We start from the raw sequence: 68366 nt of genomic DNA on the forward strand, positions 1-68366 counted from the left end.
TTTGAATTGAGAAAGCTTCCTGGAGAGGACGCGAAACGTCTTCAACTACAAAAAACAAGTCCAGTTGCTTTGTTTTTTACTTTTTTTGGAACTTCCGTATGGGGTTAGTTATAAAGCAACCCTGTGGTTGATTGTGTTACGTATTGGCAAAATGGCAATAATTAAGTTATGATATTATCGTTCCACTACAGCTGCTCAGATTGCATTAGGTTATTTTCTTACCACCAGGGGGCAGCACAGACCACCCTTTATTCTTTATCAATAATTCAAACTTAGATCATGCTGCTTTGTGCTTGGCTGGGTAGCTTTATTGGTTTAAAATAAGCTGCCTAACTTACTAGCTTCACACTTTGATTTTTGGACAGGCTGAGAAGTGGTATGAAATCTTTAAGAAACCGGTTCTAGCCCATTATTCGTCCTTAAACCCATAGACATTATATACGTAGATGTCCCATTGGGCGCAGGTTTGCACGTCGACGTCACCGCCGTATTGTATGTGGCAGAAAGTAGTGAACGTCTATGTTACCTGTGTATATGTTTTAACTATTTAGATAGAAACATATAGATGGAGTTAACATATACTTGTAAATATATATATATATATATATATATATATATATATATATATATATATATATATATATATATATATATATATATATATATATATATATATATATATGAGAGAGAGACAGAGAATGAGAGAGATAAATATATATATATATTTGTGTATGTGTTATGAATATAAAAATCAGTTGTTTAAATCTAAACATTGCGGTCTTCATTATTTCATAAAACCGTGTGAACTTTTAATATCTGGTATAGACACAGATTAGCAACAGACTTTTGGGGGAGGATTAAAGAGATAAAAATACTAATATGAGAAAAACGTCATAGGAGAATAAAGTTTAAAGAAAAGACAAAAATAGTAATATTATGAGAAAAACATCATATTATGACAATTAAGGGGGAACATTTCCAGAATAGTCACAGTTTGTAGAACTATCTTAGTCCTGGAGTAATAGGGCCAGGATAGATTGTTATAATTATTTTTTTCTTTACAAGAATAAAGTCAGGAGAATGAAGCCAACAGGGATAGGAAAATAAACTTGTAATATTACAAAAATAAAGATCTTACAAATATAAAGTATATTCTGAGGTTAAAGTCCCTCTGATACTGTTTAAGTGATTCAGTCTAACTGCAGACTTGCCACATTCAACATGACGGAGTCTCTGACGCATCCACAGCATAGGCAGAACCCGCACAAGGAGGCGTCTATATATCTATGCTTAAACCGCTAACCTGAAACGTCCTGCTTTCATATTTACCGTCACCACAGGGGTTTAAATATAACCGAAAGCTTTCTACTTTCACAGAAGCACCCAAGACGACGGACGAGCTTTGAGGTTCTGATTCTAGCGCAGTAATGTCGGCCAGAGACGCCCTGAGTCGCAACAAAACCAAACTCCTGGACGTCTTATGTGGAGACCGCATTCTTATCCTGCAGAAAGTCTTTGAGGAGAATCTGATCACTCGGAGGGATTACAACAACCTGAAAGGTATCAACAAGGAGAACGATGAGGGCCACGTTGTGGAGCTTGTGGACAAGATCATGAATAAAGGAGAAGAAACCTGCCAACTCTTCTTAAACCTCCTGCAGACAGATGCGGACATTAAAACGACTTATCCCGATCTGAGGAACATGCAGTTCAGTGACGTCAGAATGACCGAGCTGGTCCAGGCTAGCTCACCTTGTTCAGGTAATTCAGGTCACACCGCATGCTATAATTTTTCTCCTGGTTATGAAACATCTCATTTATGCTTGTGTTGGCCTTTTCACCCAGGTGACGCGGGACCAGAGAATAAGGGGCTGAAGGTGAGGTCCTGGTTTGGAAACAGGTTGTATTTTTCATCAGCAATTATTACAGAAACAAAATATAGGCTTGACTATATTGGTTCAGGTAACTCAATGGTAATTTATTTCAACATGCTGTTACACGTCCTGATGAGATTGGACGTCCCCTTTATTACACTGTACTGCAATCCTGCTCAGTAGTTAAAAGCATGGAAAACTTGGAGTTTGCTCCCGCTTAATAGAATGGTTATAATATCAAGAGAGACTAAATAGGGGATGGAAACAGCTGTAGTGGCTGACATTCATTTTTATGACCATTATATGCCTAATTCCAGGAAACAAATCTTGTTTTTGTCTTTTTAGATGACAGGAAAAGAATGGCAAAATGTTTGTAGTTGTTGCGTTTTAGTGATGTTTAGCTGCTCCTGTCATGTATTCTGGGATAATATGTTGCAGCACTAAATCGGTCCTGCAAGGATGTCTTGCAGCTTGGACAAACTGGAACTATTGGCTTATTATCTACAGAAATAAAGTGTAGAGATCCTTGGATAAGGGATTATTAAACATTTATTACAACAAATCATGCTTGATTTATAAATATCTCAAGATAAACAACTAATGTAACTCGTTGCTAGGATTCCCATCTTGAGCTATTGGTTCCTCAACCTACAGGTGCTTATCAGTAAACTGGAACATCACCGAAAAGTTCATTTATTTCAGTAATTCAGTTTAATAAAGGGAAACTCTTGCTATGAGCCTCAGCTTTAAGTTAGTTTTGTCATGCTCCGCTGCTATGTATTTTGCTGAATAGCTTAAACCTACCACACTTTTTCCTTCCACTCAACTTTCTAGGAAATTGCTTGGATACAGCGTTCTGTGAGCAACCAGCTACTTTAACAATGACCTCTTGTGGCTCACCATCCTTGTGAAGCTTGTTGATGACTGTCTTCAGGGCAGTCATCAAGTTAGCCATCTTTCCTCATGGTTGTGTCGCCTACTGAGCCAGACTTAGACCACCGAAAGGCTCAGGAAACCTTTGCTTTAAGCTAATTAGCTGACTAGGGTAGGACACTGTGAGTTTCCAGTGTCTAACTTTTTTCAAAATATTCAAATTTTATGACAAATGAAAAATTGACCAAAAAATACGGAACCTTTTTCTGATACAATTTATTTAGACGTACCTTTATATGTCAATGTGGTTTCTAAATTCAGTATGGTGTTTAAAATTTGAGTTTGGAATTTTTGAAACATGTGTGTAGGGACTTATTTTTCTTTTTTGCTTTGTATTGAATTGCATTGTCTTCTGTTCAAGGGTGAGTGTTATGAACTAAAAAGCCAGCCTGTTGGTCTCTGCCTGATCATAAACAATGAGGAATTCTTCAGTGGCAAACCGAGAAGCGGGACGGACAAAGATGCTGGTACATTATTTTTTCTTTTATTTTTTAAAGTATGTCTTGTCTGGTTTTTCCTCAAGTCTAATTCCTCTCTACTTCAACAAATCAAATAAAATTCTGCAGAAAGCCTGGCAAAGGTGTTCAGCTGGCTAGGCTTCAGAGTGCTGATGTGCAAAGACCAAACCAGGGACCAGATGAAACAAACACTGGAGAGATTTGCGTCGCTTCGTGACGCCGTCCAGCTGCAGAAGTCGAGCTTGCAGGAATGGTTTGGTTGCTCTTTCATTGCTTCCCAGCAGCTTCTTAAGCATGGCGATGCATTCGTCTGCTGCATTCTGAGCCACGGGGCGCGGGGTGTGGTTTTGGGGATTGACTCAGAGCCTCTTGCCATTAAAGAGATAACAAGATATTTTAATGCCACTGGACAGTCAACCCTCACTGGCAAACCCAAGGTGTTCCTGATCCAGGCCTGCCAAGGACCCAATATCCAGCGAGGGGTTCTGCTGCAAGATGTGGAGGAGGATAGCTTGACATCCATTCCTAAGGAAACAGATGTTCTCGTTGCTGTTGCCACCGTTGAAGATCATAGAGCTTTTAGACACACAACAGAAGGAAGCTGGTTTGTCCAGTCTGTGTGTGAGCAGCTAGAGGAGCACTGTCCTAGGTAAATAAAACCCTCATTTCAGGGGTTTCCTGTCTTGTAATTCTAACCTTTGATAACCAGTGCCCTCCGTTGTATAATATTAGTGTTTTTTCAGTTCTAATCTATGCACTTACAGTGATGTTTTTTTTCTTATATACGTTTAATTTCAGGGGTGAGGACATCACTTCCATCCTCCACCGTGTAAATGATCAAGTAGGCCAAAAAGAGGCTTCCATCTATGTTGGAGGAGCAAAGCAGGCACCTGAAGTGAGGTTCACGCTGAGGAAGAAACTTGTGCTGTCGCCACCTTCCATGTGAAGCAACAAAGCTCCTGCAAATAGCGCGTCTCTACTTTTTCATACTGTATTTTCTAATCTATTTTTACTTTGAGTCACATTTTTTAATTTTCTACCAATTTGGCAAATAAAGTGAGAAGTGCGGTCAGTGCTGGTATGTGTCTGGTTTCATTTTCATCTGCTGTCTTTGCATGCCAAATACATATCTGCTCCACATATCAAACACTGGTATGCTGCAGTTACTCAAAGCTTAATGTTTAATCCTAACATATTCGTATATTACACATGGTCCATGCATTATCTGCCTGCATGTCTTGATTCAAAGCCACATAAAAATGAAAATCTCAGTGAAGAATTACCCATTGTTGCATGATAAGTACATTGTTATTTCACAATCTGTTGAGAAGAGTCAACCCCCCCCCCCCCTCCCCCTCCAAGGACATTGAATGAAAGATATTAGGTCAGTTCTGTTTAGCAAAACTGTTATATTTGCTCAAAAGTTCCTCAAATTCATAATGCCTTTAACCAATTTAGAAAGGTTTGCATGAAGAGGTTGTAGTGGATATTAATAATTATAAATTAAGTGAGCACACGACTCATGAAAACAAAAGATGCATCTTATTTAATTCAAAGGCATGAGCGTTTGAATGTCTGTCTCCCAACGCAGTCACGAAACAGAGAGAAGAGAATAAGAACACACTAAACAGTTCAGATGGGTTGTGCGTGTCAGAGAATGATATGTTTTTGGAGCAAAATGTACATAATAACCTCCGAATAAAAGCTAAAAACCTTGTAGAGATTATAGCTATGACCAATAAGAGATTAATTATCCACAATAAACTGAGTCCTGTATAGACATGGGCTCAAAGTACTCTCAGAGAAGCAGAATTCATTGCTCTAACAGAAACATATAAAAAGCCAGATTGCACAGAAGAACGGTGACATTCATTTTTGGAGACGTTTCCTGTGGTCGGATGTAACAGAATAATGTTTGACCATGATGATTGTTGCTACATTTAAAGGGAGGAAAAGAAGCTTGCAATCCTGAGAAAACCGTCCCAATTGTGAAGCACAGTGGTGGCAGTACCACGCATCGGTGGTTTTTCTCCACCTCAAAGAAAGATTAGTGCTCCTAACAGGAGAGATGATGACATCATGAGAAAAGAACAATATTGAAGCATGGGTCTTTTAGATAAACACTGACTTGTGGCATGCCACGTAATTAGTTACAAATTGGCTAAGAGACAACAATGTGAACTTATTGAAGTGGCCACAAAAGCCTGATCTCAGTCCCATTGAAGATTTGCTGAAAAGGTGGGTGTGAGCAAGGTGGCCCACAAGCCTGCACACCACTTCTGACGGGAGAAATGGGGCCGGAGGTAGCCAAGATGTTTAAAAACAGGAAGTGGAATTTTAATAAAGTTTTTTTTTATCCCCTCACTCACTTATTTATCTGGATATAGGAAACATGGATATTTTTGGTAAATCTAAAAATTCTGATTTACTTTCAGACAGTAAGATAAATGTTTGTCTTTCTATTCAGTTAAGTCGATTTTTGTAGCCTTTACGCCAGGGTCCACCAACCTTTTTAAAACTGAGAGCTACTTCGGTACTGTGTCCTGCGAAGGGCTACCTGTACTAACCTGTGAACTACAAGAGTCTAAGCTCACCTTAACTTTATGTGCAATAAACATGTTTTAATGGTTTTATCCATTTTAAATCTATGTAATTACAAGTATTATTGAAAAGGAAGAGTAACTGAATAAAATAGCATTTTAAATGCTACTCACTGGAGGGTTGTGTTATTTATTTGCACAGCTTGAGGGCACCACATATGGTCCCGGAGGGCTACCTGGTGCCCATGGGCACCATGTTGGTGACCCCTGCTTTACGCTTTAAAGCAACAGCAGCGGAGTCTCACAGAGTCATTTTGGACCCCGCCGCGGCTGCGCGCTGACTTCCGTATGGGGGTGAAGATTCTCAGTCATCCAGGTCATGGTCATTCCAAAAAAAGTAAAAAACAAAGCAACTGGACTTGTTTTTCGTAGTTGAAGATGTTTCGCTTCCTCTCCAGGAAGCTTTCTCAATTCAAAAAGTCTGGAGTAATGGGCAGTAGTATAAAGCTTGTTACTCCACATTACTCCAGACTTTTTGAATTGAGAAAGCTTCCTGGAGAGGACGCGAAACGTCTTCAACTACAAAAAACAAGTCCAGTTGCTTTGTTTTTTACTTTTTTTGGAACTTCCGTATGGGATAGTTATAAAGCAACCCTGTGGTTGATTGTGTTATGTATTGGCAAAATGGCAATAATTAAGTTATGACATTATCGTTCCACTACAGCTGCTCAGATTGCATTAGGTTATTTTCTTACCACCAGGGGGCAGCACAGACCACCCTTTATTCTTTATCAATAATTCAAACTTAGATCATGCTGCTTTGTGCTTGGCTGGGTAGCTTTATTGGTTTAAAATAAGCTGCCTAACTTACTAGCTTCACACTTTGATTTTTGGACAGGCTGAGAAGTGGTATGAAATCTTTAAGAAACCGGTTCTAGCCCATTATTCGTCCTTAAACCCATAGACATTATGGGCGACGGTTTGCACGTCGACGTCACCGCCGTATTGTATGTGGCAGAAAGTAGTGAACGTCTATGTTACCTGTGTATATGTTTTAACTATTTAGATAGAAACATATAGATGGAGTTAACATATACTTGTAAATATATATATATATATATATATATATATATATAGATATATATATATATATAGATAGATATAGATATATATATAGATATAGATATATAGATATATATATAGAGAGAGAGATATATAGATATGAGAGAGAGAGACAGAGAATGAGAGAGATAAATATATATATTTGTGTATGTGTTATGAATATAAAAATCAGTTGTTTAAATCTAAACATTGCGGTCTTCATTATTTTATAAAACCGTGTGAACTTTTAATATCTGGTATAGACACAGATTAGCAACAGACTTTTGGGGGAGGATTAAATAGATAAAAATACTAATATGAGAAAAACGTCATAGGAGAATAAAGTTTTAAAAAAAGACAAAAATAGTAATATTATGAGAAAAACATCATATTATGACAATTAAGGGGGAACATTTCCAGAATAGTCACAGTTTGTAGAACTATCTTAGTCCTGGAGTAATAGGGCCAGGATAGATTGTTATAATTATTTTTTTCTTTACAAGAATAAAGTCAGGAGAATGAAGCCAACAGGGATAGGAAAATAAACTTGTAATATTACAAAAATAAAGATCTTACAAATATAAAGTATATTCTGAGGTTAAAGTCCCTCTGATACTGTTTAAGTGATTCAGTCTAACTGCAGACTTGCCACATTCAACATGACGGAGTCTCTGACGCATCCACAGCATAGGCAGAACCCGCACAAGGAGGCGTCTATATGTCTATGCTTAAACCGCTAACCTGAAACGTCCTGCTTTCATATTTACCGTCACCACAGGGGTTTAAATATAACCGAAAGCTTTCTACTTTCACAGAAGCACCCAAGACGACGGACGAGCTTTGAGGTTCTGATTCTAGCGCAGTAATGTCGGCCAGAGACGCCCTGAGTCGCAACAAAACCAAACTCCTGGACGTCTTATGTGGAGACCGCATTCTTATCCTGCAGAAAGTCTTTGAGAAGAATCTGATCACTCGGAGGGATTACAACAACCTGAAAGGTATCAACAAGGAGAACGATGAGGGCCACGTTGTGGAGCTTGTGGACAAGATCATGAATAAAGGAGAAGAAACCTGCCAACTCTTCTTAAACCTCCTGCAGACAGATGCGGACATTAAAACGACTTATCCCGATCTGAGGAACATGCAGTTCAGTGACGTCAGAATAACCGAGCCGGTCCAGGCTAGCTCACCTTGTTCAGGTAATTCAGGTCACACCGCGTGCTATCATTTTTCTCCTGGTTATGAAACATCTCATTTATGCTTGTGTTGGCCTTTTCACACAGGTGAGGCGGGACCAGAGAATAAAAAGCTGAAGGTGAGGTCCTGGTTTGGAAACAGGTTGTATTTTTCATCAGCAATTATTACAGAAACAAAATATAGGCTTGACTATATTGGTTCAGGTAACTCAATGGTAATTTATTTCAACATGCTGTTACATGTCCTGATGAGATTGGACGTCCCCTTTATTACACTGTACTGCAATCCTGCTCAGTAGTTAAAAGCATGGAAAACTTGGAGTTTGCTCCCGCTTAATAGAATGGTTATAATATCAAGAGAGACTAAATAGGGGATGGAAACAGCTGTAGTGGCTGACATTCATTTTTATGACCATTATATGCCTAATTCCAGGAAACAAATCTTGTTTTTGTCTTTTTAGATGACAGGAAAAGAATGGCAAAATGTTTGTAGTTGTTGCGTTTTAGTGACGTTCAGCTGCTCCTGTCATGTATTCTGGGATAATATGTTGCAGCACTAAATCGGTCCTGCAAGGATGTCTTGCAGCTTGGACAAACTGGAACTATTGGCTTATTATCTACAGAAATAAAGTGTAGAGATCCTTGGATAAGGGATTATTAAACATTTATTACAACAAATCATGCTTGATTTATAAATATCTCAAGATAAACAACTAATGTAACTCGTTGCTAGGATTCCCATCTTGAGCTATTGGTTCCTCAACCTACAGGTGCTTATCAGTAAACTGGAACATCACCGAAAAGTTCATTTATTTCAGTAATTCAGTTTAATAAAGGGAAACTCTTGCTATGAGCCTCAGCTTTAAGTTAGTTTTGTCATGCTCCGCTGCTATGTATTTTGCTGAATAGCTTAAACCTACCACACTTTTTCCTTCCACTCAACTTTCTAGGAAATTGCTTGGATACAGCGTTCTGTGAGCAACCAGCTACTTTAACACTGACCTCTAGTGGCTCACCATCCTTGTGAAGCTTGTTGATGACTGTCTTCAGGGCAGTCATCAAGTTAGCCACCTTTCCTCATGGTTGTGTCGTCTACTGAGCCAGACTTAGACCTTTGAAAGGCTCAGGAAACCTTTGCTTTAAGCTAATTAGCTGACTAGGGTAGGACACTGTGAGTTTCCAGTGTCTAACTTTTTTCAAAATATTCAAATTTTATGAGTTTAATAAAGGGAAACTCTTGCTATGATCCTCAGCTTTAAACTAGTTTTGTCATGCTCAGCTGCTATGTATTTTGCTGAATAGCTTAAACCTACCACACTTTTTCCTTCCACTCAACTTTCTAGGAAATTGCTTGGATACAGCATTCTGTGAGCAACCAGCTACTTTAACAATGACCTCTTGTGGCTCACCATCCTTGTGAAGCTTGTTGATGACTGTTTTCAGGACAGTCATCAAGTTAGCCCCATCTTTCCTCATGGTTGTGTCGCCTACTGAGCCAGACTTAGACCTTTGAAAGGCTCAGGAAACCTTTGCTTTAAGCTAATTAGCTGACTAGGGTAGGACACTGTGAGTTTCCAGTGTCTAACTTTTTTCAAAATATTCAAATTTTATGAGAAACCAAATATTGACCAAAAAATATGGAACCTTTTTCTGATACAATTTATTTAGACGTACCTGTATATGTCAATGTGGTTTATATATGCAGTATGGTATTTAAGATTTTGAGTTGGGAATTTTCCTGTGGTCGGATGTAACAGAATAATGTTTGACCATGATGATTGTTGCTACATTTAAAGGGAGGAAAAGAAGCTTGCAATCCTGAGAAAACCGTCCCAATTGTGAAGCACAGTGGTGGCAGTACCACGCATCGGTGGTTTTTCTCCACCTCAAAGAAAGATTAGTGCTCCTAACAGGAGAGATGATGACATCCTGAGAAAAGAACAATATTGAAGCATGGGTCTTTTAGATAAACACTGACACTGACTACAAATTGGCTAAGAGACAACAATGTGAACTTATTGAAGTGGCCACAAAAGCCTGATCTCAGTCCCATTGAAGATTTGCTGAAAAGGTGGGTGTGAGCAAGGTGGCCCACAAACCTGCACACCACTTCTGACGGGAGAAATGGGGCCGGAGGTAGCCAAGATGTTTAAAAACAGGAAGTGGAATTTGAATAAAGTTTTTTTTTATCCCCTCACTCACTTATTTATCTGGATATAGGAAACATGGATATTTTTGGTAAATCTAAAAATTCTGATTTACTTTCAGACAGTAAGATAAATGTTTGTCTTTCTATTCAGTTAAGTCGATTTTTGTAGCCTTTACGCCAGGGTTCACCAACCTTTTTAAAACTGAGAGCTACTTCGGTACTGTGTCCTGCGAAGGGCTACCTGTACTAACCTGTGAACTACAAGAGTCTAAGCTCACCTTAACTTTATGTGCAATAAACATGTTTTAATGGTTTTATCCATTTTAAATCTATGTAAATACAAGTATTATTGAAAAGGAAGAGTAACTGAATAAAATAGCATTTTAAATGCTACTCACTGGAGGGTTGTGTTATTTATTTGCACAGCTTGAGGGCACCACATATGGTCCCGGAGGGCTACCTGGTGCCCATGGGCACCATGTTGGTGACCCCTGCTTTACGCTTTAAAGCAACAGCAGCAGAGTCTCACAGAGTCATTTTGGACCCCGCCGCGGCTGCGCGCTGACTTCCGTATGGGGTTAGTTATAAAGCAACCATGTGGTTAATTGTGTTATTTATTGGCAAAATGGCAATAATTCTGACATTATCGTTCCACTATCGCTGCTCAGATTGCAGTAGGTTATTTTCTTACCACCAGGGGGCAGCACAGACCACCCTTTATTCTTTATCAACAATTAAAACTTAGATCATGCTGCTTTGTGCCTGTCTGGGTGGCGGGACTTTATCGCCTCCTCGCAACGTGTCTATAATTGTAGCTTTATTGGTTTAAAATAAGCTGCCTAACTTACTAGCTTTACACTTTGGTTTTCGGGCAGGCTGAGAAGTGGTATGAAATCTTTAAGAAACAGGTTCCAGTCCATTTATTCGTCCTTAAACCGCTAACCTGCAACTTCCTGCTTTCGTATTTACCGTCACCACAGGGGGTTAGGAAAAACGAAAGCATTTACTGCTTTCGAAGAAGCACGCAAGACGAAGGACGAGCTTTGAGGTTCTCATTCTAGCGCAGAAATGTCGGCCAGAGACGCGCTTAGGCGCAACAAAACCAAACTCCTGGACGTCTTATGTGGAGACCGCATTCTTATCCTGCAGAAAGTCTTTGAGGAGAATCTGATCACTCTGAGGGATTACAACAACCTGAAGGGAATCAACAAGGAGAACGATGAGGGCCACGTTGTGGAGCTTGTGGACAAGATCATGAATAAAGGAGAAGAAACCTGCCAACTCTTCTTAAACCTCCTGCAGACAGATGCGGACATTAAAACGACTTATCCCGATCTGAGGAACATGCAGTTCAGTGACGTCAGAATAACCGAGCCGGTCCAGGCTAGCTCACCTTGTTCAGGTAATTCAGGTCACACCGCGTGCTATCATTTTTCTCCTGGTTATGAAACATCTCATTTATGCTTGTGTTGGCCTTTTCACACAGGTGACTCGGGGCCAGAGAATAAAAGGCTGAAGGTGAGGTCCTGGTATGGAAACAGGTTGTATTTTTCATCAGTATTTATTATAGAAACAAAATATAGGCTTGACTATATCGGTTCAGGTAACTCAATGGTAATTTATTTCAACATGCTGTTACACGTCCTGATAAGATCGGACGTTCCCCTTTATTACACTGTACTGCAATCCTGCTCAGTAGTTAAAAGCATGGAAAACTTGGAGTTTGCTCCCGCTTAATATGGTTATAATATCAAGAGAGATTATATAGGGGATGGAAACAGCTGTAAAGGCTGACATTCATTTTTATGAGCATTATAAGCCTAATTCCAGGAAACAAAGCTCATTTTTTTTTCTTTTTAGATGACAGAAAAAGGATGGCAAAATGTTTGTAGTTGTTGCGTTTTAGTGATGTTTAGCTGCTCCTGTCATGTATTCTGGGATAATCTGTAGCAGCACTAAATTGGTCCTGCAAGGATGTTTTGCAGCTTGGACAAACTGGAACTATTGGCTTATTATCTACAGAAATAAAGTGTTGAGATCCTTGCATAAGGGATTATTAAACATTTATTACAACAAATCATGCTTGATTTATAAATATCTCAAGATAAACAATGAATGTAACTCGTTGCTAGGCTCCCCAGCTTGAGCTATTGGTTCCTCAACCTACAGGTGCTTATCAGTAAACTAGAACATCAATGAAAAGTTAATTTATTTCAGTAATTCAGTTTAATAAAGGGAAACTCTTGCTATGATCCTCAGCTTTAAACTAGTTTTGTCATGCTCAGCTGCTATGTATTTTGCTGAATAGCTTAAACCTACCACACTTTTTCCTTCCACTCAACTTTCTAGGAAATTGCTTGGATACAGCATTCTGTGAGCAACCAGCTACTTTAACAATGACCTCTTGTGGCTCACCATCCTTGTGAAGCTTGTTGATGACTGTTTTCAGGACAGTCATCAAGTTAGCCCCATCTTTCCTCATGGTTGTGTCGCCTACTGAGCCAGACTTAGACCACCTAAAGGCTCAGGAAACCTTTGCTTTAAGCTAATTAGCTGACTAGGGTAGGACACTGTGAGTTTCCAGTGTCTAACTTTTTTCAAAATATAAAAATTTTATGACAAATGAAAAATTTACCAAAAAATACGGAACCTTTTTCTGATACAATATATTTAGACGTACCTGTAAATGTCAATGTGGTTTATATATGCAGTATGGTATTTAAGATTTTGAGTTGGGAATTTTTGAAACACAAATGTGTAGAGACTTATCAGAAGCCATCCTTTTTCTTTTTTTGCTTTGTATTGAATCGCATTGTCTTCTGTTCAAGACAGAAGACGAGTGTTATGAACTAAAAAGCCAGCCTGTTGGTCTCTGCCTGATTATAAACAACGAGGAAGTCATTGGCGGCAAACCGAGAAGCGGGACGGACAAAGATGCCGGTACATTATTCTTTGTTTTATTTTTTACAGTATGTCTTGTCTGGTGTTTCCTCAAGTCTAATTCCTCTCTACTTCAACAAATCAAATAAAATTCTGCAGAAAGCCTGGCAAAGGTGTTCAGCTGGCTGGGCTTCAGAGTGCTGATGTGCAAAGACCAAACCAGGGACCAGATGAAACAAACACTGGAGAGATTTGCGTCGCTTCGTGACGCCGACCAGCTGCAGGAGTCGAGCTTGCAGGAATGGTTTGGTTGCTCTTTCATTGCTCCCCAGCAGCTTCTTAAGCATGGCGATGCATTCGTCTGCTGCATTCTGAGCCACGGAGCGCGGGGTGTGGTTTTGGGGATTGACTCAAAGCCTCTTGCCATTAAAGAGATAACAAGATATTTTAATGCCACTGGACAGTCAGCCCTCACTGGCAAACCCAAGGTGTTCCTGATCCAGGCCTGCCAAGGAGGCGAAATCCAGCGAGGGGTTCTGCTGCAAGATGTGGAGGAGGATAGCTTGTCCATTCCGGTGGAAACCGATGTTCTCGTTGCTGTTGCCACCGTTGAAGATCATAGAGCTTTTAGACACACAACAGAAGGAAGCTGGTTTGTCCAGTCTGTGTGTGAGCAGCTAGAGGAGCACTGTCCTAGGTAAATAAAACCCTCATTTCAGGGGTTTCCTGTCTTGTAATTCTAACCTTTGATAACCAGTGCCCTCCGTTGTATAATATTAGTGTTTTTTCAGTTCTAATCTATGCACTTACAGTGATGTTTTTTTTCTTACATACGTTTAATTTCAGGGGTGAGGACATCACTTCCATCCTCCACCGTGTAAATGATCAAGTAGGCCAAAAAGAGGCTTCCATCTATGTTGGAGGAGCAAAGCAGGCGCCTGAAGTGAGGTTCACGCTGAGGAAGAAACTTGTGCTGTCGCCACCTTCCATGTGAAGCAACAAAGCTCCTGCAAATAGCGCGTCTCTACTTTTTGATACTATATTTTCTAATCTATTTTTACTTTGAGTCACATTTTTTAAAATTTTCTACCAATTTAGCAAATAAAGTGAGAAGTGCGGTCAGTGCTGGTATGTGTCGGGTTTAATTTTCATCTGCTGTCTTTGCATGTCAAATACATATCTGCTCCTCATATCAAACCCTGGTATGCTGCAGTTACTCAAAGCTTAATGTTTAATCCTAACATATTCATATATTACACATGGCCCATGCATTATCTGCCTGCCACATAAAAATTGAAATTTCATTGTTATTACACAATCTGTTGAGAAGAGTCAACCCCCACCCCCCTCCAAGGACATTGCATGACAGATATTAGGTCAGTTCTGTTTAGCAAAACTGTTTTATTTGCTCAAAAGGCAGAAAAGTGTGAAGGGCCATATATTTTCAAAAATGTTTATGTTACTTTCTCCAAATTCAGAATCCCATTAACCGATTTAGAAAAGTTTACATGATGAGGTCATGGCATTGTAAGCTTCTAATGAGTTAATTTACATCATTTGGGCTAAATGGAGGCTAACGTGGGGGTATTTTTAGAGCAACAAATCAGACAAGATATGAGATCTGTATACTTCCACAAGTCCAATAATTTCCTGATGCTTGAAGGTTAAAAGTATCACACATTGGTGGTTTTTCTCCACCTCAAAGAAAGAGTAGTGCTCCTAACAGGAGAGATGATGACACGAGAAAATAGCATTATGTGGAAATATTGAAGCATGGGCCTTTTGGATAGACACTGATTCTGGCATACCACGTATTTAGTTACAAATTGGCTAAAAGACAACAATGTGAACTTATTGAAGTGGCCACAAAGGCCTGATCTCAGTCCCATTGAAGGTTTGCTGGAAAGGTGGGTGTGAGCAAGGTGGCCCACAAACCTGCACACCACTTCTGACGGGAGAAATGGGGCCGAAGGGAAAGCCAAGACGTTTAAAGACAGGAAGTGGAATTTGAATAAAGTTTTTTTTTTTTTTTTTGATATTACTTATTTTTCCGGATATAGGAAAAACTTATTTTTTTGGTAAAACTAACTGACGTACGGGGAAAAAACTGATTTACTTTCAGACAGTAAGAGAAAAAAACGTTGTCTTACAGTTAAGTCGATTTTTATAGCCTTTACGCTTTAAAGCAACACCAGCGGAGTTTTTAGGACCCCACCGCGGCTGCGCGTTGACTTCCGTATGGGGTCAGTTATCGTTACCATGACGACCCAGATTGGTTCCTCTCACAGCAGCAGCTGACGGGGCGACGCAACGCAGCCGCTGTTCGCAAAGCGTTTTGAAGCACGGCTGGAGAAACCGCGAGAAAGTTACGGCAGCGTGAACGATGGACGACGGTAAAGGTGTCGGTGCGACGAGAGTCAGCGAAGAGTCCAAACACGAAGAGTTTAGAGCCTCAGACCAGGCTGTTGCCTTCATGGCCTCCATTGGTGAGTTGACACCATGACACACAGCGAAGGATGAAAACTGCGAGTGTCCAGTTTGCCAAACCCCATTTTTATTATTCAATTAAAAAGAGCAAACAGGAAAAAGAAAAAAAAAAAAACACAGAACTTTAGTGGTGTCACCAGCTGAGGCTTGTGTGTTGTGCCAGAGCCGGAGGAGCTGCAGCGGTGTGTGTTCACGGAGTCGCTGGCGGCGCTGTCTGACGGGGGCCAAGTCCTGGGAGAGCTGCGCGTGTCCGTGGAGTTCACCCGCAGAGCCCTGCAGCCCTGCCTGCTGCTGCACGCTCAGAGCCGCGGAGCTATCGATGGCGCCCCCTGTGGAACCACTGTGACAGGTCAGCTCAGTCACCATGCCCCCCTGGTGTTTCCAGGTGCGCTTCGCCGCTCATCACATCATGTCTTGTCTTCTGCTACTGCTGACTATAAGCCTACCTGACGGCTGACTTGGAGGTCCTGGAGGAAGACTACCAGGAGTACGTCAGGGTGAGCCCTTTTAAACATCACCTCGCTTTAGCTGAACGCTGATCAACGGTTTGCTGTGACAGATAAACCCAAATGTTTAAAGGATAGTTACCTGTTTTTTAATGGTTTGTTCATCTTCTCAAAACCCTTCTCCAGCTCCACAATCACAATGTTGAAAAGACGTGTCGCATGGTGCAGCGTGACAGTCAGATGGTGATCGACAAATGCACCAGAGCGGGAGAGGTGAACACGAACAATACCACTTCCAGCATGTTTACTGCCTTGCAGAAGTATTACTACTTCTAAACCTTTTCACATTTTGTCATGTTACAACCACAAATGCGTGCAATGGACAGTGTCGTGATGAAGCGTTTGCCCCCCTTACAGATTTTCCTTACAACCTGGTAAAGGTAACCTTGGATAAGCTGCAGAGATCCATAGCTGAGGCGAGGCCAACCATTACGCAGGGGCGAGAGGGAGACGCCCCCTCAAACAAATGTCTTGCCCCCTCAAATCATAAAATAAGTGATCTTCGGTCTGCGCTCTGCAGTCAGCATTTTCTTCCAAAGAGCATCCATTCATTAGCCTCGTGAGACCATCCTGATCTCGCGAGCTTTCAAGGTTTCACTCACAGATCAGTCTGGCTACTCTCCGTTGAAGAAAATTTGGAGCCGTTCACCAAACGAACGTCCAATCAGCGTTGGCTTTGAGGCAGGTTGAGGTGTGACGCAACGAGGAGCGACAGTTCAGTCTAAAGAACATGGCGGCTTCGGCTGACGAAACTAGCGTTAGCGTGGCTATCGAGCAAGTTTTATCGGAATTACAGAGTATTTCTTTGCTGAGCTAACGAGCCTTTACCTGCAGCAGCAAGAGTAGCTTGGCTTGTGGTTGTGTTTTCGTCGTCGCTCGTAACAGAGCGACGACGAATCTGATTGGTTTATTTGGCCCGTCTATCACCAACATAGGCCAATCAGCTAACCAGTATTTTCGCCCCTTCCCAAAATTACTTCAACGGAAGGTTTCCAGATGGATATGCGAAGCAAATCTATCTGGCGGAGTCAGGTAATCCATTCATAGCTGTACCCATAAAATCAAGTATTTCAAAGCCTTCTCCAGCTATTCCAAACGTTTACAATTGGCCAGCATCATTTCACAGTGACACTTGTTTGACCAATGACCATCACTGACTGATGGCAAGTGTTATAGATTCTCTATTTCAAAATAAATGAACTATTGATAAGAGTAAAAAGACACATTTTGCTGAGATGTGTACGTTTTTTTTCTGTCAATGACAACTATTTTGATTGCACTCTGCTATGAATCCTTTCTAAAAACAAAAACAAAAACGCCACATGTAGTGAAAAGCAGCGCAAAATTTAACAACCAACTGAAAGCTATTTTGGTTCAGAAGAAGCCCAGTTGGGTGGAAACATTGCACAGCACTTCATAGCTTAATTAACAGCAATTATAAATATCCTAAAGCATAATGTCTACACATGATTGTGCCCCTTCACATTTCTGCCTGCTCCTTATATTTGCATGATCAGACCTGGCCATGAGCTGCTGTGAAGTTCAGTTAGCTGTTTCCTGCAACCCATGGAGGACAGAGAAAGAAGGAGGTCTGGTCCGATGAGACCAGAATGTAACTTTTTGGCCAATATCCAAACTGCTGTTTGTAGAGGAAAACTAACTGAACACATTTCCCTGACCACACCATACCTATACTAGCCATTCCCATACTAACCCAAGGCGATGGCAGCGTCATGCTGTGGGCTTGTTTTTTTTTGTTTTTTGTTTGAACCAATAGGAAGACAATTGGGGATTTGAGAACTTGGGTTTTGATAAGAAGCATGTTTCTGTGTTAGAAAGAGAAATGTGTGCAGCACTCTCCTTTCTGCACATTATCAGTCTGGGACCGCTCCGAAACGAATCCGTTTGGGGAAAGGCAGGACATTCAGCAGAACTCTCCGAAATGATTGGGCGAAGCGACAGCAAGTGCCCGCCTACTAAAGGTTGGTTTTAGCCAATCAGGGTATCAAATTAAAACGTAAGCAGCAGGCTTCATGAAAAACCACAAGAAGGTAAGCTAGTCAAGGCACTTCTTGCTGTTATTCTTTCAAAGAAGAAATTGTGGATTCTCATCAAAACAGATGTGATAGCAGCAGCTACACATGCATCCTCCTGCGCCGCCATGTTTGTGTTGGTTTGGCTGTGGGCTCGTCAGCTCTTGCTTTTGTCGCACCAGAAAGACCCGCCTTAAATTTCAATACTGCAACGTGATTGGCCCAAAACGTTTTTGGTTTGGACACAAGGGATTGAAGCCGTGTGTGAACGCACAAATACCGCAAGAGTTTATCTTGCAGTCAAGGTTAGCTCAATTCAAGTTAAGACCTAAATCCAATCCAAAGAAAATTTATAAATCATTTTCCTTCTACTTTACAGTTCTACACTACTCTGTTGCAAATAAGATCCCTGTTAAATATGTTGATGTTTGTGGATGTAGCATAGCCAGTGTGAAAAGGACGAACTGTCATGACTAGTTTTGAAAGCCTTTTTAGCATCAAAAGATCATGCAGGTCATTTTTGCACCAGACGATAACAGACCTTCTGTTGTGGGGTTACCTTTGGCTTGTGTGTTTCTTGCGTGTGCGTGTGACTGAACGTGTGTGAAGGAAGTGACCAAGGAGTGTGTGTCTTATCCCATGTCTGTCCTGAGAGGCCTGGTCACCGAGGGATCCAGCATGCTGCTGATGCGTCTGATCGCTCTGAGGAGGAAGGTTCCAGAGAACATGGTGTTTATCATCTTGGACCAATCTCTACATATAAACCACACCACTTTTGTAAGTAAGAGCAGCTGTGAGAATGTTCTAGGACAACATTGGCATATTCGGGTAAACTGTGATTTTTTTTTTTTTTTTGGTGCACAACCAGAGTGAGGTGGGTATGAAGCAAATGGAGGTTGGTGGTGAGGTCTTAGAGCTATTTGGGGTGCAGAGGACGGTTGGCTCTGTGGTGGCCAGCCCCTCCACCTGGCAGTGCTACTTCCTGGATGATGGGTGAGTTTTGAACACTTGTTTCCTCATTTCACATAACCTTGTTGCCCTCTAAACCCTAAGTGACACTAAAAGATAAAATATTCAAATGGCTATTTCTGGTCAGTGAGTTAATGTATTTATTTAGGTCTTTTGCTAAAAAAAATTTAACCACATTTAACTACCAGCTCTGATCTGATACGTTTATTTTTTTCTTGATATTATAAATACGTTCGGGAATCTGTTGCCCTTTGATAAGAGATATTTCTTACCCTGATCAAAATCCAAATGGGCTTAGTAGCGCAAATTCTCCAGATGTTAGACATGCATCTTTTACATGATGTGGTGTTTTAGTTTCTAATTTACTCACTGCCCAACCATCATCAATGGTTTAGAAAGAGTGAGCAGCCACTCCTTTCTCTGATGCACTTTCCTTTTGTCAGTCTCAAGCCTGATGTATGTGAGCTAAGATATTTGTTTGGAAAACTGGTAGTGCTAGGATTGGTGACCTGGATTTAAATAAAGCACAATTCAAACAGAAGATCTGGGGTCCGTTCTTCGTACGTTGCTTAAAACATCCAAGATCAAATGACACATCCAAGATGATTTCATCTGGCTAATCATGATCCGGCTAATTGGGTTCTTCCGACACACCTGTTGTTTATGATTAGTATGGCTGGATTGAGTTATCTGAGACAACTGCGCGTTCATGCGTTTGTTTAAAAGGGGAAATGTATCGATAGTAGAAACAATGATTAGCAACGCTGCTGATCACTTAGTCTTCTAAAGCCAGGAGAGAGGGCCGGCAAAAAGTAGCAGACAAATTAATGCGTAAATACTGTCCATGGTAGATGTTTCTATCACTTTCTACAGTATGAATTTTTGCATTTTAATAATTTCATATTTACTTTGTTCTTTTATGTCAGAGCCTCCACGGGACCCACTAGAACATGGGTACAAGTAAAAGTGAAATACAAGAATATTCTACAAAATTGTAGCCTTTAATTATTATACTGTATTTTAAAAAGCAACTTCTTCCTCTTTTTTTAAAAGCCACTGTTAAATGATGTGTTTGTTTATAACGGCCACCAAGAAAAAGGCTGGGGGAAAAAACAGGTTATTTTTACTTTTGAGGCATGTTTCACCCTTCTTTTTTTTTTTTTTTTTTTTTTTTTACAAAATGACACAGAGTGCCATCCGTTCCCTATATAAATGGCATCTTCAACAAAAAATATAGTATTTTGACCTGAAAAAACACAAATTAAGAGGAGAAATTGAACTCGACAACTAGAAAAAGAGAAAAGTTGCACCAGAGATCGAGTTGCTTCGAAAGGGCCTTCAGAGTAAGGGCTAAAACACCATTTGCTAACTTTACATAACTATCTCTTATTGCAGACAAAAGATGACTTGCTGGCTTTTCTTTATAAAGAATTGTTTAAATAAAACGACAAGAACTAAGCATTATTTGTTTGGTCTTTTATTAAACGTTAAAAAATGGTGTTCCACAATTCTGTTCCGTCCTCTGCCACTAGGTGGTCCAAGTCCACTGGCTGGACAGACTTCCCATCTCCTCCGCTTATAAAGCTGTGATCTAATCCTGTATATATGAAATAAGACTGCTGGCGAGCAGGTTTAAGCTGGCGCACATGTTGCTATGATAACAAGTGCAGGATGAGTTTCGAAGAACCAAATGATCCAAGATCATGCCAAATCGTCAACAATCAAATCCAGCTAACTGAGTTAGTGATGTATGAAGAACAGGCCCCTGGTTTTATTCGAATAAGAAAACGTTTACATAGTAGATGAATTTGCTCGTGAAAGGAAGTCCTACAAAATAATTTTGACGTCAACTGTTTGATGTGAGATCTGCTTCCTGTATGCGTGAATCACATACATTCATCTTGATAAACAAATGCTGGGCTGGTTCCAGACAGATAAGTAATGCTGGGGTTGAGCAAATAAAGCTTGACTTGGAATGTATGGGTTAAAACTGTATAGTTGACATTGCAGTTTATTTGAGATGTGTTTTCTTTTATTAGTCACTTGGCCAGCAGAAAACAGGAGGGCTCACCAGTCACAATGAAGCTCCTGCAGCAGCCTTCAAAAATAGACAAAGGTAAATTATCCCTGCTGGTTAATTTGTACTCTTCTAGTTGTGCTGATTTAGTAAACAACATTTTCCATTACATGAATGAATTGTCTTCCACTGGGTTTCTTCATTCCTGTTTTGTGAGTTAATACAAAACAGGGCTGGACAATGATTCATCCATCCATCCGTCCGTCCGTCCATTTTCCGTCACACTTGTCCCTTGTGGGGTCGTGAGGGTTGCCAGTGCCTATCTCCAGCATTCAATGGGCGAGAGGCAGGGTACACCCTGGACAGGTCACCAGTCTGTTGGAGGGCAACACAGAGACAGACAGGACAAACAACCATTCCAATAACAATATATATCGGTCGATAGACTTGTGGTGCAATAGAAAAAAAGGGTAACTAAAAAGTTCAATAGAACAGTTTTCCTTCCTTTTGCATTCTAGTCTATCATGTAGGTTAATACTCCAGTCATTACATCCTCTCAACCAATCACAAACGCAGACCCAGGAACCTGGGTCACCATGCTTCAAAGAGTTCAGAGAGCACGTGATCTGAATTCCTTTTTTAAAAACATGCTGTTTGCTAAAAAGTTGTTTGAATAAAAGGTTGAGTTTGAATTCGGTGTTTGTGTGTTCTGTATCTAAAAACAGGTCGTTAAGCAACTGCATAAAATGGCCAACGCGGCACTTAAGATATATATTTAGAATATTTTGGTAATTATCGATATTAATCAATCAATCAATCAGGTTTATGTCTATAGCACATTTTAAAAACTGCATGGGTGACCAAAGTGCTGCACATTAAAACAAGAAAAGGTTAGAAACAACCCCAAAAAAACTGTAAAAGTTCAAAACATACGCACATCATCAAAAGCCAAAACCAGGTTCACAGCAAGAGTATTTTAAAATGACATACACAGCAAGTCAGTGTATTAAAAGCCAGGGAATAAAAATGTGTTTTTAAAAGAGATTTAAAAACAAGAAAAGATGAGGCCTGTCTGATACTCATTGGTAAATGATTCCATAACTTGGGAGCAGCAACAGCAAATGCTCCGTCACCTCTGAGCTTCAGCCTAGTTTTAAGGACTGTCAGCAACAGCTGATCTAAGGGATCGAGGTGGGCGGTAAGAATGAATCAGCTCACATAAATAATGTAGACCAAGATTGCTCAAACATTTAACAACAAATAAAAGCTTAAAATGAATTCTGTAGCGCACATGTAGCCAATGAACGCACGCTGTAGGATGGGAGTAACATGCTCATGCCTACAGGTCTGAGTTAACCAATGAGCAGCGGAGTTCTGCACAAGCTGCAGACGGGCAAGAGAGGCCTGGCTAATGCCTATATACAGTGCAGTAGTCTCCAAGTCAGGTCTTGCTAAGATTGATTTCACCTTTGCTATTTTGCAAAGTTGAAAAAAAACTTTTCTGAACAACACTGCTGATCTGTTTCTCAAGTTTAAAATCAAAGTCAATCTTTACCCCCAGATTGGTGACAGTGAGCCAAGATCTACGTTTGGGGAGGGACACCAACTCGGTCCAAACAACATATATCTTGTTTTCATTTAGACTAAGAAAGTTAAGAGAAGGTCATGCTTTAATGTCTTTAAGGCAGCATGTGAGTTGCTGGACAGTGTTGTTTTGTGCCAAGGGGAAATCATCATCATCATGACAGTCAAATGAAATGCCATATTTCTTAAAAACAGAGCTGAGGGGGAGTAGGTAAAGATCAAATAAAAGAGGGCCGTGAATTGACCCCTTAGGGAGCCTGTATAGAAGAGGAGTTGTGGAAGACATAAAGTTGTCAATCTTTACACAAAAACTCCTACTAGTTACACTGCAAAAATGGATCTAAAAATAAGTAAACTGATCTTAAAATGTGTGGTTTTGTCCTAGATTTGAGCAGGTAAATAATATTATCTGCCAATGGAATGACTATTTTTACCCCTAAAATAAGATGATTAGACATCCTGCACCTGACATAAGATGATGGAGATGAGTTGTTGCTATTTAAATGCAGCAGTCTTATTCCATTGGCAGATCATCTTATTTACCTGCTCAAATCAAGGACAAATACAGTCATTTTAAGAAAATATTACTTATTTTTAGTTTCGTTTTTGCTGTGTACGTAGGACCAAAACCAATTAAAGACGACATCCCTAATGCCCTCAAAGTGCTCACAACAAGAGATCAAAATACAGTGATCAGGAGCATTGTAAGCTGCAGACAAATCTAAAAGCACTAAAACAGCAAACTTCCCAGAGTCTGTTGACAAAAGTCTCTCATTTGAAACCCTTAGAAATGTGCCCCCTGTACTGTGAAGGGTTTGAATCCAGACTGAAATGGCTCCGTGATCCCATTGTCTGTACCAAATGGTAACAGTTGGTTGTTGACAACCTTCATTTGACATATTGTCTCATTTTTATTTGAATTCAGCTGTTCCATGCTGGTATCAAAACCGCAATCAGTGGGAACGAGGTTTATTATAAAGTCTTTGGAAATAATATGCAGCTAAAGCATATGTCAGATTTGAGCATATTCATGATCTGATAATTTCTCAAAATACTTCCCTAACAAGAGCAATACAGTGCTGAAAGCATTTTGGACCTTACAGATGTCTTCTATTTTTTGTTTCTTTTGATCAAACATAAATGTCTCAGATCAAACCAATTTTAATTTCAGGGTTCTTTTTCACAGCATTGTAGGTGCATGGGTACAACATTATTTGTTTACAGGTAGAAAATTGAAGTAGAAAGGGACAAAAACATAACACAAGGGTATAAAATGTAAGCTAAGGCATAACTTTACCCACAACCTAAATTATCTCACACAAACAGGAAAAATAACAACAAAGAGGTTTGTTGTGTTTCTATCTGTTAGGTCCTGAGAAGGTCCCCCTAGTGTTGGAAGAAGACATGGAGTTGCACTCTCAGTACCTGGAAAGAAAGGTGATCAGTAACTTATTTTTGAATTCTTATTTATTAATACCCGGTCAAGCTAAATACCACAATCATTCCCAAAACTGTCAACAGCAGAGCATTAATTGTGTCTCTGTGTTTTATTGTGGCAGGACAAACTGAAGGCAGAACATATTTCGTACCTGAGAGAGCATCCGGAGATCCGAGCCCTCCTGTCCGAATTTATGCAGGACTTGCTGATTATGAAACCGGACAACATCTTCCAGTTTGCTCGAGACTACTTTATTCCCTTTTCCTCCAGCCACTCCTCAGATTCTAAAAAGTGCTCAGCCTGAAACACATCAGCAGGCACACTGCCACTCCTAAAAGCATTTTGTTACTTGCTGTACATTCTTTAAATTTGCCCTTACATGTCTGGAAATGTGTCTGAATAAATTGGTTTGTTTTAAAGAGGTCTGTAACCGTGCTTCTTAAAACACTGTTGAGAAGTGGTTGGGCCTGAGAAAAATATGTTTTTAGGACTATCAATGAAAGCTTAATATTTCAGCTGCCTGAAATATCACATTCCCCTCTCAAAATGTGAACAAATTAATCTAGCAAGGTTGTTGCTGTTTTTTTTCTGTGTTTATTTCTCTCATCACACTCTTGTGAATTTGGACACATTTGCTTCGTATCTATACATGTACCTACCCAAGAGGACACACAAATATGTCACCCTTAATGTATAATTCATAACTTTAATCCTCCTAATATAAGTAATATTTTATTTGACTTTTACAAAACAAATGTTAAACAAGTTCACAAAACCGCCCCCAATGTTTCATGTTTTATTTCCCTAACTGATGTCAAGCCAGAGGCAGTTAATTTCCTTTTTTATGATAGGGAAATTGATGGTGTCCGTCAATTTCTACATCTAATTAGAGATGTAGAAATATAGAAAGATATAAGGATATTGATATATATATATATCTATATGTATGTATGTCTGTAGCTACTATATACTATATATCTATTATATATATCTATATATTATATATCTATATATATTATTCTAATATCATCTCTCTCTATATTATCTATTTCATGTTATCTCTAATAATCCTATTCTGTCTTTCTCTCTCTATCTATATATTTCTGTCTCCTCTCTCTTATCTCTATCTCATCTCTCTTCTTTGTCTGTCTGTCTGTCTGTGTGTGTGTGTGTGTGTGTGTGTGTGTGTGTGGAGTGAGTTTGGCTTCAATACAAGCGCTGACAGTTCACTGCTCCTGCCTAACACTGAGCAGAGCTTCCGACCGCCCCAAGATGGCGGCCCCAAATCTCGTCACTGCCCATTGGCGGTAGCGGTCGATGCCGGGTCTTCTGATAGTTTTACTCTTTCTAAAGTCTATGGTAGGGACGCTCTAACGTCAGCCTGCCTCCTAAAGGAAATACTCGGAAGTGAAAAATCCTTCTCTGCTTACTTTTCGCTCTGACAAACAAGCCTGCGTTCCGAAAGTGAAACTCATTCCAATGAGCGGGAGGCTGCGTTCAAGACCAACATGACATAGTTTCTGACTGGTTTTAGTTTAAAGAAGATCTTCAGACCAAGTTCTTTGAACCTCTGAAGATCATTTCTTTATTTCGACGCTTTTCTCTCTGACACTCCGCCGTCGTCTGCAGTGAGTAAATGATACTTTGCTGGTTCTGAAACTTCACCAGACAACGTTATCGACCTTAACTTCTCAGCTTAACGCCATGTTAGTTAGTAATTCATCAGGCCGTGATATGTAGTGGCACCCGGTCTAATGTACAAACATTTACAGTCATTAAAATGTTTCTTGTCGTTAAATATATTTAAGTGTATTTTCTGACACCATTGTGACGTCGGCCGATACGTAATGACATTTCAAACAGGAAGTAAAATCAGTTCATATAGATTTTGGGGAAACGTTTTTAGGCAGACTAAAATTATTAATCTTAAATATTAATCTTTGAACTCGGAAGGGTCTACTTTTTGTTCTGTTTTTGTACTTTTTGTCATGAACTATGTTTGTTTTGTTTTTTTATTAGTCCTTTATTCAGGCTGCTAACAATAAGAAATAACCAAGCCCCCAGTCCAAGGACTGGCATAAAATGTTCTAGATTATTATTATGAAATTACTTAAAATAATACGACATACAACAATTTGATGGCCAAGCCAACCCCCCCCAACACTTAATTCTAAAAATGCCTCTGCTCTCACACAAAAAGAAAGAAAGCAACAAAGTTGTATCCCTACATAATACAGTCCTGGAGGCAGGTTTATAATTGGAGAAGCTTTAAAAGAAACATTTTTTTCTTTCCTTGAACAGCTTGGAGCACTGATCTGCAGGTCAAAATCTATAGAACTATATTATCTCCTATTTGTTAACTGTGACATATCCAAGAACTCCTGTCATTTTCATTCTCTAAAGACGGATAAAGATAATGCACTTTTTAAGTTCAATACGAGTCAGATTAAGGTGGGAGACATGATTTAATGCACAAACGGGGATCATTTTATAATTCTATAATTTTAGATTTGATTCAAAATAAGTGCTCTCATTTCTGTCTGTCCAGCTGGCTAAACGTTACGTTGGGATGTGAAAAGCGAGTTCATTACACTTGGCCGCCAAAAACATTGCTTTTCAAACAAGGCACAGTTTTTGGGGCAGGTTCACCCATGGTGAAAATTGTTATAGTTAACAGGCCTATAGAGCTTATTTTCATTAAGGGGTTACAAATAATAGGTCACACAAGCTGTACCTCCTGTGCATTTTATATAACAAATAAAAGAAGGGAGTAAAGAACAGAGGCATGCCTCACAACAAAGCTGAGTCAGCGTAGCCTGCTGGAAACGGACGCGCGAGCTGCACCGTCATGGTGGATCCGTTAAAACGTGAAATCCATCAGGGAGTGAAGTTACAGAGCTGAACAGCCACCGAATGGACTCCAAAATATTACTCTGACTACTACTATCCCTCAGCACAGACCAGAGTTAGGGTTAAGGAATAAACTCCAATAAGTTAACACCTCCATAACTTTTTGTTTTCCTGTCAGATTTTTCATTTTAGACATTTGGCGTGTACAGAGGTCCAGGGAACAGGATTGTTCAGGTAGTATTACATTCACAATATAGCATTACCAATATCAATATACCTCACCAGACTGTCACAGAGTTCAGCTTTACGCCTGCATCTCATTTCTATACAGAAGGAAGAGACCTGTAGGTCGGAGGAGATGGACAGGCTGCTGCTGTCCCAGATTGACGAGGAGCTGGCCTCCGTTGAGGTGGCGGAGCTGTGCTTCCTGTGTAGCGATGTTCTCAACAGAAAGCGCCTGGAGGGGGTGAGCTTCACATTTTAGGGTTTCGTTTGTGTCTACGGTTTCTCTCCTCAGCATCCATTTATGTGCTTTTTTTTTTTCTTTCTGTCATCTTACAGATCAAGGATGCAAAGGAGCTGTTTGTGAGACTGGAGGAGAAAGGTCTCCTGGAGAACAACTCCTTCCTCTCTCAGCTGCTCCACTCTATCCGTCGAGCGGATCTTCTCAACATGCTGGAAAACGACGGCGGACAGGTGCAGGACACCGACGCTAGCCCTTTCCTGTCTGACTACAGGTAACAGAGGCAGGAATCCGGACAGGAACTGCCAGGAACTTCTCAGATCTTTACATTAGTTTTAAAATTCAACATGCTAAGTTCACCATGAATTTTTATAGGGAACAGGATTTTAAAATGGATTGTTGAAATACAAGAACCTATGTGTTGTTGTACCAATGCTGTTGTCTTTTATTTGGTCTTTTTTAGCGTTTCTCCTTCCGTGTATTCTAATTTGAACGTGTATGCTCTCTCTGTAAGGTTGATGCTGTACAGAATCCACGAGGATTTGACCACAGAGAACTTGGACAAGATGAAGTTTCTGCTCAAGGATAAGCTGGCCAAACGACACCTGGACATGAACAGCGTGAGGACACACCCACAAGCTTCGAACAGTAAACTGGTCGTGCAGCATAGCAAATAATGACATCACCACTTCTGGGGAAAAAAAGTGTAATGCCTTGGCAGCCATTTTCTGAATGAACACAGAAATCCAGCAGACGTGTGTGATTCCAGATGTGGCAATTATACAACATTTGGGGAACGGACTAGCCTTCTTATTAAAATAACAGTTTATTCATATAGAGTAGGGCTGTATAATATCATTTTTTTTCCTGACTGATACCTTTGTAAAGTAAGATTATTTCAGCAGTGGTGTGAATACGTTTAAGAGCTGTTGTGTTTATACTGACCCCCTCCTGTCTGTTCTGCTCCTCAGAGGTCTCTTCGGCGGTGGCTTTGGTGTTTTTATTTAATTTGTTAAAATCTTCTGTAAATATATGCCTCTCTCACACACTTACAGACAGCTTTGAACGTGTTTGCTGAAATGGAGAAGGCCGGCCTCATCTCTAACAAAAATGTCGACGAACTCCACCTTCTCCTGCTGGAGTCTGATCGAGAGCTGGCGAAGATCGTGGAAGACTACATGAAGAGTCTGAGGCTCAGTCCCACAGGTAAACATGACAGAGGAAGGTTTCATGGCAAACGTTGTTGGCTGGGAAGTGGCTGGGCTAAAGCCTGTGAGTAAAGTGCACTATGTGCTGGAAGTGCAGATGACTTAATGTTTGCTTGAACTTCCTGAAGGCCGTCTGCGTGAACAAAGACAAGCTCCTCGTGCCAGCAGTGATCTACAGGTCTGTCTGTGAGTTCAAGTATGCGTTCTGGAGAAGTGTTGCTGTAATACGTCAGCTTACTGCAACTGTTTCTCCTCCGACAGAGGCCCAGCGACTACCGTCAGTCTGTACAGCCATCTTTGTCCATGTGTGAGACTGAGCCCTGCCTCCGTAAGCCGCTCCTTTTGAAAGCTTCGTGCACTGTTAATGTCCTTTAGCCAAACATGTCTTGTGGTTGCACCTTTTGCCCTTTCCATCAGTTAGCAGGTACATTTAAAGACAAATTTGAGGACATGTTTATGTTTGTTTTTTCTGAAATATTTATTAGAAACAAATGAAATTCTCATCTAAGGATTATGATAAAAATAGCTAATAGTACCTCTCAGTCAATTCTACAAATCTAATATACTCTCAATTAACTGACATTTAGTTCCTATTTATTAATTAAGACTAAAAAAAAAGAAAAAGAAAAATTCAAATATATTCTTCAGACTACTTATAAATTCAAGGGTAACAAATATCATTCAAGCTTCGCTAAGTGGGCTAAGAACCTAGAAGTTATCAAAAGACGATCACAACTATACTCTGATCTATTTTGCTGTAAGAAGTAAAAGGAGAGGGGGAAGAGAAACAAGCCTGACAGCTCGCACTGTCACAGTTTTTTGTTTTTTTTTACCACAGCAAAACAGAAATAATGGGGCCATAGTGTGTCCTTTGGACCCCCCACGAATACGACCAATGTGTCTGGCCAAAGTTTACCTTTATGCTGTAAGGCGAGGGTTTTGTTCTTGCACCAAAGGTTTAGGGTTATAGAGACGGGCTTGACTTGGCTTAGAGTGTAACCAAATTACGGTCTGAGCTCCTCTCTATGGTGTTGGAGGAAGAATGAAAAATCAAAACAGAACAAAACGATCTTGCAGAAACTCTACTCATAAAAATGTTAATGTAGAGAATGTTCCAGACAAACATTTAAAACAACCAAATTCAAAGGCTGACCAAACATTTTATCATTTTAGAAGGAATAACTTTCTCATGAATAAGTTTCCTCTTCTCCGATTTTCACTCAAAACAGACTTTTGGTGCAACAGGTGCCATCAACCAGATAAGGATTTCCTTTGTGGCACTGGAGAGACAGAACAAAAGTGGTGGTTTTTGTATAAGCAAATTGGTACAACAATACTCATAAAAACCTTCATTACTTGGAGAAACCAGCATATTACTTTGAAAAAAAGCCAGTGTAGGCTAACTAAAGGTATCTGGAAAGCAGAGTCCCTGTAAGGGAAAGAACAAATTCCAAAGGTGCAGTAGTTGCTAAATATATTATTTTTAACCCTCCAATAGCTGTCAGTGGCTCTTAATTACAACCTCTAAATCCAGAAATCTACTAATCACTGGATGACTTCTTTGTTTTTTAAGCCCCCACGCTGTGGTTTGTTTTGCAGGTGCGGAAACCACTTACTCTGACAATACGCGACAGGCAGCATTATCTGACGAGGTAACTGACTTACACACACTCACTGTGGCCTCCTCTTTCATTTGTCGACGCACTTGTCACATCAGCATTTGGCCTCACCTGGCTCTGTGCTTGTGTCCCGCAGGAGGAGTACTACATTCTGAACAGTCGTCCTCGAGGCTTGTGTGTGATCTTCAACAATGAGAACTTCAAGGGACCTAAACTCTCTCCTCGTGCTGGATCACACGTAGATAACGGTATTTTTATAGCTTCAGAAATGTTCCAATGAAAACTAGTGGACTTACAGTTTCTTTCCCAAAGCTGTGAGGGCAGTCGCCCCCTTCAATAAACCACCAGCCCAGTTCACAGCCTGTTACGTGTTTACGACCATACTACTGCTTTCGCAGGTTCATGACGATCAACACGAACAGATGAGCATTATTTACGCCGTCTCTCACATGCTGGTGTCTATTTGCACATTTTAGTATCAGGGAATGTCTGTTGGGAAATCCCTGCAAACTGCACAGCTCCGTAACTTGAAGATCTAAATTTATTGCACAGTATTTTGCTGAGTGTATCAAACGATGGAGCATTTGAGTGATACGTTCATGCAACTACACAGTAATCTATATCATCTGTACTGCTATCTGACTCTTTGACTCAAAAATGAGTCCCATTAGACGCTAGGGCTGGACGATATAGAAAAAAAGCTTATCGATTTAAAAAAAAAATGCATATTGATCGATATCGATAATTATTGAAAATATTTAAAACCATATTTTATGTGCAGCTCTGGACATTTTATGATATTGCTAAATGATTTAATTTTAATAAAGAACACAAACACAGAATTCCAATTAAATCTTTATTTAGCCAACTTTTTTTAACCATAACAGAATTTTTCTAAAGAGAAATAACTTAAGAGACCTGAGTTATGTTATTAAATACTGACAAAGAATAAACTAAAGTGACCAGTAAAATGACCAAAATAAATATACCAAATAAATAAATAAAATAGCCTATTTAGGCGGGAATAGTACACTAGTTACTCCTCAGGTTTCATAATTGAGAGGCTGACGCAGGGCTGAGGTCTGAGGTTGTGACGTGTAAGGAGGACGCAGATTGCAGCTCATTTTGCACTGATTCTCTGCATTAGTTGCACAATTTAGGGAGCGCTGTTAGAGAAAAACTTGCGTTCCGGATCTGTATATCACGGATCAAGAGTGGCGAGTAGTTGTTTGAAGCCAGGTTTTTCAGCTGCACACAACAGGAGCATGTCCATCACTATGAAGCATGTTACTGCATGTGTTATGTCCTTACGCCGCTTGGACGCTTTGTCATTTTATCACAAAGAAGGAAGCCCAGTTTAGCTGCTATACCTGCTTTGTTTTGGAAGAACTTCCAGAAGATTCCTACGAAGACGCGGAGCGGCTGAAACTGCTCACGGGGCTGCACGGCTCGCGCTGCTGCGGTAGTGAGCTTATATAGCGCTTTTCCAGTCATGCTGACCACCCAAAGCGCTGTACACTATAGCCACATTCACCCAGTCGCTCTCACTAACGCGCACACATTTATACACCGAGACGCAGCTCGGTAGGCAACTTGGGGTTAAGTGCCTTGCCCAAGGGCACAGCGACATGTAGCAAGGGGAAGCTGGAATCGAACCCACAACCTTCTGGTTGCCAGACGACTACTCAACCCATCAAGCCACAGTCGCCCCAGATGACGTGATGAAACAAGTTGGTTGCGTTACCAGACTTTGTTTTTACCGGTTCCTTGCAAATTTTACAAATCACTGATTTATTTCTGTCAGACTGGCGAACTAGTAAAACCCCGTTTTGGGACCGTTTCCTCCGCCGCTACTTGCTGCATATTCACGTGCTCTGTGTTGTGGTTTGAGAGGGCGGAGCTTTGTGACGGTGTCCCTGGGTCCGCGATTATGATTGGTCGAGAAGAAGTAGTGACTGTAGCATCAACTATTATGATAGGCTGAAAGGAAGGAAGGAAAACTCTCTATCGAACTTTTATCGACCCTGTTTTTTCCTATCGTGCCACACGTCTGTCGATCGATATATATTGTTATTGAATTATCGTCCAGCCCTATTAGATGCTAGGAGCTATTTATTTTCAAGCTTTAAGCTTTTCAGGAAGTGTTGATGGTGCAATCAGCTGATTTAAGGTGGTTTGGGAAGAGCATTTCTGCATCTTATGTGTAATATGGGTGCATCCTGAGCTGGTGTCTGCCTCATCCTAAATGTCCTTATGGTTCTAGGTTCATGAATATGTATTTTGAGTTTTATTAGTTTCCTCATACAACTAGTTGCAGTCATGAATCAGTGATCCAGTTATGACCTATCAGTAATCATTTGATCTGATTTTTTTGTGTGACACAGAAGCTCTGACATCACTGTTCAAGCGCTTTGGCTTTAAGGTGGAAACCCACAATGACCTGACTGCAATGGAAATGACTGAAACACTGCAAACATTGATCAGGAGGGATTATTCTAGAGAAGATGCCTTGGTGAGTACTTTCACATGCCACAGTCTTTTAGTTATGTATTTCACATAATGTAAATCACACACACGTATTACCTGGCCACTTTAGGAGGGGCACCTTGTAAGTACTGGTTGGATTCAACGAGATTTTGCTCCAAATTGACTTGATAGCGTCACATAGTTACTGCATATATGTTGCTGTGTTCTACCACTTCTTAAAGGGCCACTGTTAGATTGAGATCTGAGGACAGTGGTGGCCTGAACTAAATGATTTCAGCTTTGAGACATGGTGTGTTATTCTGTTGCAAGAAGCCATTAGAAGATTGGTCCACTGTGGGCATAAAGAGATGGATGTGGTATACAAAGGTACGCAGGTTGCTCTGTTAAAATGGTGATCGACTGGTACTACGAGGCCCACATTATTTTCTCTCCTCTACCAGCTGATGACTTGATCGGATCAGGAACAAGTTCTTTAATCTGCTGAACCTGTGTGAGTTGTAGCATAAAGCCCCTTTTTCCACTGGCCCCATTCAATTTCACTCGCCCTACTCGGCCGCGGCCCGCATAGCGAACGGTCTACGGTCACTCACTGAACAGCAGTGTGTTCAAGTCAAAGGTCCGCTCGAGTCCGCTCTGTTAGACCCCACTCCTGAGGAGGGCCGGAAAAACCCGAGCTGGGCCTGGAAAAAAAAAACTGTTGCTGTAATGCTTGCATGCGGGCGGAGCTGAGTTAGAGCCCAACGGTGGAAAAAGGGCCTGAAGTTTCCTGTTCTTAGCTGCCACTGGTGACACCCAGTGGGATCGCCTGCTGTTGTAGCCAATCTGTTTTTAGACACTGTTGCCTTTTAACCTTCTGACGCCAGTCTACCCGATCTCCTCTGGCATCAACTAAGTCTTTTTGTCTACACACCTGCCCTTTACTTTAGTCTTTACTCTCTAAGCCAGACAGATAGTTGTGCTTAGAGGTCTCGAGAATGTCTAAAACAGTCGAACAACCCGGCTTTGCAGAATCAACCGTGCCATGGTTAAAGTCACTTAAACCCTCTTTCTTTCCAGTTTGGATACTTGCTTTGAACCTGAGCTGTAAGTCGCCCTCACTGCTGCCTTGTAATTGGTCTGTTTGCTAGTTGTGTTAACAAACAATGTAGCGGGTGTACCCGATAAAGCGACCAGTCGTGTGAGTCTGTTTGTGCGTAGTAATGCTTTACTACTTCAGTAGTGTAATGCACTGGGATAGTTGTTTTAAACATCATTTATTTGAGTGGAGCCTGATGATTCAGATCATGTGTAATGCTCAGATGATCCAGCAGTTTTCTTATATACCGTTCAAAAATTCAGAATAATTATTTTACAACTAGTAGTGACAGTTTAAGCTAAAGTGGGCAAGTCCAAGTAAAACTGAAACAGGACACACACTGAAATGTTTTTTTCTCCCTTCTGATCTCCTTGTAAGGTGGTGTGTATTCTTACCCACGGAGAAAAGGGCATTGTCTACGGCACTGATGCGAAGGAAATGAAGCTGGAGGCAATAATGCAGCCATTCAACAACCGCGACATGCCCACCTTGAAAGGGAAGCCCAAGCTCTTCTTCGTTCAAGCGTGTCAGGAAGAAAGGTCTCAGGAACCAGTCTGTCCAGGCCAAAGCCCAGAGGACGACGCCGAAAGCAGGACGTCCGAGCAGTTCTCTGAGGATGCCTGTCGTCACGAGGATCCCGAGGATGAAGTGGCCACAGTTGAAGATGTTCTAGGTTCAGACGTGTTGCTAGGCATGGCCACAGTGACTAACCACAAGTCTTATCGGCACACAGTCAAGGGCTCTTTGTACATCCAGGAACTGTGCAAGCAGCTGCAAAAAGCTGCTGAAAGGTGAGGCTTTTGTCGTGGTAAAGTATTTGCTCCCGTTCACATAAAGGCCCCGTAGCATTCTGTGAGTGTTACCCTCATAGTTGGATTTCAAGTGACCCACACCAGCGGCCCCTTTTTATGCCAAGTTGGATTTGTCACTTCTAAAGGTTTTATTAAACTCTAGGTCATTGCTAATGTTGCAGTATATCTGTCATTTGCCAGGATTATGTGAGTTTTTTTTTTTTAGTAGTCTGTTGTAAAACTGAAAAATCTAAAGAAACAAAGATGACTCTCACACTTGCAGGTGAGTCTGGTTTTAGGTATACAAGAAATACCAAAGCAATTTTAGCATAAGTGGATACACGTTGGTATGTGTAGGGTTAATATTTTCCATTCATACTGGCTGATTGGTCTGTGTGTGTGGAAGCCCGCCCATGGTTTACATCCGCAAACAAATGTTTTACAGGGGTAAATGGGAGGGTTGAAGTGAAAAAAGTAAAAGGGTGTTTAGCGATGTATCACGGTACAATATGGTGGCCAAAGCCCAGCCAGCCGTTGGCAGACCCTGAATCCTGTTTGGAGAAGGTGGGTTTCAGTCAGCGAGCAGAAAAGGCTAGTCCAGCTCCAGGTGTGGAGGGACCTGAACACAGCTGTCTGTTAAAGCTGCACTGTGACTGTAAGAAAAGCCCGCCGCTCTTTTAGAAACAAAATCCCCTTTAAAAAGCTTCCAGTCTTCTGCTCAGTTTGCTTTCTGGTGTTTTGTTACAACATTGTACAAATCAGGTTGTATAACTTTTTTTTTTCTTATTCTCGTTTACTTCACAGCCCTGACAACGACAACATTCTCACTGTCCTAACGCGTGTCAACAGGGAGGTCAGCAACAATCACTTGCCACCTAAAAGACAGATGCCAGAGCCCAAATACACTCTCACCAAGAGGCTCGTCCTCAGATTTATCTGAGCTGGAAGCATGCGGAGCACGCTGCCACGCTGCGGGCTGCCATTCCATTGACCCATATGTAGAGGATTCTACTTTATAGTGTGTATGGCTATTTACTCTGAACATTTCTCTGAATTGGATGATTGTAGGCTTTAAATATTCATCACTTAAAAGTAAACTGGCTCAAAGTTGTCTTAGGAATACACATCTTGATATTTTCTATTACTAATAAACAGTAAGATTATTAAATCTTTCTCTGTTACTTCCAGGTTCTTAAACATTTACAATGGGGGGAAAAAGACTCTACCTGTAATCCTTCAAGAACCTGCCATTAAAAGAAAATGACAAAAATTAAGATTCAAATCATTTTGGTCTGATAGTTGGGAATAAAAGCAAAAAGCCATGTCTTCTTTGTTCTTTATAGAAAGGCACGGAATAAAGAAAACTTGTGAAGCTATAAGATAATTGCACAATGTTGAAAGGCATGGAAAGCACAGCACCCCCTCTGCTATCTGCAAAACATCAACAAGGTCTGACTTTACAGAGGAAACTGACCCGATATGATCACCAGTTTGGTTTTCCTGAGGAAGCTTCATTAGTAGCTCGTCAAAAAAGACAGGACAGATGGAACATGGGACTATTTCTCGAGTCTGTTGCTTTTGCTTTCGTCATTTTTCACGTTTTTCATTTGATCAAAGAAGTTTGATGTTGCTTCAGTGGTGAATAACTGGATGTGAAATGACGCTTTGCTACGTTTGTTGTCTACAAAACCTCCAAAGGTTCTTTCTGCTTCTCAGCCGATACTGAGGGGCGTCCACAGGCTGGACAGAGTGGAAAAGGAAATCATGTTAACGCACATTTACATGTCAACTTTGACAGCACTGGCTGCAAGGTTTGTTTCCACGTTCACGTTACCATGACGTTTTTTTTTTCATTCATCAACTCATGACTGTTTAAGTGTCACCTGTGGCGTACCTGTTCTCACTTCACAATTCTCACTTCAACTCACTTCATGGACAGGGGCACCATGGGAGACACTGGAGAGTGATCCACCTTTTTTCCTCCTTAAATCTAATAACATGCTTTACACGTTTTTATTCTAGATATGTTGTTATTGTGATTACTATAATTATGATGATTTGTGAGAAGCTTTATTTTTATTTTGTTTGATTTGTAAGTTGAAGAAATTAAATAAATTCATAGTCTTCTGCAGCACATAAACATATTTCTGAAATAATTACTGAAAAGTTGAATACACGTTATTTATATATTCTGTTTGTTTAAAATGAAAAATAGATTTATTGTTTTGTTGGGTTTTTTTTGTTTCTCACACTTGTGTAAAATATCAGTTTTGGGATTTTATTTGATATAAATGTGGTGCCTTTGGACGTCCAGACACCCTGGAAGTTCCTAATCTTAGGTGTTTTAGGCTTCATGCTTGTCTTTATTCTCAGCGTGGTCTAAAAGTGTCTTTTTTTTTTTTAAAAAAAAGCTGCTACTCTGCGTATTTCATATTTTAAGCAACATTTGTTCAACAGTAGTTGAGGTTTTGTAAAGAATAAAATAAAACAACCCTTTCAATAAGTACTGGTTAAGATTCTGCAGATCAGACGTCGATTGCAGCCACTTTAGCATCCAGGCGTTTATAGTCAGATTAAACAATCAGCTCATTCTGAATGTGGATAAAACAAAGGAAATGGTTGTAGATTACAGGAGTAGGACCAGCACAATTACCCTGCTGGGAATAGAAATACTTCGGTCAACTGTGAAGTTGTCTACAAGAAGGGACAGAGCTCATTGTACTTCCTGGGAAAGCTTAGATCCTTCAGAGTTTGCAGCAGATCTTCTATACGTCTGTTGTGGAGAGGCAGCATCAGAGAAACCAACTTAAAGACGCTTATAAAGAAGGCCAGCTCTGTTCTGGTACTATTCTAGAACCTCCGGAAATGACTTTGCGAAGAAGAATACTTCATAAAATTAAGAACATTATGGACAACCCTGAGCGTGCTCTTAATCAAATGATTGTCCAACAACAGAGTGTCTACAGATCAGCTGTAAGACAGACCGCTACAGGACATCCTTCCTGCCTGTAGCCATCACCATTTACAATAAGTCCATGAAGAAACCGCATACAGTGAGTAGATCAGTGGTTACAACATGTTTTACAGGGGAAAAAAGCCTGTTTTACCGGTGAAAACCTGTTTGGGGAGTGCCTGTACATGCAGCCCCCCTGACGGAAGCCCCCCCTGGACGGAGAGTCACGCCATCCATATACATCTAAGAGCCTCTTAATTCTACAGGAGGAAATTAGAAACTAGAGTCAGGGTAGGTGCAGAATATTATACGTCGCTGTTTGTCGGTAAATGAATAAGGCTGGGTGGGTAGGATGCGCTCTCTGATGGCTTTTTGACGTGAGTGGAGCCTGTTGAACATGAGGCCTCTGTGGGTGTGTTCAGCAGATTCCTCTGGACTCCACCCCGCAGCCCTCCTCTCTCTCTCTTTCTCTCTTTCTCTCTCACAGTTCGTGGAAAACTTCGCTGCTGTCACACATCGCCTCTATCCTGCTCCGCGGAGGTTATACAAGCTTCCAGCCTTTTCAGAGCACCGGGAGTGGCTGAAGTGTCGTCGGGGATATTGAGAAGCAGCCGGACGGCTCAGAAATCGGTGAGTGAGCGCGAGCCGGACCTCTGTCGTAGTTTCCATGGCAGCAGCTCTGGGCCGGGACGGTGTTCCGCAACTGGTGTGGCGTCAGAGCTTCACCTGAAAGGCGCTGTTGTTGCTCTGCGGGCCACAGGGTGGAGGGACTTTCTGAGCCAGGTTTCTGACCCGCAGTCAGAATAAAGTAAGTCTGTCAGCCGCCGAGGAGCAGTTCTCCCGTTTAGACTTCAAAGCTGAAACTTGTTTTCCGGTGAATGACATGGACAACCATGATACAACAACATGTAATGGCTTCTTGTGCGAATCTGTTTCCCACTTGCTTCAGCACAACCTTTATCTCTGATACACAAAGTATCTTTATTTTTGGGACATGTTTGTACTTGTCATTCCCGCACAACAACAACAACAGTAGTGCTGGTGTTAGAGTCCCAGTCAGCCGTGACTCTGGACCTGTATCCTGGTCTTGTCAGGTTAGAAATGCAGATAAAATGGTCTGAATCTTTCTGTTTAGGCTATTTTGTTAAAAACAAGTTATATTGTCAGACAAAGATAAGCGAAGTAAATGCAACATGCCGTTTTCAAACGATGATTTCATTTGTTAAAGTGAAACAAGCTGGGGCCTCGCTGTATGTCATGGATTAACTGGTCAGGTCTTTGAAAAGATGTTCAGCAGCTGTGGGGATGGCTGCAGTAGCAGTACCCACCTCTGATTTTTACCTGACCAGTAGACTTCTGAAGAATCAAATAAAAATCAAAGGACTGAAGTAGGTTAAAAGGTTTTAGTGATATGAGAAACAAGTATGATGAGTCCTAACGCTATAAGATCATTGCAGATAAAACTGATAATAAGAAAGACGCCATAGTTTCTCCGCAAGACGTTTATTGATTGTATTGGACTCTATCCTATTTGCTATGTAAACAGCCCCAACAAGCTGTAAGGCCAGCAAAATAAATAGCAGCGATAATTATCAGCCCGTAGTCGTTTATTTGAGATATTATGTATTAGACAGAATGGACTAGGGCTGTATGACTTTGCCAAAAAATCAAAATTTAATTTTGATTTAATTTTGACTTTTCTCTACATTAACCACAAGCAAAAAAATGGCCTGTGGATAAAAATGTTTGTAAACAAGGACTGTTTAAAACAAGAAATGTAACTGTTTTTAGAAATCAGAAAATTATTATTCAAGACAATAGCTTGTTAAATTGGACATCAAACCTCATTGAACATAAAGTGCAACCAACAAACAAGCCTAGGTAGTAAACAGTTTGACCAGTACTTAATATTATGTTGAGATTCCTGAAAGTTTCTGGTAAAAACACAGTTGATTATACAAACATGGACATTTATTGTTATGTAGTCAGAAATAGCAGACCTCTGCGATTTGGAAATTGTGTTGTTTTTTTTAAATTGCGATAATATTGCTAATGCGATTAATTATGCAGCCCTAGAATAGATGTTTGGACTTGACCTCTGACAGGTTAAATTTAATTTACATATGGTACACAAATATGTTTTTGCCTTGAAGGGCATTTTGAATGTGCACAACTAGCATAAATCCACACTTTTATGTGTCAGTCTGCAAAGGATTACAAAGACATTTCTAAGGCTTTGGGACTCCAGTGACTAGGGCCTGACGATAATTCAGTAACAATATAAATCAATCAATGGATGTGTGGTACAATAGAATAAAGGTTTGAATAAAAAGTTTGTAGGAGAACAGTTTTCCTTCATTTTTCATTCTGTGCTGCGTTTTGACACTTTCGAAATTACATGCGACTTGAGTGTCCTAACGACAGTTAATAATGTCTGGAATTACAGCGTTGTTTCCAAATCAAGTCGCTAAATGCCTCAGCTCACTGATAACCTGGCAGCCATTGCGACAGCAGCCGGTAGTGGCAGCCATAGTGGCAGCAGCATGAGGTTCCCAGCCTCCTCCTCATTTGCATAACCAGGCAGAAATGTATAGGGTAGAGCAAAAATAGGAGATGAGGAAATGCAAAAAGAACAAAGGCTTGTATAAGAAAAAGGCAAAACAAATTATATACATTTTATGATGAAAACGCATGTCTAGGGAAAATGAAAAAAATATATATAAATATATGCTTTTATTTCTAATTTTGTCAGTTTCGGCCCTCCGAAGGGAACATTTCAGCTCTGTCATTGATAACAAATGTTATTCTACAAAGTACTGTGTTGAACTTTTGTTATTGACCAAATACGTATTTCCCACCATTTTTTTTTAAATCTTACAATGTGGCTTCCTGTTTTTTTTTTTCACTCATTTTGTCTCTCACACCTATGATGAAAATTACAGATTTCTCATATTTCTAAGTAGGAGAACTTGCACAATCGGTGACTGATTAAATGACTAAAAACTTTTTTACCCTGCTGTACCTTGTACACATAGAGCTGCACTGGATAGCTTTTAAGTCAGACTGATGTCATCAGTCCCAGACAACACAGTGGGTCAATTCCCAGCATTTACTCAGAAAGATAAAGGCGCCTCGGCTCTCGTTTATAAAGCTTGTGTGCGCAGAAACCAAGGACTAAATGTTGCGTACGTCACTTTCCACGCCTATAAAGAAAAGCTTGACGTTACAATGTGCGGCGGTCCTCAGGGCAACTCTCACCCATGCGTACGCTAGTGTTGGAGACGGGAAGTTGGCGACGCAGTTGCATTGCTGTCAACATTTAAATACCATGGCGCCCGGTGGATGCGGCATGACTGGACAACCTTGCAGACGGGAGAATTGGGAGGAAACGCTGTTTCAGGGATCACTGAGATTTCCTGGCCCAAGATGATGACCTGCTAATATGCCCATCTAGACTCCCTGCATCTTTGCATCCCGCTATAACCGACAGCGGACAGTGGCTACCCCCTCAGCTGCTGGGTCCTAACCCGCTCTCCAAAGCCCAGAGCACAGAGGAGGCACGCTCAGCTGTGGAGTGTGCCAGCAGCTTCCTAAAATGCTGGTGTCGGTATGCTTCATTGGGGGGGGGGGGATCCTCATCCCACTTGGCCTCCCTGAGAAGACTTTCAGCACGGACCACAGCTCAGTAAGGAAGTCCCTCGAGGTTTAAAACAGCAATCAAGTTCACTTTTTAACAAGACCTTTCAGTGTGCGCGAGGCGCTTTGCATCGAGCATTTATGGTTGGATTTGGGCGCGCGGAGGGCAGAACCTGAGGCGGAACCAGATGCAGCTGTGTGCAAACATGGTTTTATAGATCAGGAATTTATTTTTTATTTTTTTTGCGTACATCGTTTTCAGCTGTTCGGCATATGGACATTTTTAGTACAGATCCAAGACAATGTTTTATAAACGAGACCCCAGATCAGTAATGGTGCCGACTTCGGCTGCCAAAGGCGGTGCAGGCAGTTATTAGATCTAGGGGGCAAGTGCATTTTCGTTGGTTTAGATTGTTTGATCCCTTTTTAATAAATGAAACATCCATTTGAAAACTGCTTTTTGTGTCTTTGTCTGATGTAAAAATGTATTTGAACAGAAATATTCATGTGTGACAGAACAGCAAAAAGACGAGTATTTGACATCCACTGTTCTCGCAGGAAAAGTAAATTTAGGGCACACAAAAAAAAAATACTATCCATTACGCCCTTAAAGGTTTACCGCTCTTCCTTCTTGATAGTTAGAAGTCACTCAGGAGCAGTTTCTCTGACTTCTCTTGCTGAGAATCAGCGCCCAGTGCAGAGAGTAAAAATTGACAGTGGAAGGAAATGAAGACAGTTTAATAGATGCATTATTTATTAGATTGGTGCTCAGTGAAAACATTGCTGCTGTTCTTCATGGATGGAAAGCTGTCCATCCTAATAATCAGGTGTCTTAGTAAAAAGATCATTTGCTCTATATTGTGTTACAGCAGCTTTAGCAATTACTAAAATCAACACAAGGATGATTATTGGGGTTGAATAGATGTTTAGTGCAATTTTGGTTGCATTACATTTAAATCACTTTGAGGAAATGGATTTCTTTGTGTCAGCAAGTGTGACCAGGGTTTTCCTCTTTGAACGTTACATGTTTTTGTGTGAGTCATGGTGACAGCACACTGACTCAGAGTCACGTGATAACGTAGGCCGATTGTGATTCTCAAACACAATCGGCACTTTCAAAATAAGCAGACATGGTTAACGACATGTTTTAAGGCTCCGAGGTGCTGTGTTGTGTCCCGACGGCTCCACCCCGCTGCTCAAACACATCTCAAAGTGAAACCTAAAGCTCGCCTCTGTCCGATTTCAGCGGCCCAGGCGGGATCAGCACGGCTGCTTGCTCTGTGACCGCACTTTTCCAGCGACTGTTTTCTGTCCCGTTGCTTGGTGCTCTGGCTGTGATGTCATGGCAGCGAGAGGTGGAGGCATCGCTTGAATTCTTTCACTGCGTGTTTATTCCCCTAAAAGCCCAAATGCAGCTGCTCTGCATTTAGACACTTTCGGAATAACATGCAACTTGTGTGGCGGCTCTGCTACTTAGGTTTTCTAAAGTACTTTTTTAACAATACGCATTTACTTTATTTTTTCTCCATCTTTAATTCTTTGCTAGAAGGTTTTTCTTCTTTTTTTTTATTTGCATATTTATTAGAGAATTCCTGTAGGTTTTGTTGAGAATGAACAAAAATCATTTTCTAGAGCAGCAAAATTTAAGGTAAAACAGTCGACCCCAGAATGTTTGGAGCCAGAGAGCCTTTTTCAGACCTACAAGAATTTGTTCAAATCTACCTTGTTTTAATAAAAATCCCCTGTTTAATTTATTTTTTGGCAGCAAAAAAGAGAAGAAAAAAGCGCAATACTCTGACCCCTTGGCCACCACTGCCCCAACAGATAGCCCTGATAGAAAGACTCAAGCAAAAATAGCAAATGAATGGACGATAAACGTTTAGTAATAGTTTACAGGAACATATTGTGTGGAGTATTATACTGTTGTCTTTTTTATAACATAAGACGAGCTGTCTTTGGCTGGTTAGTCAGGTTATCTGCTCAGGTAGCATCTGCAGGCGGCTGCTTTAAAATCTGCTGCTTGTGCCCTGCCAGCTTCGCTTTTACTCAAGTTTCATCTTTATCAGATTGGTGCAGCTCCCTTATTTTCCACACCAGTCCTGTTCATGTTCATGCCTTTGTTTTGTTTTTTGGTAAGAGAGCCCCACAGATGTTTGTTTCACTGAGCAGTCCTGCCTGCTTTGGTGGAAAACGGTCCGATCAGAACTTTTAGAGGCGATCCTAATAGCGGGGTATAAAAGGTCAGTCCGTTTTATTATAGAGACTAACGCATCAGTACCTACTCTGTGTTCATGTTCTGGAAACTATCAACTTGTGTGTTTAACGTGTTAAGGAGATGTGGACCTTCTGTGTATTTTGTGTTATTTAATGTCTTGGTTGTTCCTCCATGTGTTAATGTTGCCCCAGCTGGAGCCATAATTAAAGGGCTTGTTCTTTTTTTCCCTTCATCGTGTTCCTGAATCACTGTTTTCAGATTAATCGATCTTTTCGCCACACAATCGCACTAAGGCGACCTCCCTGCTGTAAGAGCATATGTCGTGTTTTTTAGCAACAACACAAACCAGAGGGTAACTGGATCACGCTCCTCTCCCCTCCCTACAGGCGCCATGTCCAAGTCAGACTTCCCTCCAGAGTATGAGGACTCCCGTGGTCCGCTGTACGCGCCTCAGGGCGGCGGCTACCCTCCTCCTCCAGCATACGGCTTCCCGTCCTTCGGTGGTCCGCAACCAGGCCAGCCCTTTGCTCCCTACCCAAGCGGTCCAAACGCCCCTCTCTACCCGGGCCAGCCAGCGGGGTATCCTCCCGCGCCGTACCCAGGACAGCCTCACCATGCAGGACCCCCAGGAGCAGGCTACCCCTCCCCGCCACCCATGCCTCCAATCATCCCGCCCACCATACCATCAGGGGTTCTGAACTCAGGTACGGTGCAGTTTGGTGTTACGATTCGACTTCTACAAATCTGACCTGCAGAACAAACAGAACTTATCTTTCTGGTTTCTGACCACGTGTTCTTTTCCGCCCATGACGCAGATGAGGAGTTCGCTGCCAGCGGCAGCAACTGGGACGACCTGAGCATTCGGCACGCCTTCATCAGAAAGGTAACGCACGCGCAGCGCGTTTTAAAGCTGGCTTTCCTGGAAAGCACCTTCTTTTTTTTTCTTTCTTTTTTTTTTCACTTCAAATAACAGCGTCTGTATGAAACATCTGGCTGTAGCTTATTGTGCCACCGGTGATGAGGAATGAAATGCATGCTGGGATGTTTCTCTGAAGAGCTGCAGTGTTCTGCTATGCATACAATGTTTCATGCAAAGCTGCATGAATTGAATACAGAGCTGCTCTCCGGCTGGAGACTAAAGAATATTAGGTTATCAGGGATTACTTTGCTTCATTTCACTTCTATGTAAATCCATATTTATCAGAAACTTCTTTTAAATAGAGTATATTTGTTTATCAAGGTTTTCTCTTTTAAACTCCCTTTAACATCCACCTGCATGACTGGAGTCAAGTTAACGTTTTTCCTATTTCTTTTGATTTCTAACCCTTATCTAAGCTGATATTGCACTGGAGAACATGAGCACAGCACTTTGTGTTGATTTGTGGCTTCCATTTTTTTTTAGATTTTATGTTTTTTCTTTGTTTTAGTGAAGAGAGTGTAAACAGTATTCAATTTTTCTCAGTGGATTTGACTCATTTAGTGATTATGAACTCTTCCTAACTACTGCAGCTCTCTGTCATGTTCTCTTAGAGCCTTGGGTGGATCACATTTAGTTTCCAGCTAATTTTTAAGGACTGACACCAGGCCAGTGGTGTTAAAGTCCTGGCGTTTCCTGGTCACAGGTCTGAGATCACCACAGACCTGTTCCTGGGCGGTTTGAATATGTTGACCTTTATTCATAACGATGTTGTGCGGCACGATTGTGAGTTGTTTCCAGGAAGAGAAAGAAAACCCAAAAATAGACTGTATCATAAATGTCACTGTTGCCATAATATAGGATGAGCGCTAGGCGTTGACGTGCAGTCAGGGGAGTTTGGGGGGGTTAGGCACCCGTGACAAATGAAATGCTAACACTGATGGGATCAAATCAGTTTGTCCACTTCACTGTTGCATACATGTGTTTTCAGTACGACTTCAACATTTTTATGGTTTGAATTTAATCATTGCTGTTCAAACACCTGCGAGAAGGACGAGGTGAGGCAGTGAGGAGCTGTGCCGCACCTCTGATAGCGCTGTGCTGTACACATATACTGACCCATGCCCATGGTTCTCTCGTATCAGCCATATACATGTTAGATCAGAAGAAGGAATCTTTGAAATTTGAGGGTGAGGGAGAGAGCACCGTATCGCCCTAACGGGGGCCGTGCTCAGACCCATAGGAATAAAGGGTAACGTGCTCTACTTCTACGCAGAGGGTGTGGGGGTGTTGCGCTGACTAGTCTGACAGTACGTGATAGAATGGAGGATTACATCACTATACTACAGGAGTTTGCTAAACTGGATTTGCAATGGAAACATGAGGTTTTAGAGAGAAGACGACCAACTCCAAGATCTGCTTCAAAGAAGTGGGAGAAAGCAGACCCGCTGGTTTAAACCTGAAAAGACTGGCTGCACTACATGACACCACCTTTTTCTACTTTTCACGCCTTTTCATTTCAGTGGAATAGGAAAAGACTGAAAATATCCAGCTGGACCAAAAGCGGTCCAGGTCGTCCTCCTTGGTAATTATCTCAATTGAAGAAGCCAGAATAAAAAATAAATAAATAAATAAGGCACACAAGGATGATTTTTAGTGAACCAATGATGGAGATATTCATAGATTCAAGGAATGGTGCAGTGCCTTATACATAAATAACAGTAAGATGACACAGTTTTAATTAAAAAAGAGAGATCGGCCCCCAAAAAAACTGTATTTTTGTCATACAGTTAAAACAGTATATCATTAATAATAATAATAATAATAATAATAATAATAATAATAATAATAATAATAATAATAATAATAAAAGCAACTAAATATTTAAATTAAGGTCAAAATTGAGTGTCTATTTTGGGTTCATGTATTTGTAGATCCGACTCCAGAAGCGTCAGTGCCTCACAGTCATGATCCTCACCACACGTCACTCTAGGGCTTGCCTGTTTTAGATTTTATTTCAGTCCCGTATTCACCACCATTCTCAGAGTCCTGTCAGAGAGCTCCTATCCTAGCCTAAAGATTCCTAACGAGGAGTCTTAGCGTCAGAGTGATTCAGATCGCTGCTGATCTGAGTGGGTTTTATTTACCCAAAAAGACAAAAAATAGTTAACAAAGTTAGAAATTTAACCGGCATGCCAATAAAAGAGGTCAACTTAAAATACTGAACACAGACCAAACTGACCTAATCAAATGACACCCAAGGGCCCTTAAATACTAGTTTAGCTAAACCATAGACACACAATAGGGGGAAATAAAATGACTGCCACATAACTACTAACTCAAACAATGAAATAAACCTAAAACTCCCCTCTTGGCATGAGGCATTTGGTTCAGTCCAATGAGGCCATCAGCTGCACTTCAGTGATGCGGCCCTTAGCCACGCCTTTTGCCCATCCGGAAGGGGAAGCCAAAAACCAAACACCCATGTAACTCAAACAAAGAAAAAGAGTATTAATACAACATAAACTGAATTGACCTTGCAGTGTTAATATGTGTGCACTCCATATAAACATTGTAAGGTGATAAAGGAACAAACTAAGAAGCATAATTAAGGAATATTTAAAGTAATAACTATAAAGTTAATTAAAGAGAAAGCAAATTGTTGTGGGGTGTGCTCTTACCCTGTGTGGCTTGTCATCACAGACGTTATCATGCAATGCACTATATTCTTTGTAAAATTCTCCACTTTTTATTCATGATTATCAAAACCTTTTCCCATAATTCATTCCTATTTTTTTTTAAATTCTCAATAAAATTGTGATACTAGAGCCACACCTTTAATCCATCCTCCTGCTGAAACTAATTAATTTCCCCCTATGGAAATGATAAAGTTTGTCTAATCTACACATTCATAATTATATAACCATTAAAGAAGCCTACGTACTCATCTCCTCCACTGTTAGGTAGTGGATCAGCCAATCAGCTCTCTCTGTTTCCACCATCTTCCTGCTTCAGACACTCTTACTAAAAGTCCTCCTCACTACTCCTAACATTTATTCACTGTAGGAGCTCTCTTAAGACCTAGGATGCTTTGTGAATAACTTTCATCGTACTGAGGTGAAATTCTAAGAAAAAGCATTGAATTTGGGAAAGTCTAAGATTTATCCTAAAATGACGTCACTAAGAGCTACTTTTGGTCTTAGGATTCTTTGAGTGTGAGCCCTGGTGTCTAACAGTCCTAAGAATGATTTATTCAATGAGCTAAACTGGCAGCAGTCTTCTGCTGTTCATCCTTCACAATTTTAGTCTGCCCTTGATGTTTTTCTTGCCACAGAAGTGGTTTTCTGTCTCTTAAAAAGGTTGTTATAATAATAATACATTTCATTTAAAAGCGCCTTTCATAGCACTTAAGGATGATGTACAAATCCGTACAAGGTCCCAAAATCTCCCTCTGCACTTAGATGGACTCACATCCACCTCCTGTCAATGTTGAGCAAGCTCTGCACTGGTGGCAACATGATTCTGAAGAAAGTCCTGGGGGCTCATATACGAAGCACATTTACAGATAACTAACCTGCAATGTTTCAAAGTCCAACAACTCACCTAAATACACTGAGCTATAACTCGGTTCAGTTGTATCTAACTCAAAGAACTTTGAACCCGATGTTGTTCTTCATGATTTTGATATTGTTTGAACCTGAACGATGAAACAAAGTTGGCCTCACCCAATAACGTAACATGGATGGAAACATCCTCAATCAGAGGGAAACTGCAAATATTCCTCTGTTTTTGTCACATGTAGATGTAAAGTGTGTTGGTGTGTGTGCCAATGACCATAAAATACATGTAAATTATCTAAGGGGTTCTTTCATTCTCAATGGAAAAGAAAAGGGGGTCGATTCAGCAGATTAACATCAAACAAGTCAGGTGTGATGATTCCTAAGGTGGACAATCACGCGTGTCCATAAATATCTGTAAAGTTGCATGTAACTATGGAACGGCGGCAGCGTTGGCACTGCTGGAGGACCTGGCCGGCGGAAGAATGCAGAGGGAGCGTGTTTTCAGAGATCCTGCTGACCTGCTGCTACGTGATGGTGAGCGGATCGTCAGCCGGTTCAGGTTGCCCAGTGCCGTTATTGTTGAACAGGCCCCAGCGCTACAGGGGGAAACTAGGAGGAACAATGCGTCGCTGGTCCCGTTTTAAGCTCCATTTCAGAAGGAGCTGCCTGACTGGGCTGACATTTCGCAGTCATCCCTAATCCGGCCCGAGCCTGCTGTATGGGACGGCCTCATTCTTGTTGTTCAGATAGCCCAGATAAAATTCCTCTGAACTGTGGCTCTCCTTTGCAGCGAAGTATGGGAGGCATAGTCACGTCATTACAATGATTTGGTGTACCATTGCGACCAGAATTGAGCTATAATGCAGCTCAACGCAGCAGACTTTGCCATCTGGATTTGACAGACCATGAAGAACAAAGACGCTACAAGCAGACAGGCTTTCAGCCAGTTCTTCAAGGTCGCTGAGGTCACTTAAGAAGCTGTTGGTTTGCTGTAACTCACTAGAAATGTCCCTCAAGTTGACTCTGTGACCGGCTGACAGCGCTGTTGCCATGGTTATTTGGACACATCCTGGGTGCTTTTGGATGTTTATAGTGATCTGCCTTATGTAATCAGGGGCGGGAACAGGGCACACCAAAACGCACGCGGACCCGCTCGGCATTTCCTGAGTGTGCAGTAGAGGACACGGTTCACTGGTTCATACATCTGATTATTTTTTGGGCGCCGCATGTTTCAGGATTTCTTCCTACCACTAACTTTTTGTATGAAACCAGCGCTCTCTTTGGCACATAAGGCCCCTGGTGCTTGTTGAACTATCTTTTTAAGCTTTCCTTCCTGCAAGGGAGTCCCTTCCTTTTTTAGTTTCCGGTGATTTGAAAACTGTTCTTTGAGTTGGATTATTTCTTGCAGCAGTTTCCTGCATGTGAGCCCAAGTCAGTCTGCAGTCGGTCTGCTGATTAGAGGGACTTGAGCACGACTCTCTGATGATATGACTATGCTAAAAAAGGCAATTGCAGCAAAGGTCTCCTGCTATTCGCAGAAGAACGTCCTGCGTTTGAGGACCTGACTGCGTTGTCTGTCCTTTGTCTCGCCCTGTGATGGACTGGTGACCTACGTCCACCCACAACCCTCTCTGCAGATGAGAATGATTTGAAATGTTCAATGCTGGAATCTGTTCTTTATTTCGCTTCTATGTCTTGGTTCAGCAACCTTTGAGTAGGAGACAAAAACAAAATGAAACTAACGTGGCCAAATTCTTGGCACACTGCAAAAAGGGAACTAAAAGTATGTACAATTTTCTTGAAATTAGTATATTTTTCCTGGATTTGAGCAGCTAAATAAGACTATTTGCCAATGTAATAAGTTTTGTTGCACTTAAAATAAGAATACTTCATTGCCATGATCTTATTTGAAGTGCATGATATCTAATTATCTTATTTTAGGGGTAAAAATACTCGTTCCACTGGCAAAAAGTCTTATTTAACTGCTCAAATCAAGGGAAAATATACAAATTTTAAGGAAATTTAGCTTACTTTTAGCTCCCTTTTTGCAATGCACCAAGTGACCTGATCTAACGCAGGTATTTTTAAAGAGTCCCGCAAAAGTTGAGAGACCTTCTCACCCACTGCATGGCATATTAGGCGCCCTACCATCTGGAAAGGGTTTCAGACGGCCGAAGGCGAGGACCAGCAGATGGAACAGGTCTTCTATTTCTCAGCCGATTCTTCAGAAAAAGTTAAACGTGTTGGGAAATAATAAAGTACTTGTGCTGATTATTTGATGCATGCCCAATGGTGTACATATCCGTTAAAAATCTGCATTAATCTCCCTAATGACATTAGATTAAATGTTTTGGAAAAATGGCCAAGGCTGCACATAAGATATGTTTTGAATCTGTTGATAATTATCAATATCGATCCGATATGATTTCTATTTTATCAATATGCGGGGGTTTTTTCTATATCGTCCAGCCCTAGTGGAAATATGCAGAAAGCTGCTCAGTAATTATTAGAAGGGCGTGTTTACAGCGATGCCAAGAAACATGTTGTCACTGGATCATTGAGAAGGGAAAAAATTGTTTTACATGTCTTTTTTTTAATATAATTATAGACCAATTTTTTTCTAATGGACTCTCTTTTTGGATTATCTTTTAAACCATTTTTAATCTTCATCTGCCAGGGACAGGACTAATTCTTGGCTTGACTAAACACGTACATGCAGCTGCTCGGCACATTTTCACATTTCCATGTAAGAAAGTCAGGACATTTGTTGTGGCAGTCGGCAGCGAGCTGCATGTGTCACTAATGACCCAGAGCTGAAGACCATCAGATAACCACACCGCTCTGAAACGGATTGCTGAGGTGAAATTTGGGTCTTATCAAATAAGAGCTGATCTCATGCTGGGAAAGGAACAAGAAGGCTTGTTTTATTCATCATGTACGACATAAATATTTACCATCACAATCTTCCCATCAGCCCTGTGTTCTAGTGTGATGCACTAAGTGGTGGAAATGCACAGTCATTAACAAACTCACTGAATGTCTGATGTTATTCATAATTGTCTGTGGATGACACCATGCTGTGGTGTTAGATGTTTTCTGTCCATTGGTTTTGGAGTTTTTACATAATTTTGAATCATTTTGACACAAACTGCTCTTTTCTTTATTTGATTTTCTCTTTTTCAACAGGCAATAAAAGTGATGACTGAGCTGTTTGGGCTGCTCGGTCAGCTCCCGGTTCTTCTGTGTTTTAACAGCCTCCCCCTGTGTGTGTTTCAGGTTTACATGATTCTGGCCTCCCAGCTCCTGGTCACTACCAGCATTGTTGCCATTTTCACCTTCGTGTGAGTACACAGTGTGGCTGTTTAGCGTCTGTCAGAGTGTAGAAATCTGCTGCTGACGCTTTCTGTTTCCCGCAGAGAGCCGGTCCGAGACTTTGTACGGAAAAACCAGGCTGTGTACTGGGCATCATAGTAAGCCTTCCTCTTTAGCCTTTAAAGCAGTGCATGTGCTGGAGTAAAAGTGAACACTAGTTATTGTTGTTGTTTTTTCCTTTTTTGTTGAAAGTGCTGTATATTTCATCACCCACCTTGTGCTGGTTTGCTGTAAGGGCCCACGGTGAGTTTGATTTGAACAAAAAAAAGAAGGAAATATTTGTTTAAATGATAACCAATTCATTCTAAAGCAACTCTGTTTATCCTTTTTGTTTATTCAGGAGGAAGTTCCCATGGAACTTGATTCTGCTGCTGGTCTTCGTGAGTTGAACTTCTTGCAGTTTATCACAAACAGGAAACCAATAAACAGTTTCCCGGCCTGGGATCCAGTTTATTCTTGGACTCAAACATTGAAGTGTCCACACCACATGTTTCCATTTACTTAGAGCGCCGTAGCCGTCGTGCCAGAGACTTTAATGCCGAGGTTTAGCAGCGAGGCAGCAGCAAACCTCCCTGCAGACTCTTTGCATAATACCTTTGACATGTTGCTTCATCGCCTCAGCTTTATCTGCTAAAACAGCAAAATGATGCAGCTTTTTTCACGAGGTGGTGCTACATCAGAGTGGACCTCTATAAAATCCATCTATTAATATGGAACATGGGAGTGATGTTCAGAACCGTGTGAATGTATTCTTACAGCATGAGCCTTTTCGCAGTTTTGTCATTTTCCAACCGGAAGCTTCAGTTATTTTGTTTTTAGGGTTTGGTGTGATAGACCAATACAGAGTAGCACATCTTTGTGAAGTGGGAGGAAAATGATTCATGGCTTGTGAAAAAGGTTCTGCTCAGATGAAACTAAAATTGGTCTAAATTCAGAACTCTACATGTGCCAGGAACTGATACAGAGTTGATGGGAGGAATCCGGACCGAAGCAGGACAACGGCTCTAAACGTAGACCCAGAGCTGTGCTAGAATGGTCCAATCAGAGTTCAGACCAAAATCAAATTGGGAATCTGAGATAAGACGATGGCTGTTCACATCTAGTGTTGATGAGTTTGAGCTGTTCTGTAAAGAACAGGCAAAAAGTTTTGGTCTCTAGATGTGCAAAGCTAGTAGAGATAAAGCCCAAGACCCGCAGCAAAGGGAGCTGAAAACAAGTGGAGACCAAAACCTTCAGATTATCTGGACAACGTGAAACTACACAGCTTCCACTTCACAACGATGTACAACTTTCTGTTGGCCTCTTAAATCAAATCCTTAGACGTTTGTAGTTGTAACATGACAGAATGGGAACAAATTCAACGGGTATGTCTTCTATGCAAGGCACGGCGTATTACTAGAAGTCCAAAATGAGATTGATTTCTCAGTCGCTCCAACATTGGAGCTCCATGATAATCATGCTTTCTTTTTATTTTCTCTAACTCAGACCCTGGCGTTGTCTTACATGACAGGGACCATCTCAAGGTAAAAATAGAGAGAGGAAAAATGTTGGAAAACCCGTTTAATCCGCAACAATAACTCTTTCTGGACCACGAGTCTGTTGAATAAATCAATGGATCAATCAATAATCCAGTTTTTCTCTTTTTTTTAGTTTCTATGACACAAAATCCGTGTTTCTGGCTCTGGGAATCACTGCTGTTGTGTGCATCGCCGTCACGGTCTTCTGCTTCCAGACAAAGGTGTGTAAAACCTCACAATGCGGAGCTTCTCTTGTTGAGGAACACATTTCAGCGCGCTGATCTGTGGTCTCAACCGTCTAGGTGGACTTTACAAAGTGCCAGGGCCTGTTCTGCGTCCTCGGGATTGTTACCTTTGTGACCGGCATCATCACAGCCATCGTGCTTTCCTTCAAATATGTGAGTTGGCGCGTGTGTGAAGGGAAACAAAAGCCAGTTGAGTAGTCGGCGCTCGTCATGCGTCATTATCTACTAACCTCTGTTTGCTGTTGCAGATCCTGTGGCTTCACATGCTGTACGCAGCGATAGGAGCCATCGTCTTCACCATGGTGAGTGTTTCACGTCTCAGCTGGAAAAACCATTTCCACCCTCATTTTGTTTATGTGCTCTTAATGATGTTTTGTTTGTTTCTGTGTGTTTTTGTAGTTCCTGGCGTACCACACACAGCTCCTGATAGGAAACAGGAAGCACTCCATCGGTCCGGAGGAGTACGTCTTCGCCGCGCTCTCCATCTACGTGGACATCGTCCAGATCTTCCTGTTCCTGCTGCAGATTATTGGAGCTTCCTCCAAATGAGGCTGCCCAAGTGCACGCCGTGTCGGATGGGCGCTGGAAAGCAAAACCTGCAAAACCTTCTTTTTTTTCTTTTTTTTTCTTCCAGATTTAAATTTTGGGGGAAATTGTTCTAGCATTTATCTTTTTAAGATGTATAAAACCAATCCAGGGAACGAGTGAAATGGCTGAATTTGATTTTGTTTGTAGGGCTATACATAAAAATACTTTTATACTTGTAATATACGTATTTATACTACAATATATGCTTCATCTACAAGTTATGCACATCCCTGTTTAAATGCCAAGTTCTTATGAAGTGGGGGGAAAAAAAGGAGTATCTTACCAGATCCTTTCAAACCTTTAATATGACATATATGCTGTACAACCTCATCTGTTTGGGTTAAAATTATTTTAAAAATTCAAGAGGCGTAGTAATTAGACCAATTTTGTTGGAGGACTTTGTGATTTACCTTCAGCATTCAGTCTTTTGTAGACGTTTGTCACAGCCATCATCAGGTGATGAGAAAAAAACTCAACCCCCCTCTTCATCTCTAGTTTTCTAGCTGACACCTGAAGGTTCGGTGTCAGGAACCAGCTGATGTTGTGAATTTGCTCAAGACTTTATTAAAAAACCTCGTCTCCATCTGAAGAAAAGGAGAACCCCAGAGCGATCCTGCCACCGCTGCATTTCACTGTGGCTCTAGTGTATTTCTGCTGATCAGGTTTTTGTTGTTTATCTGCCTTCTTGGAGTTGAGGCCAAATGCTGGACTCTAGTTTCATCAGATTATGAAACAGTCTGCAGATGATTTTGGGAATGCTATCTTGCCTTCCCCCCCCCCCCCACCCCCTTGCTAGTTCAGACATGCAGAGGACACAGGACATCTAGAAGTACTTCAGGATTACTGCCAGGGTGAACATCCAGTTTTTGGACAGCTGCTGTTTATTTCAGACGCCTCAGATTGCAGCTTCCTTATTTTTCACGTCAGCCTCTTAGAGATTTTCCTTGTTTTTCAGATGAATTGCACAGGATACGTGTTTCATACAAAGTGGGATAAAAGTCTGAAACGATTTATCATGATCTCATATTTTTTGATCCCAAAAGCCTGGCGTTTTAACAGGGGTGTGCACACTTGAGATCCACTGTAGATATGTACTGCACTTTTTCTTGGAAACTATTTAAGGCTCAAACGGTGCTAATTTAGCAAGGCTCCCTTTATAGTCACACCACCTGTATCATATCGTAGTTTTTCTCCAAAGAAAGGTAGGATTTTGTACTACTGTGGCTGTTTGTTTCCCTGCCCTGTCAGATTGGAGACGGTCTGAGTCAGCAGGGTGGAGTTCAGACGCAGCTTCAGAAATGTTTCAGTGGGAGTGTCCAAAAGCTCCTGATTTACCAAGCCGCTCCTCCGGAGGTTTAAACATGCCAGGCAAAAGTTGCACGTAATGATTTTATTAAAGCAACAGTGTCAAGCATTGAGCATGTAAAGCCCATCTAGCTGTTGTTAGGTAACAGATTTTTATTACAGAAAACAATCGGTTTTCATTGTCATATAAAATAAATTGTTTCCTATCTGAGGCGTCTTGTGATTCATGTCCTTACACCAGGCAATAGTTATTATTTACATGTAGCTCGGGGATGGGATACGGATGAACTGATGGGTCACTGGTCCAGTTTAGTGTGCTGGCGATACCGACTGCCCTCATAGTCGCCCTCATTGGATTGTTTCATCCTCTGCCTGATCTTCAGCTGCTTCAGCCGGTTCTTGTCCACTTGTCTCTTGGCCAGAATGAAGCCGATTATTCCCGCGGGGAGTCCCAGCATCCTGGAGAGAGGGAAATATTTTAGTCGGTGGAGGGGAGACGCACGGCCCAAAGTGTAAAATGCAAACTCGTGCAGTATTTGCCGACCCCCACAATTAAAGCAATAGCAGCAACAACGTAGCAGGAAAAACTCCTGCTGCTACTTCATGTCCATCATTTGTTCCTTAGAGCTTTAAGCCAGATCCATCGCACGTTTATAGTTTGTAACCTGTGGGTCTACATGACCTGGTCAGTTTTGCCATTTGTTTTGTTGTGAAATGTAAATCAAGATGTAAACCTTTCTCCTAAAAGCTTCGGCTTTCAGATGATTCTGGTGACGTTGCAGCTGATCAGTTCTTAAGTCTTTTTTTTGGGGGGGGGGGTTCTTTTGATTTGCACGTTTTAAGTGAAGTTCCTCCATTGAACACGTTTACTAGTATTCTGCGGGGTTGCAGCAAAGTGTTTCAGCCGAAGGCAAGAACACTGCGTTTCAGGTCAACTTGGCAAAAAAGATAAATAAATAAAATACAGAGCCAAGTCTCTGAAGAGGACCAGGGAAGACTGGGATGACCAGATTTCTTTATATTCAGCAATTGTTTCTATGATTTTAAGGTAATTTCCTGCTTCACATGGTGAAATTCATCTTAAAGCAGATTTAGGTCCAGTGGGAGTCATCGGAGCCAAAATCAGGCTCAAACACGTAAGACTATTTAAAGGCAATCTCTCCAAAGCCACCATAGTCTTTACTAAAGTCAGCTCAACTCTTGTGATGTAATCTCCAAAAACATTACTTTTCCACTTCAGTGCCCTTTTTAAAAGAGTCTTCTGGAAATCCACACGCGTTACCTTAGCTGCGTTTTATGGTCACTGTACGTTTGTTAAGGGTATAAAACACTGGATAGCATCTTTAGCCGCAGTTCTGATCCGATTGGCTCTGGTCCATCTACCTGCTTCCTGTACTGTGAGCAGATTCACTATAAGTGGGTATCATGCAGTTACATTATCTACTTTATCCATTCAGGAAATCAACCTGGGCTTTTAGCACCTCTACTTAGATAAAGTTCTGTCTTTGCAGAATCAGTCCTGGATCACAAGCTGCACATTTTTCAACAACACCAAACAACTCCAGCATAACGTTTTATAATTATTTCCTATGGCCACTAACATAAACGGATCACCATCCTCTGCACTCTGCAGCAACAGCATTAACAGAGTACAACTCTGCATTTCATCAGATGAACACACTGCAGGTGGTCAATGATGCAACAATGGTTATTTTAAATGTTATTAAAGAAACGGTGCAAGCTGATTTTTTTTTTTAATTAATTTTAAGCCCTGGTCAGAATGCAGTCTGCTCCGCTAGTTAGAGAGCAAAGTGATGATCGCTGTAGCACTGATAGAAACCAGCAGGGAGAGCGTTGACGGTCCAGTGATGACTTCACATCTGAAAACTGAACAGGACAGGACGTTCAAAACAAGCCTTTGGGTGACCTGTTGCTGCTTTTGACCGATATTTTACTTCTGCCAACAAATCCCTCAAGAAGGCATCTTGGAGAATGTTAAAACAATGGATTTGACAGTGTTGGAGAAGAAGGGACACGTCTTCATCTGATCTGGAGTCTTCCATAATCGGCCGTGGAGGGACTAAAGTTTCCACAACAGACTAAACCTTTTGCTTCTGCTCAACTTTAGAGCAACCAAATACAAGAGGCGCTGTAACAAAACATCACTTTGGAGTTGTAGTTTAGACTGACAAGGCCTTACAACACCTGAGAGGGAGTTCTCACCTGTGACATGGCTGAATTATGGTTTACAAATGAAATACTTACCCTAAAAGTCCTCACTGCCTGTCATTTCTAGCTGCTGGGCCTAAGCTGAAGGGTTAGGGTTCCCTAACCATGTCTGTCGATAGGGAGAAGGTCTCTGGGGCTAGGCAGCCATTAAAACCTGGGATATTTTTTAGCCAATCACTTGAAAACGATGAGGGCGTGAGCCGACCTTGCAGATACGTTCACAAGTGTAAACTGATCCTGATTTAATGTGTTTTTATTGACATTGTAACAGTTTGGTGCATACCAAGGTTCTCATTTCATAAGGTTTCGGTTCTTCAAATAAAATGGAAAAATAGCGGATTGAGCTGGAGGTTTGTCTCTTCTGCAACATTTTGTCACGTAAAAATATATTATCAGAAATTCACAGGTTAAACTGTGCTTGCGTCCTAATCATCTGTTCACTACAATTATGTTTTGAGGTTAGTATATTTAGAGAGGACTGGTGTTTCTGAGCAACGATACACTGAATAGTTTTTGTTGCTGTGTTGGCAATACAGAACAGAAAATTTAGATGTCATTTAAACGCCTTAAAGAACATCTGTCTAAAGCAGGCGTGTCCAAAGTGCGGCCCGGGGGCCATTTGCAGTCCCTGTGCTGATTTTGTGCGGCCCTCCAACTACATTTTAAGAAAGATTTGGTCCACCAGCAGAGGAAAATTAGGAAAATGAGCAAAACCCTTTTAACTTCTGATCTACAGTGATTTACACATCTCTGGCTGAATTTCTGACTAACTTGTTTAATTTAAATTATCATGTTTTGTAGAGCAGGTAAAAAGAGCACATCATTTTTTTGTTATTTATTAATTTCATGGCCCTAATAACTCTGACTTGACAATTTCGGCCCATGAGCCAAACAGATTGGACACCCCTGGTCTAAAGGGTTCCTTTGACCTTCTACTCCGGTTCTTCTCTAACCAGCTTAATGGAATCGGGTCTGCAGAAGCTGATCCCAGGACTGGTGGATCAGCAGAGGAAGGTTCTGCCTGTCATGTCGGCTGCAGAGGGGGAAACAGGAAGTGGCTCACCAAGCGTAGCCTATCTTCATCATGGGGTTCTTGGCCTTCCTCCTGGGGATGTACTCGGGTCCCTCCGGCTCGTCCTGCCCGGGTCTCCCTGCAGCCGGGTCGGCCGCCTCGGAGCTCTGCGTCGGCTCGGTTCTGGAGCTGGACAGCCCGGCGGCGGAGGAGACGTGAAGCCGCGAACGGTGGCACGCCGTGGAGGTCAGAGGCCGCCACCGGAGGAACCACCGGCAGGAAGCGCCGTGCGAACCTGGAGGACATGTTCAGAGTCTGACTTTGGCCCCAGAACTACGATCACCGCTGCCTCCTCTCAGCGAACAATGTTGTGTTTACAGCGCAGGGAATGGGATTTAAAGCGTTTAAAAGCACAAACAAGCAAGCCGCAAAACTATCGCTACGTAAACTCCAAGCCCCCCTGCTGACCCCCTTAAAGCTAAAGAACATGGTCATTTTATAACCCCCGTTTAGCAGAAAAAGGTCTTACCTGAGAGAGATGCCCTAACTGCTGTCAGACAGGAGGCAGACATGTTTGTGAAACCATAATAGTAAGTGCGCATGCGCGTCCTTCTATCCAAATTCAGATTTACTCCACCTGCTGGCCAGCTTTGACATAGCGGCCACTTCTGCGTCTATTATAGACGTCAAACATTCTATTAAGTCCTTTTATTTCGATCCATTACACAAAGTGTGACCAATTTTAAATTATTTCCGGTAATTTCGATAATTGTGCAAACGGCACAAAAATAAGATTTTTTTCATATAAATGAGTGGAGGGCGAGATACGGAACGTGATTGCTACAGAGCTGGCATTTTGCAGATGTAAGGAAAAAAGGTTGGCTGGAGTAAAAAAAAAAATGGGGTAGAGTTAGAAGTGGGAGGATTGTGAATAAAAAAACTATTTTTTTTTTTCTCAGAGTTTTACAAGATGTGGATTTTCTTTAAGAACCCCCAGACTTGGATGTATCTGGTACATTGTTGCTAACTATTGCATTCCTTGCATTAGGCCACTCCTGAACCAAAGCAAGTGGCATCTTACCTGTGCTCAGCAGGAAAAGGGACGGGTTGCTGCTCAGGTCTAATTTTCCATTCATTTGGAAATCAAAGTCTGGTTAATTGTAGAGCATTGCCTGCTTCCCTTGGCTGACAAGCTTTATGCATGTTAATTTATGAATGTTAATTTTATGTTCCAGAGGGTGTGAACACCTACCAACACTGCCAGAAGCACCAATACAAAGAATGATGGAGTTGAACTAAATGAAGATTTAGAAATAAATCCCAGTGCAGACTTAAAATGATGACTTAGCCTTTGTGAGCTGAACCTCAGGTAACTTGCAGTGATAATTGGGATGCAGAGCTGCTTTAAGAAAATGTTTTATTACTTGAACCAACACTCCCCCCCCATTCTCTTCATGTCATAATATTACAAATAGCACAGCTCAAAAAACAGCTTTAAGCATTGGCGTCTGTCTATCATACAGTTCTGCAACACAGTCAGCAGTTCAGGAAAGGTTGACTGACCAAAAACAAAAAAAAAACAGCATCGGCATATTTACAACATCTTATTTTGTCACGAGTCACAACTTGGTCTTTGTACAGCACAGATCATCCCAAACAGTGGAACATCTGGAACCCTTCCAACACGCCATCCACAGGCCAGCATCAGCCAAACACGCCGGTGGGGGGTGCGCCGACAGATGGCTCAGTCCTCCAGGTTGTAGTTGGGGTTGACGACCAGGACGGCGTCTTCCTCGGAGCTCTGCGACTCTGAGCCCTTCAGCCCCGCCCGGGACAGCTCGATCAGGATGTGGTCCTGAGGAGACGGTCCAGAATTCAGCCTTCAAACGTCAACTTCTTAAACAAGCAAAGACTGTGGCAGAAAGCCAACTCACATAGTGGACCAGCCTGTGGATGACCTTCTCTATCAGCCCCTTCCTGTTGATCAGCTCCTCCTCGGAGTCGATCTCTGCCTCGATCTCCTTCAGGTACCAGTTGACCACTGCCGTCTTCGTCAGCTCCTCCTCTTCCTCAGCTAGAGCGCCAAACGAGAAGAGGACACGGATGAGCCACCGCACGCGCCGAGTGCTGCCGTGGCGGGAAAGAGCATTCCTCACCCTCCTCTGCTCTGCGCAGATGCAGGACCAGCAGGTTGGAGATGCGCTTGTACTCGGCGAAAGACAGACGGAGAGACGGCTTGGCCTGGGCGCCGTGGTCCGCGTGGCCGTTGATGCCGTCGGCGTGGCCGTTAACGCCGTTCGGGACGTTGTTGCCTGCAGAGCAAAATCTGTTGCCGTCACAGTTTTTCCTTCCACTAAACTTTCCACCAATGTGCAGAAATTCAGCCTTCTGAACGGCTGGCTTATTTCGCAATGCCTTCTTAATGGTTTGCATTAAAAAGTCAAGCTTTGATAAAAATCAAGCAAAAAAAAAAAATTACATTTGATTTTACTCCACGCTAAATCTGTTTGTTTAACCTGCTGGTAGTTTGGGTTTAGAGCGACGTGCATTTATTGTCCGGCCATACCATCGTCCTGCTGCTGCTCCTCCTCCTCCTCCAGTTCTTCCTCCTGCTCCAGGTTGACGTCGGGGGTCTCCACCCTGATGATGGACTTGTTCAGGAGACGGAAAGCCTCCTTCACGTGCTTAGGCTGCACCTGGTGCACAAAATCCACAGAAAGGTTGAAACTTCGGAGCAGGAAGCTAAGCGGTGAGAGCGACGGCGGTCACCACTGCACGGCGTCCTCTGGTTACCTCGTCGCAGCAGTGCATGCGGGCCATGGCCTCTGAAAGGCGGATCATGCTCTCCAGCTGCCGCACCGTTATCCTCCAGGCGGACTTGGACACGCCCCCCGAGGCGTCGCGCTGCCGGAGGCGCTTGTACTGCTCCACGATGAACTCCTCCGACTCGCTGGAGATCTGCGGCGGTGCACAAAGACACAGAGCATGAGTGAGACAGGAGACGTCTGGACCCCGCCCCCATCCTGTCCCCTGCAGAGCCAATCACAGCCATGGAGCTTTATCGTCTTCTTTAGCGAATTTTATTGAGATTCTATGATCAACTCGTTTGCATGACCTCAACTGCTCTATGCCTAGACTTTGACTAGACCCCTGATCTAAACCACCCTGCTGTAGCTCTGGTTGCATGTCCAGCTGAGCAAGCCTCGGGTTGACTGCAGCCTCTAGTCTAGCAGGTCCTCCCCCGGGTTTGTCCTGTGCACAGCTCCCTGTCCCTGCTAAAAAAAAAGCCCCCCCCCCCCCCCCCCCCCCCCCCGCAGCATGATGCTGCCACTACTACGTCTCACGGTAGAGATGGATGGGTTGAGGGTTTGCACGCAGACAAAGACGCTACATTTTGGTCAAGTCTGATCGGCTCGTCTTCTACATGTTCGCTTTTTCACGGCTCAAGGAAAGCCACCATCACTGTCCTTCAACTACAATGTTCTTGAAAACGCGTCTGGCCGTACAAAACTCCCCACTTCCCCAGACCTACATTCCTACATTTTGCTCGACGTTTTGGAGGAGGACCACCTTTGTGGCCTCCGGACTGACTTGGATTAGCTCCATTACAACGTCAGCAACTCTTGAAGTCGTCAAATAAGGCCAAAAGCAGGTTCATTATAACCGGTTCATATAAAATAGCTGCTCTAAAGCTTTGTTTGGCTTTTTAGGCCCAGTTTAACCTGAAAGTAGTTCCTTATAGACCGAACATGTAGTTAAATGCCTACTGGCTGCTTCTCAGATTGGTTCTCTCCTTTCCTGGCTCCTTTAGGCGTCTTGGTGGCTTTGCACTTGTCTCAAACGCCGGTGATGGGTAGATGAGGCCGTCAGAGCGTTGAGACACATTTCCCAAAATGTTTGGATACAGAGTTGGTTCTGTCACCGTTTTGCTCTATACTGACACCTGCTGGATCTTAAACACCATTGCAGGGTACATGGAGCTGACACACCGAGATTATCTGTTAATGTGAAAATTAAAGTGATGTGATGTCACTTATTGACTTGTTAATGAGGTAAAGAGATTTTATTAAAAGAATTTTCATTTAAAAAAATAAGTGTTTTGGCATTTAGCTGATTCCGGCGGCTGTGTTGGATCCACGGGACAGCTAAGTATTAATGAGAGTCGACTTTATTCTATTTAAAAGGATCATTATAATATTTATTCCCTTTTAATGTTTCGCCTCATCTTTTTCCTCTTAATTTCTTTTACCTTTCTGTTTCTGTGTCCGCTGACTTTGAAATAATCCCAAATCCATGTCCAATAACATTTTTGCACACGTATGGAGCGGAGCACTGTGGCGAAAGCAGCCGTGCTCCTCTAGAGGCATCAGAATAAAAGAGGCTGAATACGAACATGCCACACTTTTCAGATTATTTCAATCTTTCTATGCATTTTGTGAGTTATTGTCTTAATTTTTCAGGTATGCACTACATTGAGCTGAGCTCTCAGACAGCACCCCGGTTAAATACGATGACGCTTGTGTCTTCTGAGCTTTTGCCGAGTTCTACCAGAGACTGAGACTCCATGCAAACGCTATAATATGTGGAGAGAAATATTGCTGTTAAAAATATTTGATCTTCATGGCCAACAAGTGAATGAATAAAGTTCATAATGAAAGAAAGCGAGGAGCCGGCCAGCCTCCACCCACCTTGGGTTTGAACTGCCGGGCGAAGAGCAGGTATCTGCGGATCTCGTCCAGAGAGTACAGCCTGTCCACGGACTCCTCCACGCGGGAGTGCAGGTCCACGATGCGCCTGGCGATGGCGTAGTCCGTCACCTGGGACGCACAAACGCCCATCAGAGCACAGCCACACCGGGACGAGGCGGCAGGAGCCCGGCGGGTCTAGGGTACGCACCTCGTTGCACTCGTCCACCAGGATGAAGAAGAGGTCGAAGCGGCTCATGATGGGCGCGGTCAGGTTGACGTTCTGCTTCAGGCTCTTGCTGCGGTCGTAGCGCCCGCTCACGGGGTTGGCCGCCGCCAGGATGGAGGTGCGCGCGTTCAGGGTGGCCTGCGGCAGGAGGGGGAGGAGTCAACCCCGATGTGTGGACAGTACAGAGCTGTCTGAATGCATTCACACACTTAATCACAAATCTCATCGGGTTTCATGTGGTGAAACGACACATAACAGCAAAGACTGAAATGGAGGCAGAAATAGATCGTTTTTTTATCCTGTCGAGACATTTTGGGGGTACTTCTCATCTCCAGTTCAAGTCTGGTTGGAGGACCGCTGTTTTCCCCCACAGATTCACAGATGAAGTCAGGTTTGGACTTTGACTAGGCCATTCTAACAAAAGACGACCCTCCACCTCAGTCTCTGATGGGTTTCCTTGGCTTATCGGCCGGCGTTTAGCTCCGCCCACCTTCCCGTAAATGATGGAGCTAGGATTTTTATGTGTGAAGTGTGAATGTTTATTACTACTGCACAAAAATTGCCCATATTGGGACAAATAAAGTTACTACTACTACTACTACTACTAGGACCCTGAGCGTTACCTTGACCCCGGCCTTGGTGATGCTGATGGTCTGCTGCTCCATGGCCTCGTGGATGGCCACCTGGTCCTTGATGTCCATCTTGTCAAACTCGTCGATGCAGCAGACGCCCTGGAAGCAAAGACGAGCCGTTTCAGCACCAACGCCGCGGGACGATCGGGATTACCGGGATTCAAACCCTCACGTTGTCAGCCAGCATCAGGGCTCCCGCCTCGATCACGAACTCGTGGGACTCCTCGTCGCGGACCACGGCCGCCGTCAGACCTGCGGCGGTGCTGGCCTTGCCGCTGGTGTACACCGCTCTGGGACTGAACTCCTCCACGTGCCTGAAGACACACACAGACACACACACACACACACACAGGGAGGTCAGAAGGGTCACCGGGCCTGGAGGACAGGCTTGGTCTCTATCCAGCAGCGGGCGCGTCCCGTACTTGAGGAACTGGCTCTTGGCGGTGCTGGGGTCTCCCACGATGCAGACGTTGACGTCTCCCCTCAGCGAGGTTCCCTCCATGGTCGTCTTGGGAACGCCTCCGAAGAGCATGAGCAGGATGCCGCGCTTCACCTCGTCGTTGCCTAGAAGAACAATCGTCATCATGAAGGCTCGACTGATGAGTCCTAGCTTGTTACGAGGGGGGGGGGGTGGGGGGGGGGGGGGGGGTGTACCGTGGATGGTGGGGAAGAGGCTGGTGCACAGGTTGTGGTACAGGTTCTTGTCCTGGCTCATCTCGAACACCTTCTCCCACTCCTTCTCCGTCATCTGGCTCTTGATGCTCTCGGCCGTTTGCTCCTCGTCTCGCAGCTCCTTCCCTCCGAACTGCAACAGGAGGAGACGCGTTACTCCTTCACGCCACAGACCGAGGCGGCTGGCCGTTTTAAGGCGCTGCGTCGGGTTCTCACTCGCGGGTTGGTCGGCGCCACGTTGCACGCCAGGAAGGCCAGCCTGTAGGACAGCTCCCTCACTCCCAGAGCCTTCAGCCCCCTGAGGCCCTCCGACTCGGAGCCCTGAGGACCCCCGGGGACACGGGTGCTGGTCTCCGCTCGCAAGCCTTGGGAGATAAACACAAAGTCATTCACGCAGATGAAATGAGATCAGAGCGCCCCGCTGCCCAGACATGAACCCATACCAGGAGTGCTGAGCTGGGAGACGTCCGGCACCACGATGAGGGTCCCCGTGAAGTCGCAGCGGTCTCCGGCCTGAGCCGTCTCCACGGCCTCCGCCCGCAGGATGATGTCCAGAGAGCGCGGGATGGACCCCCGAGGCAGCTCCGCCTGAGTCTCCTGGATCCGTACCTGTACGCACGGACCGCAGCGCGTCAGACAGACGCCGGACACGCTCGCCTCCTCCCCCACCTCCCCCCCCCACGTTACCTTCTGGAAGTCGATGAACTTGGACTTGTGCGTGTCGAGGTGGAAGCGGGAGCGGTTGTTGCAGACGGGGTTCCTGCAGATGGTCGGCGGCGAGTACTTGAACTGCTGGGGGACGTCTCTGATGAGCGCCTGGCAGTCCATGCACAGGAAGGTACCGCTCACCTGCAAACACACACACACACCGGTTCACATTCCGCCGCCCGGCCATTCTGCACTACTTTGTGTCGGTGGATCACACCACAGGCGGCATAATGTCAGACGATCCGCTGAATAGTGGAGTGCCGTGATCTGGGGGTGAGTCCAGTGGACCTACCAGCTCCGGGTGGACCGGGTGCGTCCTCACCACCTGGCCGCTGATCTTCACCAGGGTGCCAATTCGCATGGAGGACAGCTCCCGGATCCTGCAGGACAGACAACACGTTCATCTCCGCGCATGCGCGTCAGGTGGAAGCTGCCGGACTTAAGGCTGGACGGAGTCTCACTTGTGTCTGGTGGGCAGATCTTCGATGGCAACGTAGAACTCCTTGTTGAGGGGGACGTTCCCATGATCCCTGGCGAAGTTGCGCACAGCCCGGCAGAGGTAGGGGTACACCCTGGAAACAAAGGACCCCTTTACCTCAACCCCTTTCTCTGAGGATCAGGCTGAGGACGCGCGGCGCGACTGGCTCACCTGTAGTACTCCTCCTGGATGGTGGTGGCCAGCTCCTGGTTGAAGCCCTCCAGGTCTATGAAGCTCACCAGCAGGGTGTTTCTCTCGGGCCTGATCAGCTCCTCGGCCTCTCGGACGTACTTCACCTCCCCGTCCTCGGCATGAAACCTGCTCAGGAGACAAACTCTGATCAGATCCTCAAACCCGGTCCGGCTAGAAAACGCTAGAACCGAGCGTTGCTGAGCCGGGCCACAGCGTGCAGCACCGCCTCACTTACTCCTCCAGGAAAGCCTGGAATAACTTCTGGCATTTCTCCGCCAGCTCGTCCTTCACCGTCGTCCCGGCATTCTCCGCGGTCGCTGTGGCCACGTCCATGATGCTTCACCGTCAAAGAAGAGCTCAAACACACCAGCTGCACACGTCTAAAACTTCCCCCGGTTCTCGCTGCACGCTCCCCTCCGGACAACAGACGACGGTTTCGCGCGAAAAGCCACACCACGTGACGTTTGGCGCGCCGCTCTCGGCCAATCGGGGCCACCGCGCAGACGTTTCCTGGTTTGTAACCAATCAGAGGAGAGAACGTCAAACGACGGAAGCTTCCTCCTCTGCTTTGTTTTACCGCGCCGTGTTGGTGATGGCTGGGGGGAGAAGAAGCTCGTGGTTTAACTTCACTGACTGTAAAGTTGTTACGAATATATTTATCAGACATATTTAAATTAGCTTCCAGCGGATTTGCTGTACATTATTTTAAAAACAATAAAGGAAATTCCCCGATTTATTTAAGTGCAGTGTTGCATTAAAAAGTAGATGTCAGCACTAAGTTTAACTAATCCCATCTACGTTCTACTGTATCTCACAGTTTAGATGTGCTTAAAGTGGACTTTGCTGACCCAGAAGGTGAAAATAAAGCTATACAATGTTTTTTTGATTCGTAATGAGAGAAAAGAATATCCCTACACAGTTGATTTCTAATATATTTATTAAGAGATGATTATTTGCTGAAACTATAACAATTGTTTCCTTACATGAAACAATCTTAAACAATTTTGAAGGCAAACCTGGAATAAATAAGCTAAATAACATTTCACAAATGCAAATAAAATGACAAAAAAAATGACAGTTCCTGCATCTGCAGGAGGCCACAAGCCCCTTTCAGCTCATACTCAAAAGAACCCATCATCTGCTTGTTTTCCTTACAGCTGATCTCTCTGTAAGGTGGCAACACAGAGTAAGGCGTGGAACGTGACCTGCTTCTTGTAAATTTCTGATCCATCTTCTTTTTTTAAGCCACTGATCCACCTTGAGAAGTAACCATTACACCCATCAGATGAAAGGGTCACATGGGATTTTGGAAAAAAATAGAACAGCACATTTCTCCATCCCAGCCAGGAAAGGAATTGGAAACCTCTTCTAAAAGCAAAGTTTAGTAACCCACACACATTGTGTACTGTACAGTTTCTACATACCTGTTTCATGTGGGAGATGCAGCTGGCCTTAGTCATGAAGGTATTGCTATACAAAACGGTTAAGATTTGACTCCACAACCACTTTGTTAAACTACCTTTTGATTAATATTCCAGCAATCAGTGCTCCTCGGTGAATGCCTGTAATAACGACAGTCACTGGCTGTTCGTGTAAATATAGAACGAACATTACATAAATGCTTTGGGTGAGAGCGACGCCGCATCAGTTCTGGAAAATGCTTTTCCAGAACTGATGGAACAACAAAACTGTCCTCAAGACCCTGGCTGTAAAAGCCACGGGTGCCAACTAGTGTGTGATTGGTCTGAAATTTAAAGTCGCCTTAGTGAGAGGGCCCTAGCAGGGCTGACCCAAGGTTGTATGGGATGTTGGGCAGATATTTTTGCTTTGGGGCCTTACTTTCTGTTCAGAACATCACCACCGATACAGATTCAGTGGAATCTGGGAAAGTGGGTTAGGTTTGATTGGCTGAGCTTAGAAGCAAATACAAATAATTGTTTTTTATTTGCTCAGATTTCTTTGCGAACAAATTGAGCTCAAACACCAAGAAAAGATTCAACTCATGACATTAGACCAAAAATACATTATTATTTCTGTAAGACTGTTTGTTTTCTTTCCATTCAACTGGGAAGACAAGCCCCAACTTAACTTGGGATCCTTCTAGATCTGATGATTTTTGGATAGAGGCTCAAACTGTACTGTACATTGCATTTATAAACCAAGCAGCTGCTAGTGGGGAATGCAGCAACACAATATAATTTACAAATGTGTTTATAGTCACTTATATATATATATATATATATATATATATATATATATATATATATATATATATATATATATATATATATATATATATGCATATATATATATATATATATATATATATATATATATATATATATATATATATATATATATATATATATATATATATATATGCATATGCATAGCCCCCTGAATGTTTACTATTCTCTTTTGCAATGTGCCGGCTCTCTGGCCCTTTAATATAAACGGATGATTTTGTTTATAAACGAATGTAAGATGTAAGAACCTTATGAATGTCTAAAGACTGTGGGGATATTCGAGCTGTGTAAACTCAAAAGCCAAGGATTTACACCAAT

The 68366-nt window shown here is 42.4% G+C and overlaps 7 protein-coding genes across 15 annotated transcripts; 5 read left to right on the forward strand and 2 right to left on the reverse strand.

The window, feature by feature from the left end:
- Positions 1-1370: 1370 nt before the first annotated feature.
- LOC118563408 (caspase-8-like) lies at positions 1371-4340 on the forward strand. Its single transcript, XM_036137985.1, has 5 exons — positions 1371-1761; positions 1846-1877; positions 3169-3274; positions 3374-3914; positions 4064-4340. The coding sequence occupies exons 1-5, from the start codon at positions 1428-1430 to the stop codon at positions 4209-4211; spliced, it is 1161 nt and encodes a 386-aa protein (XP_035993878.1). The 5' UTR covers positions 1371-1427; the 3' UTR covers positions 4212-4340.
- A 3379-nt stretch (positions 4341-7719) lies between these two features.
- Positions 7720-14354, forward strand: LOC118563407 (caspase-8-like). 3 transcript variants are annotated; one of them, XM_036137983.1, is made up of 5 exons: positions 7720-8105; positions 8190-8221; positions 13080-13191; positions 13291-13828; positions 13978-14354. In XM_036137983.1, the coding sequence occupies exons 1-5, from the start codon at positions 7772-7774 to the stop codon at positions 14123-14125; spliced, it is 1164 nt and encodes a 387-aa protein (XP_035993876.1). In that variant the 5' UTR covers positions 7720-7771; the 3' UTR covers positions 14126-14354. The 3 variants fall into 3 exon arrangements, 2 of the variants coding, with proteins under 2 accessions (XP_035993876.1, XP_035993875.1); XR_004931206.1 differs by lacking the exons at positions 7720-8105; positions 8190-8221; positions 13978-14354 and adding exons at positions 10836-11653; positions 11738-11769; positions 13920-13945 and having other exon boundaries at positions 13291-13885; XM_036137982.1 differs by lacking the exons at positions 7720-8105; positions 8190-8221 and adding exons at positions 10840-11653; positions 11738-11769 and having other exon boundaries at positions 13978-14330.
- A 1044-nt stretch (positions 14355-15398) lies between these two features.
- LOC105930251 (ciliogenesis associated TTC17 interacting protein) lies at positions 15399-24584 on the forward strand. Its single transcript, XM_012868366.3, has 9 exons — positions 15399-15617; positions 15782-15967; positions 16060-16115; positions 16251-16337; positions 18767-18934; positions 19026-19150; positions 21166-21242; positions 24097-24164; positions 24287-24584. Exons 1-9 carry the CDS (start codon positions 15515-15517, stop codon positions 24467-24469), a joined length of 1053 nt encoding a protein of 350 aa, XP_012723820.2. The 5' UTR covers positions 15399-15514; the 3' UTR covers positions 24470-24584.
- A 790-nt stretch (positions 24585-25374) lies between these two features.
- Positions 25375-35826, forward strand: LOC105930243 (caspase-8). Of its 6 annotated transcripts, none has more exons than XM_021319447.2 (13): positions 25375-25793; positions 27194-27249; positions 27350-27481; positions 27577-27752; positions 27993-28098; positions 28534-28684; positions 28815-28864; positions 28948-29014; positions 30286-30338; positions 30442-30553; positions 32690-32817; positions 34246-34658; positions 35463-35826. In XM_021319447.2, the coding sequence occupies exons 3-13, from the start codon at positions 27374-27376 to the stop codon at positions 35596-35598; spliced, it is 1500 nt and encodes a 499-aa protein (XP_021175122.2). In that variant the 5' UTR covers positions 25375-25793; positions 27194-27249; positions 27350-27373; the 3' UTR covers positions 35599-35826. The 6 variants fall into 6 exon arrangements, with proteins under 6 accessions (XP_021175122.2, XP_035993880.1, XP_012723806.2 ...); XM_036137987.1 differs by having other exon boundaries at positions 27208-27249; XM_012868352.3 differs by having other exon boundaries at positions 25376-25793; positions 27347-27481.
- A 2250-nt stretch (positions 35827-38076) lies between these two features.
- Positions 38077-55176, forward strand: tmbim1a (transmembrane BAX inhibitor motif containing 1a). Of its 2 annotated transcripts, none has more exons than XM_012868367.3 (12): positions 38077-38241; positions 43849-44166; positions 44278-44345; positions 51215-51279; positions 51355-51408; positions 51503-51553; positions 51651-51690; positions 52796-52833; positions 52961-53048; positions 53130-53225; positions 53321-53374; positions 53472-55176. In XM_012868367.3, exons 2-12 carry the CDS (start codon positions 43854-43856, stop codon positions 53619-53621), a joined length of 1017 nt encoding a protein of 338 aa, XP_012723821.1. In that variant the 5' UTR covers positions 38077-38241; positions 43849-43853; the 3' UTR covers positions 53622-55176. The 2 variants fall into 2 exon arrangements, with proteins under 2 accessions (XP_012723821.1, XP_021175104.1); XM_021319429.2 differs by lacking the exon at positions 38077-38241 and adding an exon at positions 38267-38419 and having other exon boundaries at positions 53472-55173.
- Positions 55036-58852, reverse strand: si:ch73-71c20.5 (DUF4748 domain-containing protein). The gene is made up of 3 exons (XM_012868381.3): positions 58736-58852; positions 58258-58501; positions 55036-55424 (listed from the first exon to the last, which is right to left on the reverse strand). The coding sequence occupies exons 1-3, from the start codon at positions 58806-58808 to the stop codon at positions 55262-55264; spliced, it is 480 nt and encodes a 159-aa protein (XP_012723835.3). The 5' UTR covers positions 58809-58852; the 3' UTR covers positions 55036-55261.
- Positions 58853-59606: 754 nt separating this feature from the next.
- On the reverse strand, positions 59607-66252 carry mcm6 (minichromosome maintenance complex component 6). The gene is made up of 18 exons (XM_036137988.1): positions 66038-66252; positions 65782-65928; positions 65594-65704; positions 65425-65512; positions 65112-65273; positions 64868-65033; positions 64641-64789; positions 64407-64557; positions 64175-64316; positions 63925-64066; positions 63744-63851; positions 63103-63258; positions 62895-63023; positions 61000-61164; positions 60773-60902; positions 60363-60518; positions 60141-60280; positions 59607-60061 (listed from the first exon to the last, which is right to left on the reverse strand). The coding sequence occupies exons 1-18, from the start codon at positions 66133-66135 to the stop codon at positions 59951-59953; spliced, it is 2451 nt and encodes an 816-aa protein (XP_035993881.1). The 5' UTR covers positions 66136-66252; the 3' UTR covers positions 59607-59950.
- Between the last annotated feature and the right edge of the window lie 2114 nt (positions 66253-68366).

The sequence above is a fragment of the Fundulus heteroclitus genome, chromosome 6 (assembly GCF_011125445.2).
Source record: "Fundulus heteroclitus isolate FHET01 chromosome 6, MU-UCD_Fhet_4.1, whole genome shotgun sequence".
NCBI classification, from domain to species: domain Eukaryota; kingdom Metazoa; phylum Chordata; class Actinopteri; order Cyprinodontiformes; family Fundulidae; genus Fundulus; species Fundulus heteroclitus.

Bases quoted from the DNA above. Each gene is read 5' to 3' on its own strand.
- LOC118563408 (XM_036137985.1), top strand. From the start codon at position 1,428: ATGTCGGCCAGAGACGCCCTGAGTCGCAACAAAACCAAACTCCTGGAC. The intron at 1,878-3,168 runs GTGAGGTCCTGG...CTTCTGTTCAAG, and splicing joins CAGAGAATAAGGGGCTGAAG to GGTGAGTGTTATGAACTAAA. The intron at 3,915-4,063 runs GTAAATAAAACC...GTTTAATTTCAG, and splicing joins CTAGAGGAGCACTGTCCTAG to GGGTGAGGACATCACTTCCA.
- LOC118563407 (XM_036137983.1), top strand. From the start codon at position 7,772: ATGTCGGCCAGAGACGCCCTGAGTCGCAACAAAACCAAACTCCTGGAC. The intron at 8,106-8,189 runs GTAATTCAGGTC...CTTTTCACACAG, and splicing joins GGCTAGCTCACCTTGTTCAG to GTGAGGCGGGACCAGAGAAT. The intron at 8,222-13,079 runs GTGAGGTCCTGG...CTTCTGTTCAAG, and splicing joins CAGAGAATAAAAAGCTGAAG to ACAGAAGACGAGTGTTATGA.
- LOC105930251 (XM_012868366.3), top strand. From the start codon at position 15,515: ATGGACGACGGTAAAGGTGTCGGTGCGACGAGAGTCAGCGAAGAGTCC. The intron at 15,618-15,781 runs GTGAGTTGACAC...GTGTTGTGCCAG, and splicing joins TGCCTTCATGGCCTCCATTG to AGCCGGAGGAGCTGCAGCGG. The intron at 24,165-24,286 runs GTGATCAGTAAC...TTATTGTGGCAG, and splicing joins CTCAGTACCTGGAAAGAAAG to GACAAACTGAAGGCAGAACA.
- LOC105930243 (XM_021319447.2), top strand. From the start codon at position 27,374: ATGGACAGGCTGCTGCTGTCCCAGATTGACGAGGAGCTGGCCTCCGTT. The intron at 28,099-28,533 runs GTGAGGACACAC...ACACACTTACAG, and splicing joins GACACCTGGACATGAACAGC to ACAGCTTTGAACGTGTTTGC. The intron at 30,554-32,689 runs GTATTTTTATAG...TGTGTGACACAG, and splicing joins TGGATCACACGTAGATAACG to AAGCTCTGACATCACTGTTC.
- tmbim1a (XM_012868367.3), top strand. From the start codon at position 43,854: ATGTCCAAGTCAGACTTCCCTCCAGAGTATGAGGACTCCCGTGGTCCG. The intron at 52,834-52,960 runs GTAAAAATAGAG...TCTTTTTTTTAG, and splicing joins ATGACAGGGACCATCTCAAG to TTTCTATGACACAAAATCCG. The intron at 53,226-53,320 runs GTGAGTTGGCGC...TTGCTGTTGCAG, and splicing joins TCGTGCTTTCCTTCAAATAT to ATCCTGTGGCTTCACATGCT.
- si:ch73-71c20.5 (XM_012868381.3), bottom strand. From the start codon at position 58,808: ATGCGCACTTACTATTATGGTTTCACAAACATGTCTGCCTCCTGTCTG. The intron at 58,502-58,735 runs GTAAGACCTTTT...CATGTCCTCCAG, and splicing joins AGTTAGGGCATCTCTCTCAG to GTTCGCACGGCGCTTCCTGC. The intron at 55,425-58,257 runs GTGAGCCACTTC...CCCTCTCTCCAG, and splicing joins ATGAAGATAGGCTACGCTTG to GATGCTGGGACTCCCCGCGG.
- mcm6 (XM_036137988.1), bottom strand. From the start codon at position 66,135: ATGGACGTGGCCACAGCGACCGCGGAGAATGCCGGGACGACGGTGAAG. The intron at 63,024-63,102 runs GTGCGTACCCTA...TGTGCGTCCCAG, and splicing joins TGGTGGACGAGTGCAACGAG to GTGACGGACTACGCCATCGC. The intron at 61,165-62,894 runs GTGGGTGGAGGC...GCACCGCCGCAG, and splicing joins CCCGGCAGTTCAAACCCAAG to ATCTCCAGCGAGTCGGAGGA.